The sequence below is a fragment of the Juglans regia genome, chromosome 6 (assembly GCF_001411555.2).
Source record: "Juglans regia cultivar Chandler chromosome 6, Walnut 2.0, whole genome shotgun sequence".
Taxonomy (NCBI): domain Eukaryota; kingdom Viridiplantae; phylum Streptophyta; class Magnoliopsida; order Fagales; family Juglandaceae; genus Juglans; species Juglans regia.
The window spans coordinates 38,318,066-38,390,154 of record NC_049906.1 but is presented as its reverse complement, the minus strand read 5'-3'; the positions used below and the strand labels follow the sequence as shown (position 1 = coordinate 38,390,154).

Sequence of the window (72,089 nt, the reverse complement as noted above, 5' to 3'; positions counted from 1 at the left end):
AGGAAGAATATGTAACACACCTATGCTATTTCCTGGAATTCTGCAAATGTAATATTCACTTTGAGGGGAGTGGTCCTCTAGAAAGAAAAGAGAGAAAAATGAGATAGAAGAAAATTATTGTTTGAATATGATCCTCCATTCCCATTATACGTTTCATGACTTATATTCCATCTGACAGTAACTAATTTGACTCTTGTGTGATTCACTACAATGAATACAATTGTAAAGACTTACTACGGACTCGACTAAACATAAAGACTACGTTTGAAATTTGGCTAAACACATTGAGGCTCGACCTAACAATAACTGGGCTAAATGGACTAAGGCCCGATTGACTTTATTAAACATAGAAATGTTCTTGACAAGATACCCACTGGGCCATGACAGGCCCAGCCCGACAGTGCCCACGACCAAAGCCAACCTTCAACTTCTAGGTTACACTTCAATCCCCTTCACTTTTGTCTTTCCTTTCCCGAGTCTTGTACCGCAGTCATCCTTGCCTCCTAACCCTAAGGCACCCATCAACTTGTTACATTCCTTCTCCCATCAAAACACATTGCCCACAAGATGTAGGAAGTTGTCTTTGAGGTATGCGTAACCTTCCCATGTAGCCTCCTCTGAGCTGTGACCCTACCAACGAACAAAAAGTTTGATTTTTGCACGATTCCCTGCCTTGACCATTCTTCTGCCAATAATTTCTTCTAGTTCTGGGCACAAAATACCTTGTTTGTCTATAGGCGGAAGGTTTAGGATGGATGTGTACCGTGGAGTGGATGCGGGCAGAAAGGGGCAGATCCAAAGTGTAGGCAACACTTCCAACCCTAGCCACAATCTAGAATGGTTCATAGTACCTAGGGGCCAACTCAAGTCCCATCATTGGCTCACGGAGGTTTGCCTATAAGGCTGCAGGTGCAGGTATACCCACTCACCTTTATCAAACTCATTTTCCTTTCTTTTGGTGTCTGCATACTTATTTTGGGCTCTGTGTAAGTTTTTGCGTAACAGATCTGAGATCTGATATCTTGCTTTGAGTGTTTGGTCCACTTCCTCCCATTTAGTGGTGCCGGGGATATAGTCTAAAAGCCTCGGGGGTGGGTAGCTGTAGAGAGCCTCGAATAGGGTCATCTTTGTAGAGGCATGATGGGTGGTGTTATACCACCATTATGCTAAAACCACCCACTTTGACCAATCGGTAGGACGTTCACTTGAAAAGCACCTCAAGTACCCTTCTAAGGTCTTGTTAACCACCTCGGTTTGACCGTCTGATTGGGGATGGTAGGCTCAGCTCATGGATAGTTGCACCCTTGTAGAGAGAACAACTCCTGCCAGAAATGGCTGGTGAATGTTCTGTCACGATCTGAGACTATAGACTGGGGTAGGCCATGAAGTTTGAGGATTTTTTTTAGGAAGAGGTCAGCCACACTTTTGGCTGTGTATGGGTGTTTCAAGGGGTAAAGTGGCTATATTTCGTGTACCTATCAACCACCACCTATAGACAGTTGAAACTCTTAGAGGGTGGAAGACCTTCAATAAAATCCATATAGATATGGATCCATGGCTTAGAGGGTATAGGCAGGGGTTGGAGAAGGCCATTGGGATGAGAATTCACCACTTTCATTCTTTGACGTACCTCACACTCCTTATTGAAGGTCTTGGCATCCTTCTTTAGCCCTTTCCAGTAGAAATCTCTTTTAGTTCTCTGGATTGACTTGTCATATCCTGAGTGACCACCTCAAGGGCTTCTATGGGTTAATTCAAGCAACTTCTTTCTGAACTCCTTGTTGTGTGGAATGTAAAGTCTTTGTTTGTACAACAATAGCTTATCCTTCATATTGTAATCTTGGCCAAGTTTTTGCTCTTGAAACTATTGCATCAAGTCCTTCATGTGGTCATCTTGAGCATAGAAAGCCTTTAGCTCCTCCACCCACCTAATAGAAGGAAACGTCACCAATATCAATGAGACTTCCATTTTTGCCTCCTTTCTTGAGAGGGCATCAATCGGCCTGTTCTCAAACCTTTTTTTATACTTTACCAAAAAATCATAGCCCAACAATTTGGTAACCCACTGTTGTTGCATAGGGGTACCTATCTTCTAATTCAACAAATATTTCAAACTCTGTTGATCAGTCTTGACTACAAGTGCCCCACCCAGCAAGTAGGGCTGTATAGGAACCGGTCGGACGATCGTCGTTGGCGCGGATCGGTTGCCAGAATCTGGAACAGGCCGAAACCGATGGAAAACCGGTAGGCCAGCGACAGAAAATAGCTTGAACCGACGTCAGCTGGTTCAATTATGGTTTGAACCAAGTTCAAACTGCTGAACCGACATATATAATATATATTTATATTTCTGATTTAAAACGACGTTGTTTCACTTAAGTGATTTAAACGACATCATTTGATACCCACTGTTTTGAAAAAAAAAAATATGAAACGACACTGTTTGGTTTAATACACCAAACAACGCCATTTTGGGTTAGGGTTGAAGCCCTAACCCCCTGAGCCCTCTTCCTCTCACTTCCTCTACGTCGTTCTCTCTCAGATTCTCTCATCTCCCTTTCTCTTCGATGCCATTGATCCATTTAAGATTTGTTGATGGGATTCTTCTTCCGTTGTCTTCCTCTCTCCCTCTATCCATTTGCGTCATTTCATCCATTTGCACCGTTTCAAGCTCTCTCATCTCTGATTCATTTAAGGTTTGTTGATGGGGTTATTTTAATTTTTCTAGTGATTTTGTTGCAAATCTTGTGATATTTTTTGTGAGCTTTATTGATGGGTTCCTTTAATTTTTCCAGTTTTTTGTTGATGAGATTTGAGTTTTCTGGGTTTGTATTTTGTAATGAGTTTTCTGGCAAGACTTAGAACTGATGAACCGACGGGAACACTGATAGGATGATGGTAACTGATGAACCGATGGTAATTAGTTTTATCCCCCTTCATCAACGATTTCAGTCAGTAACTCCCCCTGAAAAACGCATCGGTGCGGTTTCGGTTCAAAATCGAAACCACGCCAATAGGGTCGGTTTTCACCCCTACCAGCAAGTATGGCCTCCACTTTTACACTGCTAAAACCAGCGCAAATAGCTCATTTGCGTAAGTGGATAATAATAAGGCTCTGCCCTTCAGTGCCTGTGGAAAGTTATGGGTCTTCCCATCTGCATCAGAACATCACTAATAACAGTACCAGATGCGTCACACTTTATAGTAAATGGTTGAGCGAAATCTGGAAGAACTAACACAGGGGGCTGGGTAACAGCCTCCTTCAATTTGTGGAAGGCCAGTTTGGTTTCTTCACTCCACTGAAATTGATTATTCTTTATCATTCTAGTTAGGGGCCCTACAAGACCCCCATGGCCTTTGATAAACATGCAGTAATACCCAGTTAACCCAAGGAAACCCTGCAATGCCTTGATAGTTTTAGGTAGAAGCCAACCTTCCATTGCCCTCAATTTCTCAAGATCTGCCCTGACCCCTTTTCTCGAGATTAAGTAGCCCATGTATGAGATATCTCTACACTCGAAGTGGCACTTGGACTGTTTAGCATAGAGCTGGTTCTTTTTTAAAATTTTCAAAGTCAATTGCAAATGTTGCACATGTTTACCCTCTGTTTTGTACCAAAATGTCGTCAAAGAATACTAATATAAATTTGCGTAAGTATGAATGGAATAACTCATTCATGAGGCTCTGAAATTCGTAATGTCCTTCATGTGTCCTAAAAGCTGTCTTAGACACATCTCATGGCTTAACTCTGATCTGGTGATATCCAGATCGAAGACCCAGCTTGGAAAAAATCTTAACACCATGAAATTCATCCATAAGTTCTTTTACAACAGGTATGGGAAATTTTTCTTTCACTATGACCCCATTTAAGCCCCTGTAGTCAACACATAACCTTCGAGATCATCAACCTTTCTCACCAGGAGGACCGGTGAGGAATATAGATTTTGACTGGGTTGGACAACCCTTGATTTCAACAATTCTTTGACTATTCTTTCAATTTCATCCTTTTGGTAATAAGGATATCTATAGGGCCCCCGATATTAGATTAATTGCATGATCATGGGATCTAGGTAGGGGAAGTCCCTTAGGTTCCTGAAAAATATCTCCAAATTGAGAGACCAGTGTTTGGATCTCCTTAGGAACTTCTACCTAGTGAGTCTGATTTCCCACTGCCCAAGCTTCCATCACCTACAAGAGTATACCCTTGGTTTCTAACTTATTCAGGATGTTCAAAGAGCCATCCTCAATGATTTGGGAAGGAGCTAACCCTTGCAACTTCACAGCCTTATCCAAGGCTGAACTGCATATACAGACTCTTAAAATTCCATGAGATTGTTCCTAATTCCCTCAACCATTGGATTCCCATGACCATGTCACAACTTGCTAGCACAAGTACATGGACATCCACTTCAATTAACACTCATTGTATGTTTAATGTCATGCCCCTACACCTTACCTCACTGGGCAATAGTTCCCCATTAGCTACCCTTACCTTCACTGTCTCCCTACAATTCACAGTTAATTTTCCCTTTTGAACTACCATAGGGCCTAAAAAATCATGAGTGAACTCAGTGTCAACCAAAATTGTTAACCATTGATTGCCTAGCCTCCCTTTTAGCCTCATTGTTTTTGGGTTTTGGGAACCGGTTAGGGCATGGAAGGATATTTCTGGATTTTCAGTTTGGTTGGGTAATCCCAACACCTCTCGACCAACTTCCTATTATTCTTCATCAACCATGAGGTCCCTACCATCCCTATCAACCAACACTTCTTCCAAAAGGTACAACTTAGGATTTTGGCATTTGTGTTCGGGGCTCCATTTTGCATCACAATAATAACAAAGCCCTTTCTCCCTCATTTCCTTCATTTGTTGTTGGTTTATTTTTTGGATGGATAATGGTTTTTTTAAGTTGGTTCTATTTGGATCTATATGACTGGTATTTGGTGTTCTGAGGATTCCTGGGTTAGGTGAGTATGATATATTGGATTTTTTCTGGCTATGTAAACGTTTTCTTCTTGTAGTTTGGCTAGGCTATAAGCATTAGTTAAGCTGGTAGGATTAAACATCCTTACTGGTACCCTCACTTCATCCTTCAACCCACTTAGGAAACAACTAAGTTTGTAATTATCTGCTAAGCCCCTCAACCTGTTGGCCAGTTCTTCAAACTTAGCTTTGTATTCCTCTACAAGCCCTGTTTGTCTAAGTCTAGTTAGGGATTCCATAGGATCATCGTATGCATTAAGACCAAATCTAATCAACAAGTCCTTAATAAATGAGTCCCAATCATGCAACTGGCCTAAGTCTTGGTGAGATGCGTCAAGGAGAGGATAGTGTCACCAAGTATTTCAATTCTTTGAAACGGGTGTGGCAAGATCTCGATCTATTCAATACCTATGAATGGAAATATGTGGAAGATAGCCATCATCACAAGAAAAATGTGGAGGACAATCGAATTTTTAAATTTCTTACTGACCTCAACATTGAATTTGATGAACTAAGGGGGAGAATTATTGGAAGACAACTCCTTCCTTCAATTGGTGACGTCTTTTCGGAGGTAAGGAGAGAGGTGAGTCGAAGGAATGTGATGTTAGGCAAAAAAGGACTCGGTGTTGCTGTTGAAAGCTCTGCCTTAGTGGTTGTCGATGCAAATTCCAGCAAAGCTATCACTTACCAGCACAAGAATGATGACAAACCACAAGCTTGGTTTGATTATTGCAACAAACCGCGCCACACCCAGGAGACTTGCTGGAAAATCCATCACAAACTAGCAACTTGGAAAAACAACAAGCCTAATTTATAATCATTGACCATTTACTGCCTAAATTACAGCTATACAATCTTGGCAATTACTGTAGAATATCTTTCCAGTTTTCCAACACTCCCTCATCAAGATGGCTTGAAGATATCTTCTATAGTCACCTTGCTTATTAAAACGTCAAGCTGGTTTTTAGAATCCGAATTCGGTCATGGTCGGATACCCGAATCCGAATCCGAATCCGGATATGGTTGCACATCCCTAACCTATTTGACCCAAAAAATAATAATAAATAAAAGCATCTCTACCTATTCTTGACTATATATACCTTCTTCCACCAAAGTTTCTTGGGGCAACGATTAGTCAAATCTTTACTTGTAAGTAATAAGAAACATTGCAATTTCTTTTAAATGTAATCTAAATAACTTTACAATAATTATTCAATATACAGTAGTTGGGGTTGGGGAACCACAATTGCTCCCAAATGTTTGGATCTTGGTGCTAAATAGTTAAAAGAAATGTAAAAGGAAAATATAGGAAATAAAAGTTGGAACTAATAGAGTAGCCTAGATCCTATGTTTATTGGCTAGTAGATAACTACATGGTCAAAGAAAAAACAAATTGGAGCTAGTACTTTTATTGGCAAGTCTCTGAAAAGTGATAATGATGTAATAGATAAGATTGCACCAATTCTAAATGAGTTGCTGCTGTTGAAAAAGATCTCTTACTCCACAATCTTGGATAGAAAAAGGAGTCAAAGCATTAAGATCGTAGTGTCATGAGACTTCCACATTCTATTGAGAAGATATATCTAGCTCTCCTAAGACGGAAAATTCTAGGAGAAAAAACATAGAAAATTCTATAATATTGACTTCTAAGCCTTGGAAGGGAAAGAGAGAGGAGTATGACGGAGTAGGAGTTAGAGCTCTTCCTTCCAATTAGATCTGCACCTTATGTGGATAAAGGAAAAATGGGTTTAGAGAAAGGAGCAGACACAATAAAAAAAATAGTTATTCTATTCTCAAGCTGTGGCACCCTCAATCTCCACTTGTGATTTAGCGAAAAATCAGGACGTTCGAATGTGCACCTCACGGGTCACACCCCTCGCAATTGTGATAATCTTGTGAGCTAGTATACTTTGCATGCAAATTCGCAGTGGAAAAATATAAAGGGCACAAATCTTATCTACTTATACCAATACCAGAAAAATACTAAAACATTAACCTCAACATCATATATTATCCATAAGTCACACTGTCTTAACATCACAATGTCTTTACAACCATAAATGATCCATCATAGTCATTAAAACAAACAAAAATGGTCAAGTACAGGACAATAACCCGAATGGGGACATGCCCCCATGTTACTCTTCAGGCTGTATTACGTCTTCTTGCACTTGCATGCTCTCACCTACATCAAAGTCTATAGTTTCGATGAGTGAGATCATAGTAAGACTACTATGGCAAGATTTAAAGAAATCTTAGTAAGTTATAATCAATGACAAAACATAAAATGCATGTGATGATAGTGAATAATGCAAGTATGAAGCATAAGGAAATCCGAGCAATAATGCATACTTATTGAGCATACCTTATTATGCTTTACGGAGATATAGTGCCCTAATCAACATGCTTATATATGCATTTAAGAATCAAACAACATAGAAACCGAGCAACATAAAGTAATGATTATCTTACGAGCAACATAAATATTTTCAAGCAACAAATGCATATATCTTTTAACATACAGTCATAAACTTAAAACATATGATTTTATCTTTAATACTCCCTTTCAAGATGGGGAATAAATGTTGGGAAGACCCATCTTGCGCAACAAGGTAGAAAATATAGTAAAGCCAAGAGACTTGGTCAAGACATCTGCTAATTGATTAGCAGAAGAAACAAGTAATGTTCGTATAAGGCCGGCTTGAAGCTTCTTGCATACAAGATGGCAATTAATCTCTCTTAATGTGTTTTGTACGCTCGTAGAACACATGATTAGCAGCTATATGGAGTGTGTCTTGATTGTCACAAAATAGGAGTGCAGGCTGTGGATGGGAGATTGAGAAATTAAGTAGCAAAGATCAAAGCCAAGACAATTCACAAACAGCCGAAGCTCTTGCCCTATACTCTGCCTTAGTAGAAGAACATGAAATTGTATGTTGCCTTTTAGATTTCCGGGCCAAAAGTGAGTCACTAAGGAACACGCAAAGCATGTGATGGAATGCCAAGAGTCGAGATGAGCTGCCCAATCAGAATCTGCAACCCTTTAAGATGAATAGCTGAAGTAGAAGGAATAATATGCATTGGCTAGGAGAAGCTTTAATGTAACACAAAATGCAATGAATTGCATGTAAGTGGGAATCACGTGGCTGATCAAGAAACTGGCTCAAAGCTTGGACATAATAGGTGAGATCAGGTTTGGTGAGATTCAAATACAACAATCTTCCAATGAGTTGACGATAAACACTGGGATCAGAAAGTAGTACACCATCTAATTTAGTAAGATGCAAATTGTGTTCTATTGGAAAACTAACTGACTTAGCCCCAAGAAAACCAGTATCATTGAAAATATCCAATGCATACTTATGTTGACAAAGAGAAATACCCTTAGTGGAACGAGCAACTTCAAGGCCTAAGAAAAACTTGAAAAGGCCTAAGTAACGCTCCAAACCCAAAACCATAAACGGACACAGTTCCGCCTATATTTTTAAAACTTTCTTGTTGTTTACAAATATATTTCAAATTCACAACCTCCAAACTATTCACAACTATAATACAATGATCCTCAAAAACTCATTCACAAGTTCAGCTAAAGCCATTAAGTTCTAAATAATTTCAATACAAATCAAAGTTTTGAATTTCGTACCGTATCGGCCTTAATGGCTGAAATATACCCTTTTGTGGAGTAGCTGGTACAGAGAAGGGTATAGTTTTGTATTAGTTAGAATTTAGGTTGTTTCAGCCCGTACCGACTGATATTTCGGCCTTTACTTTTTTTTTTTTTATTTCTTCAAACTGCAAGCTCATTTTTTGAGCCCCCAATTCAGACCAGACTATTTATAATTTATATATATTTATATATAATTTATTCATATATAGACTATTATTTTGGAATATAATTTTATATATATAATTTTATATATAATTTATTCATATATAGACTATTTCAAAACGATATCCGAAACGATACCGGTACCAAAATATCCCGCTTCAATGCCTCAACCAAAACGATCACTGATAAGGTATTCAAAACATTAATACAAATACTCTAACAAAAATTATAAAATAACTAAAATATGACCACAAGAAACCTTTCTATACAACCAAGACCATCTTCATGCAACAAACCATCAATCCCCAAAACTTCCAACCTCAAATGACTAAACCAAGTCCACTCTGGAATCTTAGGCTCAAAAGTTATCACTTCAAATGAAGGAATTTTCTACAATTCTGAAAAATATGTGAAATGAAGTGGTGAGTTGCCACGTGCTTAGTAAGTAGCAATTTAATGGAGTGTGGTGGTTGTCAATTTTCTTAACTATAAGAGAGTGAATAAATTTCTAATAAAATAATATAAGCAATATAATTTTATCTCAACAACATATTCAGCCAAATGTCATATTCAAGGCCATCATAATCCGTTAATTTCTACTCTAAAAATGATCTTACTTAACAATAAAATTTCACACAATCCTTAATAACATGAATTTAAACTTTTTCTAAAAGATTATTCTCCAAAATTGATAAATTCCTAATTTCTAGGTTGCAAATACGTTGTGGACAACACGTACACCAATCTCTATCCCCTTATTAATTCAACCTAAATAGTGTCAACACTCAACCATAAAACAGTGACATAAACATAGATTAATTCTAACTAATACCCACAAATAACACTTGAATATTAAATTCATCTTTAACACATCCTAACAACATAATCAACTAAGCAAATTCTCAACAATTCACAACACCAAGTCTTAACAAATTTCATATTCAAAATTCATTAAACCTATTATTTATGAGGGATGAGAATTTACCTAATAGTGTCATTTGTGGTGATGAAACAACAAGGAGTAGTGGTTGTGGGTGGAGGTTAAACACAGAAAGAGAGAGAAAATATATATATGTACAGTTTAGAGAGTGAGAAAGAGAGAGTAAAAAAATATATATATATGTATATATACAGAGGTTTAGAGAGAGAGAGAGATGATGGTGAGGGATTGAGAGAATCGGGGAAAAAGAGAGGGTTGGGAGAGAGTGGGTCTGAAAGGGGGTAAAGAGAGAGATTGATACAGAGTATTGAGAGAGAGAGGTAGGGTGGATTGAAAGAAGAGATGATGGGGGGAGGGGTTTTGTCGATGAGAGAGAATCACAATGTTGGGGGGGGGGGGGAATTATGGGAAGGAAGGAGAAGGGGTGGGGGAAAAAGAAAAGGAAAAGAGGTTGGGCTTGGGTAATTACAGCCTAAATCTTTGAGCTTAAACTGGGAATGCAGAAAAACTTTCAATGCAGAAACAACAACATCATTACTTGCAATAACAATGTCATAAAAATATACTATAAGGGCAATGAATGAAGAACCCTGAGTTCGTGTAAACAAGGAATAATCATTCTTAGACTGAGAAAAACCATGACGAAGCAAGGTAGCAAAAAACTTTGAAAACCATTGTTAAGAGGCTTGTTTCAAGCTATAAAGAGACTTGTTAAGTTGATAAACACGGGACTCCCTCTTACAAGTAAATTCGGGAGGCAAAGTCATGTAAACTTCTTCATATAAAAAACAATGTAAAAAGGCATTGTTAACATCCAATTGGACTAAAGACCAACCATGGATGGCAGCAAGTGCAAGTAAACAGCAAACAATAATCATCTTGGCTACAAGAGAGAAAGTAAAAAGATAATCTAAACCTTTGTGCTATGTATAACCTTTTGCAACCAATCTCACCTTATACTGTTCAATAGAACCATCTTACTTATATTTGATCTTATAGACCCATTTATAGCCAATATGGTGCTTATAAGCAAACAAAGAAGTAATAGACCAAGTATTATTTTCTTCTAAAGCTGCTATTTCAGCTGTCATTGCCTCTTTCCAATGAGAAAATTTCATTGCTTGAGTAAAAGAAGTAAGTCCTGAATTACTAGAGATAGTGAAAGCAAAAGAGTTGTGAGTAGGCGAAAGCTTGGAATAAGAAATAGAATAGAGATAGGATATGGTTTACCTGAACCTGAATACAAATAAGGAAAAGAACCCGGGATAGAACCAGAGACATTATGGCAATATGCAGATAGCCAGGTGGATGATGTAATCTAGAGGATCTTCGAGATGGTGATGGTAGAGTAAATGGAGAAAGATTAGAACTGGAAGAAGGAATTGGACTGTAAGTAACCTGAACATCAATAAGAGGATGAGGCAAAACAGAATGTCCAGAAGACTGAGCAGAAATATGAGTGTGAAAATTATGATTAGGAAAGATGTATTCATGAAAAATGACATCTCGAGATATGAAAATAGAGTTATGAACCAGATCAAATAATTTGTATCCTTTGACACCATAAGGATATCCAATGAAAAGACAAGGTGCAGCTCGTGCATCAAACTTAGACCAAAGATGAGAAATAGTAGATGCATAGCCCAAACACCTTAAGATGTGAATAAAAAGGAAGTTTATTGTATAAAAGTTCATATAGAGATTTGTTAGACAAAGTAGGAGTTAAAAGATGATTGATTAAGTGAGCAGTAGTTAAAATACACTCACCCCAGAAAGAAAGAGGTAGATTAGCTTGAAATCTCAATGATCTAGCAACATTGAGAAGATGTTGATGCTTCCTTTCTACCACATAATTTTGTTGAGAGGTAGAAACACAACTACGATGATGAATTATACCCTTAAGAGTAAAGAAATCGGACATGTCAAATTCATTACCACTATCTGTCTGAATGATTTGGATTTTGGTGTGAATCTGAGTCTCAAAAAAGGCAAAGAAGGGTCGAAGTAAAGGTCTAGTATCTTATTTAGTTTTAATCAAATAAACCCAAGTAGACCGTGAATAATCATCAAAGATTGACAAGAAATAATGAAAACCATCAAATGTAAGAGTGGAGAATGAACCCTAAATATCATAGTGGACTAAGGTAAAAATGGAAAGAGCAGTATGATCACTATGAGGAAAAGGTAATCGCTTTTGTTTAGCAACATGACATACATGACAATGAGCTGTTTTATTACATGATGAAGGAATATCAGAAACAAGTTTATGTAAAACATCCAACTTAGAGTAAAAAGGATAACTCAATCTAATATGACAAAGATCGACATGATTTTTTATTAATGGAAACATAGTATTAGAGACTGTAGAAACAACAGGTGGAGAGAAAGAAGAAGGCTGCTGTAGAACATACAAATTGCCTCATTTTATACCCAAGTCAATCGTCCTCCAATGGATGAGGTCCTGAAGAAAACAATAATCGGAAAGAAAAATGAAAAAACAAGAAAATGAGGAAGTAAGTAAGTTTGCTAACAGATAGTAAATTGAATCGAAAGGATGGTACATATAAAATATCGGTAAGAATTAAAGATTCTGAGAGTTTTACAATTCCAACATGAGTAACATTTATAGTAGAACCATAGGCAATGTAAAATTAATATAGACTGCATAAGTAATTGTAGTGAAAAAGAAATGGAAGAAACGATATGGTCGGTAGCACCTATACCAATGATCCAAGTACTAGAAGGAAATTTAGTGTCAAAAATTTGATTTAAACAAAACACAGAGTGAGATATACCTGAAAGAGGTTGAGAGGAAGTAGAATCAGATAGTACATTAGCAGCATGTGGACTAGAAGATTCGGAATTAAGCAATGATTTGTTGGAATCGAGAAATGGTAACGGTTGTTGACATTGCTATGGAGAAATAGGCAATTGAGGTATAAACGTTGTTGAAGAGAAAGATCTAGGCTCTTGAGATTCTTAAATAACCTGATTTGCAGCTAGTGAGTTCTTGAACTTTGAGTGAAAATCGAGAGGATAGCCATGCAATTTGTAGTACTTATCAACAATATGACCAACAATACCACAATGAGAACAAAGTGGTCGGTCTTTACGAGTATAATATTTACCATAAACAAATTTGGAAACATTTGCTTAGTGAACATAACAGCAGACTCAAAAGTAGGAGTCGACACAAAGAGTTGTTGTTGTTTTTCTTCTTGTAAAACAAGAGAAAAAACCTTGTTAATTGGTGGTAAAAGATCCATTAACAAGATCTGTCCATGGACACGTGAAAGATTCTCATTAAGGCCCATGAGGAAACAAAGCACATACTGACGTTGCTGATAATCCAGTAGCGTTTTCAGAGCTCCATAAGAACAATGTGGAACCGGTGAATAATTCGTCAATCATCCCAAATGCCCTTTATACGAGTATAATAAGAACTAACGGAAAGTTGAGCTTGAGTTAATGAACAAAGCTCTTTCTCTAGCTGATATATGTGAGGGTCATTCCCTTGATCAAACCTTTCTTAAAGATCCGACCAAACTTCAAAAGCGGATGTAGCGTAGATAACGCTTGTAGCAATCTCCTTTGAAACAGAGTTTAAAATCCAAGAAAGCAACGTATTATTACACATTTCCCAAGCCCCAAACATAGAGTCTGTAGCAGGTGGTTGTGAAATCGAGCCATTGATAAACCTTATTTTGTTCTTAGCCCGTAAGGCCATTAACATAGAACAAGACTAGGTATGATAATTATCACCTGTGAGAGGCTAAGTGACGATAATTGAGCTTGGACAATCAACATTGTGCAAGACGAAGGGATTGGAGTAATCATCCTTAGTAGAATGAAGGTTAGCGGAAGACGCTATGACCAAATGAAGAAAGAAAGTTTTGAGAAAATTCTTATGATACCATGTAAAGAGAGAAAATTGAATATTGATTGTGTTATTCACTAATTACAACACATGTCCATTATATACATTTACTGGAGAGTAAACAAACTAAATAATTTGTACACGTGGATAACAAACAAGCTAAACCAGTCATAAACTTAAAACATGCGATTTTGTCTTTGATAATAAAGAAAAATGTGAATATTCAAGATAACACAGAGCACAAGGTCAAGAATTCAAAACAAACAACATCTCCACACACATCCACGCACATTGTAAGCACAGTCAAATGAGTCACTTACCTCGAGCACGAGGTTTGATCATTGGTGCGTTGGCTTCAAGTAGTTCAATGATGACCTCGAGCACCTAGGTGCGAGAGTTTAAAGCTTTAAAGATCTATGATTTCCCTTTCTGGAAAGGAAGTTAGAACTTAGAGAGAGAGTTAGCTTTGGGTAACTTTGAGAGGAAGAGAGAGTTCCGAAGACCATAAGTGAAAGAAAAATGATGGCAGGTGAGATAAATAAAAGGGAGTTAGCATCGGCATGGGTTCCCTATCACGAGTCACGAGGATTGGTCCCTTGATTAGCAAGTTTCCATCTGTCCAAGTATATGACAGATCGAGGGGGTGGCAGTGATCATAATGGTGCACCTTGCTGCGCAAGCTTAGCCAAGGAGAGATGAGCTCCTCGAGCAGGATTGGTCCTCCAGTCTACTGCTTGTGACTGTTGTACATGTGGTGGTAAAGTTACTTACACTAGCTACGCATGGTCGGGCGGTATGTGAGTTCTTGAGTCTTCTCGAAACGGTGTCGTGTTGGTAGGGATTGAGGGTTCCTTGAGTGTGTTTGCACGTTTTCAAGTAGCTAGTCGAGTTGGGTGACTTTTGAGCACTCTTAATTTACTTCTGACATGTCTAAATTGTTTCCGAGAACTTGCTCAAGCCTTTCCCAAAAGGTATGGTGAAGCAAATTCTGAGCACTTGCTCAACTTCACATCATAGCACGGGAATGAATTCTGAACTTCAGCTTGGATAGGACGTACACTAGGGAATGTGTTCCAAGAAGTTGTTAAGACTCATATCGCTTTGCTAGCGGAGCGTGTTTTGAACACCAACTCACCTACGTTTACATGCCCATTACTTCACTTACCCAAATTTGCTCGATCGATACTTTGCTCACACTCTTTCGTGTATTGCTTGCCACGTGCTAATCCTACCTATTATTTGCTTGTCCAAATGCTTTGCTTGCCTTCTTAGTTTGCCTGGTACTTGCTCGTTCGTTCCTTGCTCGACTAGCACCGTGCTTGTTCTCGCCGTGCTCGCCCGGTTTCTCTTTCCCTCAAAATGTGACCTCGAGGAACATATGTTATCACTATGCGGGGATATTCCCACCTATATGTAATGTGGTTTCTCACAACAATCAGTGTGAAAAACACATTATCCATATCATTGATGTGACACGATTTGATTTGCAAAATTTAAACTTGTAAATTATTCTTACAAATTAAATTCTACCATATCAACAATGTGCATTATGTGTACTCCACACCGGCTTATTAATATAATTTTTCAAAACAAAATTCTATTGTGATTTTTAGTACCTTGAAAATTTCACTTAACATTTAGATACAAGTTATAGGTTATTTTTTATTGTTAACATTTAGATATAACTTATTGAAGTGTTGATTTGTGTAACATGTTTTTTACAAAAAGAAAAAAAAAAAACGTACTTACCAACCAAGGTCGCGATGTAAAATTAATACATTGATAGCATCAAGTCTTCTCATGGAGAAAATTATTGGTCAATGCTTTTTCATCTATGTCTTTGCTTGTTTATCTACCTGTCATTTGAGTTTGCCTCTATTATGTATTGTAAAGCACGAAACCCTAGAGAGGAGATGAAAGGGCAGAGCCCTAAGGGGAGAAGAAGAGTCTCGAAGCTTGAGGGAAAAAAGAAAATATTATTTCTGTAAAATGTATAGTCCGAATGGAATGAATTGAAAATAATATACAAGCCCTATTTATACTATGTACAAAAAGCAATCAACATTACACTTATACAAATAGTCGAAAATACAGTTATACAAAAGAGAATACTACAAGTTACATTGACACGTGTAAAAGGACTATAAAGTATAAAATATATATGTAATACCCCCTTTCAAGATGGAGAGTAGATGGAAGTAGATGGAATGAACTCCCATCTTGGTGACTAAATTCTGAAACTGTTGGAGGCCAAGTGGTTTGGTTAAGACATTAGCAAGTTGATGATGAGAAGCCAAATGGAAGGTCTTGATAATTCCAGCTTGGATTTTGTCACGGATGAAGTGGCAGTCTATTTCTATATGCTTTGTCTGATCATGAAAAACAGGGTTTGGAGCAATGTGTAAAGCAGCCTGACTATCACAAAAAAGTTGAAGATTGTTAGAATGTGATATGCCAAAATCATAAAAAAGTGTAAGAAAACAAATGATTTTACAAATGGTGGATGCCATTGAACAATATTCAGCTTCTACTGAAGAACGAGAAATAATTGATTGTTTCTTGGTCTTCTAGGAAACTAGAGAGTTTCCAAGAAAAACACAATATCCACTAGTAGAACGTCGACTGTCAGGGCAAGAAGCCCAATCTAAATCTTCAAAGGCTTTGAGGGATATAGAATTAATAACTGAAAAGAAGAGAACATGCCTAAGGGTGCTCTTAACATACTACAAAACTCTATAAGTTGCTGTAAGATGAGGCTCCCTGGGCTAAGCCATATATTGACTCAACCTATACACTGAGTAAGATAGATCGGGTTGAGTCAATGTAAGGTAAAGAAGTTTCCCAATAGGTCTACGATAGACAGTTGGATCAGGGAGTAAAACTCCATCATCTTTACCTAATTTAATATTTTGCTCCATAGGAAAAGAGGCTGATTTAAAAACAAGCAAACCAACATCTTGAAGAATTTCTAAAGAATACTTTCTTTGGCATAACAAAATGCTTGCAAGAGATCTAACCACTTCCAAACTAAGAAAATATTTGAGCTGGTCAAGGTCCTTAAACTTGAATTTATCATTAAGCAAGGACTTCAAATGCTCCATAGAATTCACATCATTTCTAGCTACGAGAATATCATCAATATAAACAAGAAGTGCAATAAAGGAAGAACCCGAGGACTTGGTGAAGAGAGAATAATCAGCATTGGATTGTACAAAGCCCAAATCAAGAATAGAAGAGGAGAACTTGGAAAACCATTGTCTAGAAGTTTGTTTCAGACCATAAAAAGATTTGTTGAGTTTACAAACTTTGGACCCCCCTTTAATATGAAAACCAGGAGGCAATTTCATATTCACTTCTTCAGATAAATCCCCATGTAAAAAAGTATTATTGACATCAAGTTGAGTAAGATGTCATACATTGACAGTAGCAATAGCTAGTAGAGTTCAAATAGTAGCCATTTTAGCTACTAGAGAGAAGGTCTCAGAATAATCCAAACATTCTTGCTGAGTATAACCCTTAGCAACCAACCTTGTCTTGTATCTTTCAATTGAACCATCAGCACGATACTTAATTTTGTAGACCCATTTATAGCCTATGGGTTTTTTATAGGGAGGGAGTGAAGTAACAGCCCATGTGTTATTAGTTTCCAAGGCTGAGATCTCAGCAGTCATAGCATCTTTACAATGAGATTGCTTGACTGCTTGATGATAGAACTCAGGTTTAATATGAGCAATGATGGACAAAACAAAGGATTTATGAGCAGAAGAAAGACGAGCATAAGAAAGGAATTATGAGATATCATATTTGGTGTGTGATAAAGAAGGGAAAGAAGAATAATTTGCTGGAGAAACTAATGAAGAGTGGGCAAAGGTAGAGGACTGACATTCAAAATTCTTCAAGTAACTAGGAGGTCTTCTGATTCTATTAGATCTTCAAGGGGTAGAAATTATTGGTGAAGGTGGAGTTGGAATTTCAGTAGTAGAAGGGAGAGAAGTTAATGATGAATTATCAAGTGAAGTAGAAGAATATCAATAAATGAAGGCACTGTTGAAGACACAGGAGAAAAAGAGTCTAATGTTGAAGATGCACAAGGGAAAATTGATTTGTAGAAGAAATTGATGAAAAAGTTTCAGAAATGAAAGGAAAAACATGTTCATGAAAAACAACATGTCTAGAAGTAAAACACTAATTTCTTTTTAAGATTAAGGAGTTTATATCCTTTGATTCCAAAAAGATATCCAAGGAAAACACAAGCATAAGCTTTAGGATCAAATTTGGTCCGAGATCTTTGTAGAGTAGAAGCAAAACATAAGCAACCAAAAGTCCTTAAATGAGTATAAGATGGAGATGTTTTAAGTATGTGCTGATGTTTTCTCTCCACATCAGAATTTGGAGTTTCAACACAGCTGTGTTGATGTATATTCCTTTAGAATGAAAAAAATTAAATAGTGAAAACTTTGTACCATGATCAGTGTGACATGTTTTTATTTTAAGATTAAATTGATTTTTGATCATCTTAAAAAAAAATTAATAAGAAGAGAAATCTCAGATTTATTTTTAATAAGGTAGACCCATGTAGCACGAGATGAATCATCAACAATAGTTAAAAAAAAAAGTTGTAACCTTCAACATTACACACATAATATGGTCCCCAAACATCACAATGTACAAAGATCAAATGGAGCAGCAAATAACTGTGCAGTATAAGGGAAAGACAACTTTTTTGTTTGTCTAAGGGACAAATCATACAAGGATTATTTGAAACAACCATATTTGGAACAAAAGTATTCACAAACAATATCCTTGAATTTGAAGGATGACCCAGTTTGTTATGCCCAAACTCAAACAGTGAGCACTTGAAAGATGCAGAACAAGTATGTATTGGCAAATGATTAAGAAAACAGGCAGTATATGAAGTAGGTAAAGCATGAGTTTTAGAAAAAGAATAGCTTGGTTGTTGTAGTATATAAAGGCTTCCTTGCTATTTACCCACTCCAACAGCCTCCAATTAATCAGATCCAGGATGAAACAATAGTCAGCAGAAAACAAAAAGCAACAAATGAGTGATTGAGTAAGCTTACTAATAGAAATCAATTTAAAAGTAAAAGAAGGTATACATAGAACATCATTTAAAATAAGATGTTCAGAAATTCGAATGGAACCAATATGTGTGACAGGCACAGATTGGCCATTTGGAAGTTTAACAGAGGAATGTATAACATTGGTGATAGATGTAAAACAATCAATAGAAGGAACCATATGATCTGTGGCTTTCGTGTCAAGAATCCAAGAATTGGAATAAAAAACAGTGGATGTACTAGAAGAAAAAACAAAGCGAGAATTATTGGAAGAAAAATATGTACCAAAAAAGGACGAATTCGAAGTTACTGCATTAATAGCATGAGAAGATTCATCAGAGGGATTTTGAGGATGAAGTAGGGACAGTAACTGCTGATATTGAGCCTCGGTCAAAGAAAAAGGAGAAACAACTGAGGAAATGTTGTCAGAATTGGCAACCTGATTGACCATAGATTGTTGCTTAGGTTTTGGTTTGTATCTTGATGTGAAACCATAGAGTTTATAACATTTTTCAATAACATGACTAGAGGTGAAAGCTGGTCGATCCGGACCGGATAAACTGACCGGATCGATTGTTTCGATCCTTGGACCGGTCGGTCTCGGTCCAAGGATTTCTCAACTTTCGATCTTCGATGCGGTCCCGAGATGGGGTTTCCTCGGACCGAACCAGACCGGATCGACCGAATTGGGAAAATATATATTTTTAATTTTTAAATATATTTTATATAATAATTGTATAATTAATTATGTAAATCTCATCTAATTTATTATCATTAAACATATAAAATATTTTTTAATGAGTTAGTTATATGATCCACGTTAATAATCCACTTAATTTTAATTTAATAATTTAAATAAAAAAAATTTATTAATTTATTTTAAAAAAAGAAGAAAAAAAAAAAAATTGGACCGGACCGATAACTACCGGTCTGGTCTGGTCCCTATGGATGTTCGGTCTGGTCTAGGAAAAATGATGGACTTGTCCATCACCGGGATCGACCAATTTACACCCCTAAACATGACCAATAATTCCACAATGTCTATATACTGGCCTTTCCTTCTTAGAGAATGACTTTACAGATCTGGATCCATCATTTTTAGAAACAAAAACATGAGAATCAAAAGTTGAAGAGGATCAACAGAAATTTCTCGTTCTTGTTCTTATTGAAAAACAAGTGAAAAACCTTATTCAAAGGAGACAAATGCTCCATAAGCAATATTAGAGCATGAGCAAATGCAAAAAATTCATTCAATCCCATCAAAAACTGTAAAGCATGCTCTTGTTGAACATGGTAGTTCAACGTATGCATGGCTCCACAAGAACAAGCAGGAACAAGCAAGAACAAGCTTGTAATTAGCTAACTCATCCCAAGGATCTTTTAGGCGAGTAAAATAAATGCTAACAGAGAGTGGCTCTTGAGATAGTGCAGAAATCGATTTTTGTAACTAAAAAAAATTAGGACCATTCTTTTGACAAAAACGTTCCTTCAAATCTAACTAGATCTCATGTGCAGTAGTAATATACAAAATACTAGTAGAGATATCAGGAGAAATAGAATTTAAAACCCAAGATATCACCATATTGTTGCAACAAAGCCATGGAGAGAGAAAAGGATCATTCGAATCGGAGGGTTTGATGATGGAACCATCAACAAAACCGTGCTTATTCTTCGCAGATATGGTAGTTGTCATCAACGAGTGGCTGAGTGACCAGAAGAATGCCAGGGCTATCATTGGGATGGAGAAAGAAAGGACTCGCAAAATCCTCAGAGACGGACTTGTGACTCAGCGCCATAGAAGCAAAACGTCAGATATCATGTAAAGAACGAAACCCTAGAGAGGAGATGAAAGGGCAGCGCCCTAAGGGGAGAAAAAGAGTCTCGAAGTCTGAGGGAAAAGAGAAAATATTATTTCTGTAAAATGTACAGTCTGAATGGAAGAATTGAAAATAATAATACAAAAATTAATCAACATTACACTTATACAAATAGTAGAAAATACAATTATACAAAAGAGAATACTACAAGTTACATAGACACGTGTAAAAGGACTATAAAGTATAAAATATATATGTAATATGTATATTACAATGAAAATATAATGCTTGGAATAAGAAAAAGCTGTCTGGCATATAATTTTGCCTCACAAATACCTTACAATGGAAGAAAGATGAGGTTGCCTTCATGGCAACACCACTCAAAGATTTAATCAGCGTTTTTCTATTCATAAGGATGCTTGCATAAGAATAAATTGCCAAAAGTTTAATTACTTAAGGTGGACAATCAATCAGCTCATTAGACCTATTGTTCACCAGTCCGAGGGCATTCCCAGATTTAACTTGCTTCTCATGGTTCTCCTCCCCACTCCTCCATTGCCCTTCCTCATCATTGCAGCAAACTCCCCATAATCTATTTGTCCATCCTGCAACAAAGGATTTTAATTAGTGCAAAGTTCCAAAAGTAGAGAAAGGGATTCTTGACTCATAAAAACAGATTGCCGGTCCAGCTCTTGATTTATATAAGGCCATAAGTTAGAATGGTGATGCTAGCATAGGATCGGCAATAAAGTTCTTGGATGATGAGTCAAAGAGAGAAAGATGTCATTTACAAAAAAACAGATGCATGGTTCAGTTCATCTTCTACACAACACAATACAAGTTATGTTTTGATGAATTCCTTCCACACATAATACTACTACTAGTCGTAACATTTTCTAATTTTTTAATAGTCGCCACTTAAAAGGAATGTCCTTTCAATTTTGTTATGGCTATTGCCACACCATGTAGCATATAAGTAAAGTAAAGATTGCTTAATGAAATTTCATATGAAACTAAAACTATCTTATCGTGGTCAGATAAAACGAACAAACTTACATTATCTTGATCAATTTCTTTAATCATTTCATCAAGATGGACTTCACCTAAACCAAACTCTTTGCAGGCTTGTTGAAGCTCATCAATGGTTATGTAACCACTGCCATCCTTGTCAAAAAAGGAGAAGGCCGACAATAAATTCTCCTCTCTCTCCAGCTTATTCAAGTGCAGGGTAGCAGCAAGAAATTCACCATAGTCAATTGTTCCGCTGCGGTTAATATCTGCCTACCAAACACCCACAAATAAGATTCTTATCCGGCATAAAAAAATCACAGTAGATTATATTGATTGTGGAGATTGGTTTTCTTACTGCATCCATAAGATCCTTGAGCTCGGACTCCATAAGTTCAGAGCCCACTCGCTTCAATTCATCTTTCAGTTCATCAAATGTTATTGTTCCGCTGTTGTCTGTGTCTATCATTTTGAACAACTCTTTCAAACCACCAATTTCTTCTTCAGAAAGCTTCTCAGCTATGACCTATAATACAATAGAGTTCAAAATTAATTCACATACCAATAAAACAGGCCACCCCTTCTAGGAGTGCAATCCAACGTAAGGCTTACATACATGATACATAACTGTTTGTGTCATATTTATCAAAGTATTATGCATGCAAATAAAATTACTCATAATATAAAGACAAGTGCTTGGTCTACAAAAAAATTTAAAAAAGTAAGTTTATAAACTGACAAGGGTTAACATGATATGTTATATCCACTTTACAACAAAAATACTTAATCTACATTACTTTGTAAATTTTTTTTCTTATATTTTTGTGTAGACTAAACATTTCTCTAATATAAAATTGGAGAACACGAAATTGACCACTGGGACATGCATGAATGTTTTAGTAATAGATGATCTCTCTACACCACATCTGTTTCGATAACTGGCCAACATCTTTGAATATGTTATGATGGCTTTGAAAAATTGAGCGGATATTTCAAGTTTAGAATAAAACCCTAACAAAAATCCCCTTGATAATTTGTATTATCAGTCTGTATATAAGATTGTGGAGCTTCAAAAGAAAAATTACATGTTAACTCAGTTAGAGTTATTCAACTTTCGCAAGTAGGCAGCTTTCCAGCCTAAAACTCTAGAATCAAGCTTGTCTTAGTGCCTCTTTTGCACACAACAACAATTGGTAGATATAGTCTATTCTCAAACTCCAGTTGCTTCAGGTTCCATAAATAGGTAGATGTGTGAGAGTGCATAGCGTGTATGTGAATACCATAATTGAGACCTTTTTTTTTCCTCTTCCTCAAACGAGGAGAGGGAGAGTATCAAATCTGATTCTGACAAGCTCATGAATATGTAGGGAACCTAACAACTAGCTTCATTCATTTGACTCTTGAACCAATGAATTGAGCACTAGATTATGTTTATGATCACAAGTACTGCACAGTGTAGAGAGCAGAATTTCCAATCAGGACTATTTTTCTCAAAAGTTTGTAAGTCAATGTCCCCCTCAACAGGGTCTTGCTACAAAGAATGAAAATGAAGCTGAAGATTTACACAGCATGTCAGACTCCAAAGACCATATCAGGCCAGAAATTAATAATTTTGTACACAGACAGTTGAAACCTCCACAAACAACATAAATAATGTTAGTTGAGCTATCATTTATAAATTTTTAAGAAGCATAGCACCTCATACTAGGAAATTGTAACTTTTGCTCAACAACTTATCAGCATTTGGTTGGAAATTGTTAATTGGTAAAAATAAGTAAGAAAATGGAGTGTGTGCATGTTTTAGAAACTGTAGAGCAGTGCTCAGAAGTCCAAGAAATGAACTTTCAAAGAAATGCAACTAAAATGTAGTGCTGCACATCTTTTGAAGCCTTACCCGCAAAGCCATCTTCTTAAGTTTGTTCATTGCAGAGAACTTCTTTAGGCGATATAGCACTGTAGAATCAAGAGGTTTATCTGGAGCAATGTCATCTACAATCCACGGGTGGCCTGCAAAGATCATGTTAAGACTTGTTAAGCCTCATCTTCTTATGAAACCTTAACACGTCACCTTGCTTAAGACAACTATACAAGTGAAAAGAGACCTACAAAGAACTTCATGAGCTGTTAGTCTTTTCTTTGGATTCCGTTCAAGCATTTTCCGTATGAGATCCTTGGCACTTTCGGAGATCCCAGGCCATGGTTCAGACTGAAAATCCAACTTACCTTGTAAAATCTCTCGGAAGATCCCCTTTTCAGATTCTGTAGATAACAAAAGATGAAAAATCCACATTGGTAGTATGACTTTGAGGTATACAACATGAATTTTCCAATGGTATATCTATTAATCCTCATTCATTGATCAATTATGAATTCAGAGATGGCTACCAGCCCAGAAAGGTGGCACCCCACTTAACAAGATGTATAATATAATTCCAGCACTCCACACATCCGTTTCAGGTCCATAATGCTTCCGCAACACCTCTGGTGCAACATAATATGGACTCCCAACAACATCACAGAAGGTTTGACCTGGAAAAACCGTAGAAAAATCAGCACTTATTCCAAACAGATAGAAAGCACCATATTAAAATGATAAAGCATTAGGTCATGTCACAAGTACATCAAAACAGGAAAGCATTAACATCCCATAAAAAGCCAGTTTTTCAAAAATCAGCTATGATTTCTAGTAACCTCTTTCCAAAAGACGTGTTGCTTGCAGACAACACTAGTTTCCATGTGTACAGATCACATCATTTCCAAACAACTTGTGAACAACCAGACATAAATTATGCGTTTTATTTTTCAATTTTTTGGGTACTCCAAAACCCCACTATAAATCCATATGAACCCAAAGCCCAGTAGAACATGTACAAGTTGTACATAGAAGACACATACAAATAGATCTGGTTTCGGATCATAAATAATTTCTTGGAGAAACCCATGCATATCACTGTAACGATCCACAGAAGGCTGAAGCCACATATGGGCCTATTCCCCAAAATGACTAGTTAATAGTACAATTGAAGCTCTTTGGAATCATTATAAAGAGGAAGAACTTCTTTTCCAAGCAATGCGGGGTCCCACTCACCACCTATACTCACTCAGCAAGGCATATCACAATTATTTAGTTATTTTACAAAAACAAAAAGGACGAGAATAAATGAAAGAAAAAGGGCGAGTAGACCCCATTTGTCCAGTCACATGGGCTAATCTATCACAGAAGTAGCCAAATCTTCTGAAGTTGTTAAGTTCTTTTCAGATTGGTAGTTCTAGTTGTAATGCATGCACATGTTCTCTAGCCAAAAGAAAAAAGGGAGAGAGAATCTTCAATTCCATGTTATTTGGGAATCTCCATCACTAGAGACTGCAGGTGGCATTGGTCATTGTGTTCTCATGTTCATGGAACCCAAGTACAGACTGCATAAGAACAAAATATAGGTCTGTTATATTCTCCTCAGTTTTAATAAGCCAACAGAAACCAATTTCCGATTGTAAAGAGCTCAATTCTCTCTTCTTTCTTCCTCTGTTTTGTTTGGTCCGTTTCCATCAGAACACATGAGCATCCGTTCTCTTGCTCATTAGCCCTTTTGATATATGCATTCTATTAATGCTCCAAAGCCCATATTCTACGTAGGAGGTGAAAAGAATGAGAAACAACAGGAAACGGCATTTGAAAAATATGCTTCAATCCACTGCCTTCATTGCAAGCAATGCACTAAGAAATCGACAATAAAGATAAGTCTTAGAATCTCAGAATCCCCAAAACACATTTTTCATCCAGAAAATCATAATGTCTGGAGATTTTTTTTGGGGGGGGGGGAGGGGCGTGAATTTCTAGAAAATCACACCTCAAGTAAGATAAAATCAGGGCAATCGACAGGGAAAGAAGTGGTATTGCAGGAAACATAAAATGCCTGGCAAATGATGGACTGGTTGGTAAATCATGCAAATAAGATGTAGAAGAGGCTGTTGCTGTCACTAATAAGAAAAAAAATTCCTGAAAAAATAATATATCAAGAAACCTATATTGGAAACCATCCAAACAAATTCAAAACAACAATTACATCTAAATAAACGAAGAAAGCCCATAAAAACAATGCTGAAACACAGAATAGAAGATAAACTTGAAGAAAAAGAATCACAAGAAAGAACCTGGCTTGTAGAAGACAGATAGCCCAAAATCGGTGGCTTTAAGAGCGGCATCCTCCTCCGCACTATCAAACAAGAAGTTCTCAGGCTTGAGGTCTCTATGAATAACCCCCAGAGAATGACACGCCTCCACAATCCCAAGGATGGTCTTTATCAACTTGGCAGCCTCTCTCTCACTGAAATGACCCTTCTTCGCTATCCTATCAAAGAGTTCTCCACCCTCACAGAGCTCCATCACCAAGTGCACAGCCACAGAGTCCTCATACGTGCCTCGGATCCTCACCACGTGTGGATGCTCAGACAAGTGGTGCATTATCTGAATCTCCCTCAAAACATCCTCGTAGTCCTCTGCATAGAGGAGCTTGCGCTTCGGGATTGACTTACAGGCGTACTTGTGGCCAGTGGACATCTCTGTGCAGAGGTATGTGATGCCGAACTGGCCCTGGCCGAGTTCTCGACCTAGTGTGTAGATTTCTCCGAGATCTTGGGTCCTGTAGGGAAGTACCCATTTAGGCTTCGAATCTTTTGGTGGGGGAGCTGAGGTAGACTCGTTCATGATCTCCGATGTCAAGCTATTAGTAGAAGAGATATAAATAGTCGAGAGGGAAGACCCAGGAGAGACCAAGCTGACCCACCGTTTCTGCTTTTGAAGAGAAAAAATAAAGCTTGCTGTAAAGAGTATAGATTCTCCCCCAAGATCCTGTACAATCTCTCTGATCTGTCTTCTTCTCTTTGGTCTTGTTTTTCAAATTTCTTTTGGGCACTTCTCTGTTCTGTCGTCTTTGGTTTCCTTTATTATTGCCATGATTTGCTGCTCTCTAGGACTAGATTCGTTTTGCTTTGATCATTTCTTATTCTTGAGTGCGATCGCACTATGCACCGAGGTACTTCAATTTCTTATTGTTTCCAAAGAGGCCAAATCCGAGCTCAATAGCCAAGCCAAGTTGACTGGTGCAACTTTGCCCTGTTTATAAGTGAGTGAGAAATTCTCACAAAATAAGATATGCTTACTCTACCGCTCTTTTTATTATTTATTATTTATTTATTTTATTTAATGAATAAAAAAATAACTATTAATAAAATTATATATATTTTTAATTTTTTCTTAATAATTATAGATGTTAAAAAAATACTTAAAAAAATAAAAATTTCAAATATACTATAAAATAATAAAAAGATAATAAGAGAATAGTAAATTTATCATTATCTTTTTGAATCTCAATTATTCCTTTATTGTTTCTAAAAACTAAAAATAAAAAAATATTCCTTGATTGCTTAAAACGTTGTATTCAATAATATCGATGTTATATAATGTACCTTTAATAAACGTTCTGTCTCATTCTCTTGTTTAAAACGTTTTGTTTTTCACAATACTTATTAATTTATCTCATATTATCTTATTATTATAATTTTTTTAAATTTTTTATAAAATAAAATAAATAATTTAATTTTTTTAAATTTTAAAATAAAAATAATATTAAAAAATATATTCTAATAATATTTTATTTCAACTCATTTTATCTTATCTCATATACGATAACAAACAAAACGGTTTGAGAGGGAGAGACGCAAGTAGTCAATGTGATTGTAATTTGCAAATGCAAAACAGAGAGATTTTCAGATTTATAAATAAATAAATAAATAAATAAAAGAAAGTTACTTTTCACACATTCAACACACCGTAGAAACTCATCAGTTATATAAATGATGCTTTATTTTTCAAACATATTTTTTTATTTACTCTACAACTTTGAAAGACTTGTAAATTTTATTGTTTTGTTCCATTCCATTAACTTCACAAGTTTATCAAACATTTTAGAATAATTTAAAACATATAAAAATTATTTACCTAAAGTTTTCGATCCTAGGCCTTTTACGATGGACGCTACACCATCCGATCAATGCTCGAAACTCGAAAGCTTTTAAACCCAAAACAAAGGAGAACCTAAAACCTCTTTCTAGTCTCTGCGGTTCGAAGCCTCTGCTGAGAACACGACATGTCGAAACAACTCCAAACCGAAACAGAGCTGCTCCTCCGCGAGTACGAGCTCCGTCTCCTCCGCTGCACCCTCGCTTCTTCACTGCCCGATTCTTCTCCTCAGCCGCCCCATGCGCGGTCCGATCGAACTAACTCTCTCCACGCACTAATCAAAGACATCCTCGCTTTAATTGAGGCAGGTGACTATCTCCGCGCCCTCTCCTCTGACGCCGCAAGACTCGTCTTCCAACTCTCCGGTGACTCTTACGTTGACTCCGTCGAGTGCGCCGACCGAGTGTACTCCGAGTCGCTCGACCTCGTCGAGTCATTTATTTTAGAAGAAAATGAATCCCAAGAGGACGAAAGGGACAAGGACAAGGCCTGTAGGATAGTGCTCGTGATGTGCGTCGCCATAGCTGCGTTCCTCGGGTTTACTAGGTGCAACTTGACAGGGTGAGCCAGACCACGTACCTCTGTTTTTCATTTTTTCACCATGAACTACCAAAAGTTGCAATTTGCATACTAAACAATCCATATTTTTTAAAATTTTAAATTCGATTCCTTTTAGGCCCTTGAAGGAAATAATGCCGAAATGTCCATTGGCATTAATAGGAGATAAAGAAGCGGTGGAATGGGAGAATTGGGCGCGTAATCAGCTTATGGCTGCTGGCTCTGACTTGCTTGGAAAGTTGTCAAATCTACAGGTATCTGCTAATTTTATTTTATCAAAATCGCCGCGTTTTGTGGTGTCCCAAGGATCCCCACATTTAGTGAGGTCCATTTGTTGTTGTGGATGGTCGAGAATTGGATATTGCCACTCGTTGTTATGAGGAAAGACATCTTCTTTTTGTTCTTTTTACTAAGTTACCCGAGTTTTTAACTGGAATAGGTTGCGAAAATCCGTAATTTTGAATCGTTTCAATCTGTCAATAGACTGAATATTGTTGACTGGTAATATTCTCTGTTTATCATACTTATAAAAAAAATATTATCTGTTTATCATATCATTGTTGTTGTTATTCTTGTTGTAGTTGTTAAATTGGAATCTCAAATAATCTTTTTTTGGTTGCAATGAAGTATATAGTATTTGCTAAGATGTTGGTCACGAGGACAAGAGACATTTCATTCGGAGGAGGTGTGTCTTCCACTTATGGAATTAGTAGCATCTCGTGGTGGCTAGCTAGGATTGTGTTTCTTCAACAAAGAATTTTGGATGAGAGGTCGTCTTCGTTGTTTGATCTGATGCACGTGTATATGGGTGAGACTCAAGGCCATTTTGACACTTCAGAAAAAGTAACAAGCTATTTTGGTTCAAGTTTACGTGATGGAGAGGCTTCAGCAATCGTTTCAATGGTTCATTTAGAAGCTGGAATAATGGAGTACACATATGGAAGAGTAGATTCTAGCAGGTGAGTCATCACGAGTAAGCCATTTTATTTAATCAACTTAATTGGTGGTCATATTGCTTTTAATCAGAAAAAGAAACTTTAGTCGTATAAAATTTTATTTGAAAGCATTTAGTGGATTTCATGAAATCCACAATTTTCCTCTATAGAGGTGCTTTCAATTGTTATTTGAAGCCTTTGTTTAATGTTGAAATGGGATTTTGGTTTTCAATTATCCGAACCTTATCTTTATTTGCTGAAGTACCTGTCTGCTGTTAGGCAACATTTTGAGTCAGCTGAACTGGCATCTGGGCTTCAGCTTTCTGTCACTGGGGTTCTTGGCTTTCGAGCTGTACATCAGGTAAAGTGTTCGAAGTAACATAATTTACAAGTTTGTTGGAGGACTTACTTCTACTAAGTTTTTCCAATCACTCTTGGGTATAGGTAGAACCTAAGGCACAGATGGTACTTGTTGTAAACACAAGCTCATCAAACGGTGATGGTAGATGCCCCTCAGAAAGCTCTGGCCTCCAGGAAAATGTTTCCAGTAATATAGAGGATAATTCATGTCAACATCAACATGAAACCTGTGATGTCTCTGACATATTGATGACTCCAAAATTGTTAGTGAATAATAGTGAAGAAACTAGATTGCAAGGGATTCAAAATGGTGGTCCTGCTGCGGCTCCTTTAATGGGAATCCAACAGGCTGTGATTCTGGCCCAATGTCTTCTTATTGAGAAGAGCACTCGGCATGATGAAATGCAAAGTGAGTTCTAGACACATACTTATGGTTGTGATATGGGCCTTAGCTTGTTTTGCATGTTTAGTGAAAAGGAAGCAATAGTTTAACAGTCATTTTGAAATGAAGGCTATATTGTTTCCTGATTATTCGTTTTTGTGGTAATGAAGGATTGTCTTATTGTACCAGAAGGGCTTAGACTTTGTTGACATTGTCATTAGATCAGTCGCTTATTAATTTTGTATGCATAATTTATTAAATACTTCTCCATTTTTTTTTTTTTCTGATAATTTAAAAAGAGAGAAAAAAAGGGAGCAGTATGTCACAAATTATTTTATGCTGCTGCTTGTTTCTTTAACTACAAAAAACCAATCCATCCATTTGGTTGATAACAAATGATTGTTCAAGCAACCTATCAAAAAAAAAAAAAAAGAAAAAGATTAATCAAGCATAAAATGAATGACCACAACAAATAAGAAGATATGAATTTACTTTGAAATGTGAGATCCACTGCTGACTTTTGCCACTGGAGCCAAGCAGTTAAAATCTCCACCACTATAATGACGCAATCAATCAACACAGTATTTGCTTCTACTGTTGTCTCAATTCATTTGATATTTATCCATAGAGCAAGGATTCGTTTCTACAAGAGTTCCTCTACCCATTGGTCTTATCTTAATTATTTTCTGAAGCGAGTTTCTGAAAAGGCTCTCTTTGGTTATTCAAGTGCCTAATTTCTGTTTCAGGATGGGATATGGCTCCATACATTGAGGCAATCGATTCTCAGCAATCATCATACTTCATTGTATGTATAAGATTACTGCATTATGTAATTACTCATTACATTTTCTATTTTTCTGTCTAGAACATTTCTTTCTTCAACTGTCAATTTATCAATTGTCTAAATTCTCAGAATTGAAGTTTGTGCCTTAAGATGTAAGGATGAGGCTTATAATGATGGGCACCACCTTCAAGTACAAGGCAGCGATAATTGATAAAGTATTCAAGGCTTCGTTATTAATTGCTAGATGAAATCAACCTGGTTTACCTAGTTGAGACTCCATTATAGATGTGTATTTTAAATATTCTGATAGCACTTGACTCTCTGTTTCTTGGCTTTAGAGCCTTTTAGTAACCAATGTCGTCTAACAGTTAATTTCATTTATCTAATGATTTTTCACTCCTATGTGACTTGTTAATGTGATGATATTTGCATTAAAAAGGAAGAGGCAGAAAACACACATTGCCTCTCTCACACTCTTACTGATATATACATGGGTTACAATTACGGACAAGCTGCCCCTGTAACAAATTCCTTTACTAACATATTATTTTGGCCCCTAAAGAACTCTTCTTACACACCTCCTCAAGCTGGAGCATCTATATCATATAACCCAGCTTGGAGAAAATAAAATCTAACAGTTATGAACACACAAAGACCTTATAAACAGATCAACTTACTGGTTGTCAGACTTCACGAATGGTTTAGATATATCTCCAATGAGTATCTTATCATGAATGAAATGAAAATTAACTTCAATATGCTTGGTTCTTCATGAAAATGATAGATTAGGTGCAATATGTACAGTAGCATGGTTATCACAAAACAGTGAGAGAGTAGGAGCTGAGAAACCAAGTCCTTTGTACAAAAATGTTGCTAACTGTTTCGATCAAGCAATACCTCTTGAGTCATCTCTGATGATTAAAATATTATCTACATACATCACAAGAAAAATATAATTTGCATCACCATGTAGATAAAATGCTGAATGATCTATATTATCTTTGGAGACCAAACTCCAATACCGCCTCAGAGAACTTTCCAAACCATGCTCTCAAAAATTTCTTGAGACCATATAAAGTCTTTTTTTAGCTTACCACTATGTCCTTGATACTCCACTTGTGCAACAAACCAGGTGGTTGCTCTATATAAACTTCCTCATATGGATCCCCGCATAAAAACATTTTTGACATAATTGAAACAAAGGCCAATCAAGATTAGCAGCAAGAAAAAGGGCATGAACATAGGAGATAATTTCAGGAGTTTTTCTCCTTTAAAAAGTTCGAAAAACTCTTAATGCCACCTTCATTGCTCTAATCCCAAAGAAACTTGGGGCCTATGAGCTCAAGGATTTTCGACCTATTAGTCTTGTGAGTGGGGTTTACAAGATAATATCAAAGGTCCTGGCTAATCGTATGAGCAAGTTGATGTAGCAAATCATCTCTAAGCCCCAAAATGCATTTGTTTGGGGTAGATAAATCCTTGATTCGGTGCTTATTGCTAATGAATGCCTAGACACTCCAATGAGGGAGGGCGCTCTTGGTGTTCTTTGTAAGCTTAATATGGAAAAGGCTTTTGATCATGTGAATTGGAATTTCCTTTTCTATATGCTTGGGAGATGCGGTTTTGGGGCAAGGTGGTTCTCATGGATTAGGCACTGTGTTTCTACTGCTTGATTCTTAGTATTGGTTAATGGTAACCCTGCTGGTTTTTTCCATAGCTCGCGCGGATTGAGACAGGGGGACCCCTTATCTCCCTTCCTTTTTGTCATTATGATGGAGGCATTGGATCGGATGGTGGAGGCCGCTGTAGGGGGGGTTCCTTTCTGGCTTTTCAGTTGATAATGTCATTAATGGGTCTATTACTCTTTCACATCTTCTTTTTGCAGATGATACCCTCATTTTTGTGATGCGAATCATGGTCATATTCAAGCCTTAAGGGCTGTATTATTATGTTTTGAAGCTGTTTCGGGCCTAAAGGTGAATCTTGGCAAGTCGGAGTTGGTTCTTGTGGGGGAGGAGTCGGAGTTGGTTCTTGTGAGGGAGGTGCGAAACATTAATAGTTTGGCAAGCTTGTTGGGCTGTAAAATTACCTCTCTTCCTAAGAAATATTTGGGTCTCCCATTGGGGGCGCCTTTCAAGGCTCGGGCTATTTGGGATGGGGTCTTTGAGAAAGTTGAGAGAAAGCTGGCTGGTTGGAAGCAACTATACTAATCTAAAGGGGGTAGACTCATTCTTATTAAGAGTACTCTCTCTAATCTCCCTACTTATTTTTTATCGTTGTTTCCACTGCATACAGGAGTGGCAAACCGGATTGAGAAGTTGTTTTGTGCTTTTCTATGGGGTGGTATGGGCGAAACTACTAAGTTCCATGTTATTAGTTGGAATAAGGTTTGTTCTCCCATTTCGGTTGGAGGGCTAGGAGTTCATAATTTGAGGATTTTTCAACAAGGCATTTTTGGGAAAATGGCTATGGAGATATCAATTGGATGGGGAATCGCTTTGGAGGGAGGTCATTGATCGGAAGTATGGTAGTGCATGGGGGGGTTGGTGTTCTAACGCCGTTCGGGGGGCTTATGGTATGGGGCTTTGGAAGTTCATTAGAAAGGGTTGGGAGAGTTTTGTCAATCATGTGGACTTTGCTGTTGACGAGGGATCGAGGATCTGCTTTTGGTTTGACATTTGGTGTGGTAAGTGGGCCCTCAATAGGGTGTTTCTGGCTATTTTTAGATTGGCTTCAGATCTGTATGCTACCGTTCAGATCTGATTTGTCATTCTAATGGTGCGATTTAGTGGGATATTTGTTTAACTTGAGCTGTTCAAGATTGGGAGATTGATGAAGTCTCAACTTTTTTTAGTTTTTTATACTCACTGAGGTTTGATGTAATGCTGTGGATAGGATGTTGTGGATGTCGAAGGGGAGTAAAAAATTCACTGTTTGTTCATATTATAAGCTATTGTCTTCTCAGGATAGTCCTTCCTTCCCTTGGAAGCGTATTTGGAGGCCACATGTGCCTTCCTTTTGGACAGCATCTCTTGAGAAAATCTTGACGCTGGACAAGGAAGCGAGGTATTATCATTATGGAGTGCTGCTGCATGTGCAAAAAGAATGGGGAAACAGTGGATCATCTTCTTTTTCATTGTGAGATGGCAAGGGCTTTGTGGAATGGCTTTTTTTGTAGAATTGGCTTGGCTTGGGTGATGCCGTCGAGAGTGGTTGACCTACTCGCATGTTGGAATGAGATTCATGGCTGTTCTCAAGTGGGCTCGGCTTTGAAGATGATCCCTTTGTGTCTTATGTGGTGTATTTGGATGGAAAGGAATAAGCGGTGTTTTAATGACAGAGAACGTTCTTTAGAACAAATTTGGAACTTTTTTGTACATTCCTTATTGTCTTGGTCTTCAGCTTTAGGGAATAACAGTTCCTTTGTTCATTATTTTCTGATGTCAATTTCTTTTTTCTAAAATGTATTTGGGTGTTTTCTCTTGTATACTTCCTGTGTACATGGGCTTCGCCTATACATTCATTTTCAATAAAATCTCTTATTACTTGTAAAAAAAAAGTCTTGTTCTAATACAAGGTCTCTATGCCCATTTCTATTGTTTGCCCCCACCCAAAGTCAGAGAAGGCATCTTGCATTTTCTTTGTGATAGAAACACTAGAGAGAGGTGAAATAAGGGAGGAAATGGAATGAGACAAAGAATGAGTAGTTACAAACTAACTAATAGAATATTGGGTGGCACAAGAATGTTTACCTTTTTGAATCAGAATTGGCAATATGTCGGATGTAGGTAAAGGCACTAGTCTGAGGATTTTAAGGATGATGTTGGATGTACATGAATTGATGGCCAAGGGTGATGTGTATATACTTGAAATGGATCGGGCAAATGCGGTGTAGAAGGTGACTTTAGACGAGAATTAGGAATGGGACCATGTAGAGATGGATCTAGGAGCGGAAAGAGGGAAACTGTTGGCGAGAGAGTATAATGACATGAAGAAGGGACATATGAAAACCTGGGAGTGGATTCAATGAACGTGACATCTGCACTCATAAAGTGCTGTCGAAGAACAGGGCTGTAGTATCAAGATCCCTTTTGTGTTGTAGAATAACCTAGAAATACATATTTAGTGGCACAAAGTTCAAGCTTATCAAAACCTGGACCCAAATGATGTGCATAGAGGACATGCCCAAAAGCATTCAATGGCAAAGGAATGAATTTGAAGAAGGAAATATAAGAGAATGAGGAGAAGCACGATATAAGACAGGAGACATTCGATTAATGAGATAGCAAGAGCAGTAAGAACAACGTCACTTTAACACTGTTTGGAACAGGCATATGAAATAAGAAAGCGCAGGCCATGTCTAAGAAATGAAAATTCTTGTGTTCAACCATACCATTTCGTTGTGGGGTGTGAACGCACGAGGTCTCATGAATAATACCTTTATTTTTTTTTATGAATATGAATAATACCTTTAGAACCCAATATACATAACTTCTGATCAATTTGAATCTTAGTGGTGGTGGACCCATAACCCACAGCTCCTAGGACCAGAATCTGCCTCTGATACTATGTTACCAAATTTCCAGGGAAGGAGGCAGAAAACACTTGTTTCCTCTCTCAAACTCTTATTGAAACATATAAGTTACAATATAGTAATGTGACAAAACTACCTTTGGAACAAATTCCTTGACTAACATATTATTTTAGTCTCATTAAACCCTCTAACAGTTGATAATATTTTTCCTCTTCAGATACAATCTTTCTGTGACATCTTACGTATTCGATGGGAGTCGACTCGTAGTCGCACAAAGGAGCGTGCTTTGCTGATGATGGATAAATTGGTATGATGTTTATCGTTGTTTGCTAGATATTAAAGAAATCCAGTTATGTGATGTGTATCATTGTTCGCTAGATCTTAAAGAAATTCAGTTATTTATCTACTATTGTTCAACAACAGCTTCTCACAAATAATTTTTGCACTATTTCAGGTCCAGAGGATCTGTGATCCGTCTCTTGGAGTGGCACAACGGATTCCTTTTTGTTTTGGGGTTTATAGCCCTACTATTCCTGCCTTGCGAAAGTATAACTTCACCTTTCATTATCCTTAAATGCTATAGCAGCCCCCCAACCCAAACAGAAAAAGAAAAGAAAAGAGAGAATTTACTACATTTTTCATTGATCAGATATCATCTCTATTCCTTCCATGTTTACTTAACTGCTGTTTCTTTGTGTTCCCTTTTCTTTTTGCTGTAATATTAGGGAATATGGTGAACTTTTGGTGCGCTGTGGTATGATTGGAGAGGCAGTTAAAATTTTCGAGGATTTAGAGTTGTGGGATAATCTAATATTTTGCTACCGGTATGTTAATATTTGACAACCATTGTACGAGTTGATTTTTCCTTCCTCAATTTTTTTTATATGTATTTCTTGCTGTGAGTTTCATGGGAGATACAAAATGTAAAACAGCCTATTGGAGAAGAAAGCAGCAGCCGTCGAACTCATAAAGAAACGGTTATCTGAAATGCCAAATGACCCCAGATTATGGTATGCTAGTTGTTCATTTGTATTTTATTTCTCCTTTTGGTCAAGCTCATGGGGATTTGTATCCAGTTGACATTTTGTTCATACAATTGTAGCATGTACATCTATTTTACTAGTTAAATTATGCAAGACTTTTTGGTAAATGTCTAGAATGGAAATAACTGAAGCAAGCAAGAAAGTGGCAGGTGGATTGATGTTTAATTTTTTTTTTTTTTTTTATAAGTAGGTGGATTGATGTTTAATTATTTGCAAAAATGTGTTATTGTGGTGGTGGCATCATTTCAAAGGTTTCCTAGCTTTCTAACCCTATAAGGATCTATCTCAGTTTGATTATTGGATTAATTTATTTTTAGTACTGTACTATGTGCATGTATTTGTGTATTTTAATGATCAGTATAAGTTCAATTACAACAATCCTTTATCTCTCTTGAAAATAATGAATAATCAGCAAAAGGTTTGCAGCAAAGACCAAAGACCGTCTTATAGAGGCTATGACTACCATTACATAGAGCCTGCTTGGACCAGCAGTTACTTATCTTTCAACTACTCTCTGGAAAACACTCAGCTGAACTTCCTGAGGGCTTAACTAATGGCAGACTCCCACCAGTTGATCATTGATTTTGACATAAAGTTTGCCTTTGAAGTCACAGATTTTCTCAATAAAAGTTTCATTTATAGGTCATGGTCTTTCCCTCTTTGTTATCATGCTGGAGCAAAGCCATGTTTTTTGCCACGCCACTTGTTGTTTTACAGGATCTGTACATATTATGGTCAAACAGAACTCTTAACTTTTCTTCAAGCAACTTCTGTAGCTAGTAGTTTTTCTTAGAATGGTACTAACTCGGGTCTTATCTGCGCTTTGCCTTTTTGTTTGTTTATCTTGAGGCTATATCTCCCCTCTTATGTACCCTCACTGTTGTTGTCTCCTTGCATGAACCAATGCATGTGAGTGATGATCCTAAGCTTTCAAAACAGAATTACGAAAGAGCTAGCCTATGGGTTTCCACAATCTATCTCACTTGCTCAAAATTTATGTATAGGTGTTCATTGGGTGATGTCACAAATAATGATGCTTGCTACGAAAAAGCCTTGGAAGTTTCAAATAGTAGGTCGGCTAGAGCTAAGGTGATTCCATTCCGCATAAACAACTACTAATCAGGCTGCTTCTATGTGGATTTTTTATTAACACGATTGAGTTGGTTTGACAGCGGTGTCTTGCTCGCAGTGCATACAATAGAGGGGACTATGAGACATCAAAAGTTTTTTGGTTAGTTTGCTTTAGTGCCTTCTACATACTGTTTCCATTATTTGGCATTGAATGTAACTAATGCCGCGCATAATTATTTGGGTTTACAACTACATCCTTCTTCTTTTGTTTCAGGGAGTCTGCAATGGCCCTGAATTCTTTGTATCCAGATGGTTGGTTTGCCCTTGGTGCGGCTGCTTTGAAGGTAACTTATGCAATCTGCATTTGGGTTAATTCTCTGTTCTATGGGATTTTGCACAAATTTTTATTTTTCAGCTTATCTGAAATTTCTGAAACTATTGCTGATGAATTTTTATAGGCTAGAGATGTTGAAAAGGCTCTGGATGGGTTTACTCGTGCTGTTCAACTTGATCCTGATAACGGAGAGGCTTGGAATAACATTGCTTGTTTGTATGCTCTTGTTTCTGTACTTCATCTTGCATTCTGAACTATGCTGTTTTTAGTTTTATTTCACATCTATACAGTGTTACCATTTTAATTTTTTATTGACCTAAGCTTTTTGCATACATTATCCTTCTGTCAATGAGATAGCTTCTCTTTTTTTTTTGACAATAACCTCGATCATTGTTTAGAATTTTATGATGGCCTCGGCTGTCAATGGAACAGTACCACTTTCATGTGTCAGACATCCCTGATTCCCTAGTGAAGAAGATTTTTTCTAAAGATGAAACCTGAGTTTCTATATTTTTCTTATTTAACTTAGAATGGTATATTTTCTGCTCTTTTGCTGGGCCTTTTTTTTTTCTATGTTACAAACTGCCAAGACTGGATTTTTTAATGTCATGTACTGCATGGTCTTGTGCTTTGTTATTGCTTAGTCTTATATATATATCCTGATCACAAAACTTGTAAGTTCTATATTAGTTCGACCAGAATGTATGCTGTTAGACATTTTTAAATCTGTTGGAATATGTGAGGGACTTGGAGTACTAGGGATAAGGGAACCAAGATTTTGTATAAAGGCTTGAAATGGTGGGAGAAACGAAAGAGTGTTTTTTCACTGCTTTCAGTACTGCTTGCTTATTTGTTTTTTAGTATCTCACCTTATAGGATTTTCTCCTATTGTTCCAGAACATAGGCTGTTTGCATTGAAATACTTTCCTTTGTGAGAATCAGGAAAGGAATTCGCAGAGAAATTTTATGTTATATATGGGCGAGTTCGGTGCAAGTGTTCATTGATCAGCGGGCATTTGCTGCGGTTCCTGTCTGTGACAAGTGAATTGTCATTTGTAACTGTTTTATCTCTTAATAATAATTTGTTATGCTCTATTACTTTGAAATATTAATTAGTCTCTCTTAATAACATCAGACACGAAGGGTTATGTTTTGAGCCATTAATGAAGAATAGGAATCATTTTTTCATATTTAAAAGTTTTTTTTGAATGGCTTGTCATTTATCACTTTGGATATTTATTTGTCATTTAATTCCTCCTTCTAGCTTTAATAAAGGGGAAATTACACTTTTTTACACACAAACCACCATATGTTTTTCACCATACATGCCAAACTGCTAAAATCTTTATTTACTGATAAAAAAAACTACTAAAAGTTTCAAATTGTACCCTAAATTACCGAGATATTCTACTTGTACTCTCCATTAAAATAAACTAAAACTTGGCCACGTGGTACAATCTTAACCTTTAGTTTGGGAAATAAAGTGAAAATCAGGTTGTACTTTTTGGTGAAAAGTGTAATTCCCCCTTTTAAAATTATATGCACACTTTTTTCGTTTCTGTTTTTTGCATAAATTATATGCATGTTACCAATTATGCAGGCATATGATCAAGAAGAGGAGCAAAGAGGCTTTCATTGCTTTTAAAGAGGCCTTAAAGTTCAAGTTGGTTTTTCTTCCCATGAATAGAATGCCATGTCTCCACACACACCTGCATGCAATGCTCACACACAATTTCACTTTTTGTTTTAAAGGTATGATATGTAGTGACCATACATGATTTGGTGACAGGCGAGACAGCTGGCAATTGTGGGAGAACTACGGTCATGTTGCTGTGGATGTGGGCAATATTGGTCAGGTATGTGCTTTCTTTTTGCAAAATAGCACATCTGTTTTGACATTTAAGGCCGGTCTTTTCCTATGCCTTTCTTTATATGCTTTATGCCTTAAATTGAGGAGTTAACAGTAGGAAGCACTTTGTCAGGCTTTCAAACGATGAATGCTTATAGGCAGTGGGCATACCATACACACTCCACTTTATTAAATAGACAAACCTGATAACTTGTTACGCACATAACTTAGCTTAAGGTCGTTTTGGGTATATGGCTGCACATTATATGTCAGTATGCTTACATATAAGGCCACCCTCTGTGCGTGAGATGGTCCTAATAAACAATAATGCAAGGTTTGTGGATTATGGATATGGGGAGTTACCGGTTTAAACAGGATGCTGTTAGTTGGACTGCACTTAATCTAGGTTACACAGCAACAATTCCTCTCTCCCCCCCCCCCCCCCCCCTCTCTGTGTGGAATAACTCAAGCAATAGTTCCATGCGGCTGTTGTATGATAGTTCCATAAAGAATGTGGCAGTGGATGCCTCCAAAACTGCTCTATTGGATCCAACATCTGGAACACCCCAATGGAAGGCCCAAATCACATGGCCTATACTCTAAAAGGACTAGTCAATGATACAATTGGACCCCCATTGGAACCTTAAAAAGAGCAAGAACTTCTCATTCTCAAGCAATGTGGAATCCCATATACCACCTACCCTTATCCTTATCATATGAGGTATCACAACATCAAATGAGACTAATACGTCACACTGCCTGCTTAAATTTTTGGGGAGGGTTTATATAAGATTTATAAAGATATAAAGTGCTACCATGTTTAAATGTGGCATGATGGAAAATTAAGAATTAATAGATTCATCTCGGATTCCCTTTGTTCACATCCATGGCAATACTCTTTTTATATGTAATCTAAAGTTATTCTTGTGTACTTGGGCTACTCCTATTTATGCATTCATGTCAATAAAACTCCTCTTATAAAAAAAAAAGAAAAGGAAATCGGAAGTTATTAAAAAACACAAAAGGCATATATCATGTACAAATAATGTATACATGAGAAATACCCTATTAGGAAGAAATGAAAACTTAGAACATTAAGATGTATAGCAGCTGCCCAATGGAACAAAGCATTGAAGAAGAAGGATTTAGCTCTTCCATTGTTTGCTCACAGTCCTTAAAATTACTATCATTCATTTCCCTCCAAATACACTACATTAGACAGATCGGGGCCAATCTTCCACACTGCTGCAATTTGTGGGCTGCCATATAATTCTTTTTAGTTAGCAAAGAGGTCTACTATTCATAACCCAAACCAGCCGAACTCTACTGAGGAAATCATTCTGCAAAATTTGGCAACCTTGCAATAGAGTAAAAGGTGATCTACAGATTTCCTGCTCTTTCTGCACATACACCACCAATTAGCATAATGATATGATCTTATTTACTGATAAAAAAAAATTAGCCATAATGATATGATATTTCTTTGAATTATCTATGGTGAGGGTGTTTTCTAAGGAGTTTTAAGGATCTATTAGAAAAAACAAATAGTAAACTTCATTTTCTTGGAATGGGTCCAAAGGCTCTTATCTTTTTTTTTTTTTTTTTTATAAGTAAAATAAGTATTTATTCATCCAATCAACTGTCAATTACAAATCAGAATATGCCCTATTTAAGTAGGAGCATTAGAAACTAAAAACTCGTGAAAATCCATGCCATTAAAGCCCACAGCAATGGCCCAAGTACAAAGAGTCCTAAAAAATAACATTTTTAACTCCGCCATAGATCTCTCTGTCTTAAAAAATCCTTTCATTGCGCTTCTGCCACAAGCACCACATAATACAGATAAGAATCATCTTCCAAACCGCTTTGATCTGTCGCACACCTCGAATTGAGGTCCAGCAGGCCAAAACATCCAGCACGGTTCTCAACATAACCCACGCTATGTCCATTCTGTTAAACACCTCATCCCACATATTCCTGGCTACCTCGCAATGTAAAAGTAAAAGTCCAAAGGCTCTTATCTGCGTGTCCAAGACATGATCTAGTAGAGTACAGGAAATTGAAAAATTCTGTGTAGTCATCAACTTCCAACCATGATCTGCTCTGACAAAAATAGCATTTGACTCAGGAGAGCCACTAGAAAATACTCATAAATCAGCCAGTAAAGCCTTCTGCATGTGTGAGACTATAAACCTTTAGGAAAACTTCCTTGAGGGTCCAATCTCCACACCATAAATTGGGCTAAAATTTGTTCTTAGAGCCATTACCCTACCCCATTTAGTGTGCAAAGAAAAAGTCCTTCACCCTCTTCTGATTTTTTCAACAATCTCTCACCCATGTGGCCCATGTACTTCGCTAGAACACCACTAACCCCAAGCACAATCAAACTTGGAATCCACTACGATTTTTCACAATGCCTACATTCATTATGATGATTTCAAGCTCCCAAACCTCCTTCAAAAATCAGAGACCATGCCTTAGCCCAATTTACTAGGTGAAATTTGAACTCTTACACCTAGCTCACTTCATAAAAAGCCCCACTGTAGCTTATCAATTCGATTGGCCACATTGGTGGGGAGAGGAAACAAGGATGGGAAACATGTAGGCAAATTTGAGAGAGTACTCTTGATCAAGGTGACAGACAAACTTTAGCTTGGCCAAATTTACTTTCAACTTGGAAACAACTTCAAAGCATAAGAATAGAACCCTCAAAGAGTAGATGTAATCACTCTGCAAACTGGAACGCGAAATAACTGTGGTGTCAATCACTTCCATTCCTCTCCATAGACCATCACAAGTTATCAGTATCATCTGCAAATAATAGGTGGGAATGTTAAGTACACCAAGATTAATAGCCCCACTAACAAGCCAAAGAGAGAGGTTCCTCCATCAACGATAGCTGATAACATTTTGCTAACAGCCCATGATCATAACAAAAGGTGACGGAGATAGTCGATCATCCTGTCTTAATCCACGAGAACTACTGAGGGGGGGAGTGCAGGGAGTGCCATTCACCAATATAGAATAATGCTCTGTGAACGCCATTTCTCCTTAGAAATGCAACTCCCAAGAAAATAGTACAAAAACTCCAAATTGCCGATTTTTTTTTTATCAGTAAATAAGAATTTTATTGAAAATAGGCGAAGCCAAGTACACGAGACATATACAAAAGCCATACCTAGGCATGACTATCTAAAGTTACAAGAAAATCTTGTATGTTCATGCCACTAAAGTCTATTACAATCGACCAATGGAATAAAGTGTGAAGAAAAAAAATTCCAAGCTCATCCATTGTCCATTCACGATCCTCAAAACTCCAACCGTTCCTCTTCATCCATATGCACCACCATAAGCAAGTTGGTATCATCTTCCACATAGCTGCAATTTCAGAATTACCCTGAATGCCTTGCCAGCTGGCCAAAAAGTCAGCAACCCTTCTCGGCATTACCCAAAAGAGTCCCACTCTTGCAAAGACATCGTTTCATAAGCTCCTGGCTACATCACAATGCAATAATAGATGATCTACAAACTCACCACTTTTCTTACACATGTAGCACCAATCCAATACAATGAATCGGCGTTTCCATAGATTATCTAAGGTGAGAATCTTCCCTAATGAAGCTGTTCATACAAAAAAAGAAGCTTTTGGGAGGGCTTTAGTCTTCCATATGTTCTTCCATGGGAATGTTCTTGTAGAGTGTGTCATAAGAGACTTATAGTACGACTGTACAATAAATTTCCCCTTCTTGGATGGTGACCAGATCATCTTATCCACTCCTCCAGTCACTCTGCAATTGGAGACAAGATTGAAAAAATCTATAAATGTGTCAATTTCTCAATCTTGGGCAGCTCTAAGGAAAATAATATTCCATTGGGGAGAGCCACTAGAGATATCCATAAGCTCTGCTACTGTCGTTGCCTTTCTTTGTGTGATGTTGTATAGTATTTGATAGGCTTCTTTGAGGATTCGATCTCCACACCATAAGTCATTCCAAAATTTAATTCTAGAGCCATCCCCAACTACAAACTGTGTTATTCAATGGAGATTGGTCCAACCTCTTCTTATGTGTTTCCGAAGTCCCACCCCATGTCGCTCACCTCATTCAAGCACCATCCTCCCCACAGTCCACCATATTTTAAATCTATGATCACCCTCCACAAAGCTCCCCTCTCTTCATGATATCTCCATAACCATTTACCCAATAAAGCCTTGTTGAAAACCAACAAATTCCGAATTCTCAACCCACCTTCGGGTATTGGGGTACAAACTGTAGCCCAATTCACCAAATGAAATTTAAATTCTTCGTCTATTCCCCCCCATTGGAAATCTCTTTTCAATTTCTCTAACCGGTGAGCCACCTTACTTGGTATTGGAAATAAAGATAGGAAGTAAGTAGGCAGGTTGGATAAAGTGCTTTTGATTAACATAACTCTGCCACCTTTGGACAAATAAAGCCTCTTCCAACTCGTTAGTTTGCACTCCAATTTTTCCAACACCCCATCTCAAATAGACTGTGATTTATAGGTGGCACCCAATGGAAGACCGAGATACTTCATTGGTAGAGTGGAGACTTTGCACCCCAGAATGTTGGCCAAGCTCAAATTACTTGGAACATTTCCAATTGGAACTAATTATGGCTTAGTAAGATTCACTTTCAAGCCCGATATTGCTTCAAAGCACAGTAAAAGATCCCGCGAAGCTTGAATGTGACTACGACTAGCCCCACATAATACAAGAGTGTCATCTGCAAATAAGAGGTGGGTCATCTCAAGTGTGCCGATTCGTGCACCCCCAACAATAATGCTAGATAGAAATCCCCATTCCACGAGACCTGTGATCATTTTACTAAAAGCTTCCATTATGAAAACAAATAGTAATGGAGATAAGGGATCACGTTGCTTCAAACCCCTCAAGCTGCTGAACAAGCCCGTTGGAGTACCATTCACCAAAATAGAGAAACGTGCGGTGGAGATGCAAAATTTGATCCAATAACACCATCTCGCTTCAGTCCACACCTCTCAAGCATGTCTAACAAAAAATTCCAGTTTGCACAATCATATAAAATCTGATTCTACCTCAACATCTAGAAAACCCTTCTGTATACATATCATTAATCCCTCTAGCAGTGCTCTCATCTCTGCCTCAGTGTTTGTGCCCTGCCCATAAAAGGTTGAAAAAGCCACTAATGGTTGTCCAAGATCATTCCTCACTATACCACGACCTCCACAATTTCCAGGATTTCCCATAGAGCAACCATCTACATTGAGTTTTACCTTTCCAGCTCGTGGTTTAGTCCAAATCAAGGTTTGTGTGATCTGTCTCATAACTTCTATGATGGGGAGTTGAAATTGTAGTATAATAAATCTGTCATAAGAGGAAACTTTTTTCACTTGGCTGAGTTTAGAGAACATCTCAGCTAACATTCCTCTAATTTTTAAGCACACAGACCTCAGATTCTGGTGATGTCCTTCCATTCTAGCTAGACGCTGTCTCACCCATAACAGCCCAAGACTTATTCCAGCTTGAGAGGGCTTATTTGCTACTGGAACCAGGTACTAACACAAGCCCACCAAGTCTGATTACAATTATTTCTGATCCCTATTCTATTACCAAAGTAGTTCCATACCCTTTTGCCAATTCACTTGACATAAAACATGATCCATGGATTCTATTTGGGGATTAGAACAACAATTGCTTTACCACCAAGTGAATCAAAAGTAAAGCCAAATGAATGCTTTTCCACATAAAAACTGATATTTTAGGAGATAGTAGTTTGTACCAAACCCATTACTCCATCCCACTACATTAGAGTGTACTCCGATTTTCTCCCAAGCTGATTTTACTGTGAACTCTCCTGATGTAGGGCTTTCAATTGTTAAGACCTTTTTCACATTTGTAACCTTTTGTGGTTACGTCATCCTACTTGATCCTTCTTGTTATTGATTTGTATATTCATTCCTCCAGGCTCTGGAGGCTATACAGAAGGTTTTGGAGATGACTAGGAATAAAAGAATTGATGCTGAAATACTGAAGAGAATTATGATAGAGGTGGAAAGAAGGGCTTCAACTGATCATTCTAGATCTCCTATGATGACAAATGATGATAATTGTGCTGATCAAGGTTGTACAGATGATTGTGGAGTAGACGGTCTTAATGAGTCAAGACATGCAGACTCTGGGTTGGGAAGGTCACGTGAAACTGAGTACTTGGTGGAGTTTCTTGGAAAAGTTCTCCAGCGGGTATGCAAATTCTTCATTATCATCATTTTGCTTTCACTTTTCAACTTGCGTGTATATTCTAACCGTTTCATATTTCAGGTTTGTTTATTTTATTTGTCCTGAATCTGTGGATAATGTATGAGGCCATTCTAAAGTCAGTCCACCCATTGCATCGATGCCCATGCTATGATGAATACATATTAGTGCTTACAGGCTTAGAGCTATCAATCTGTGTGCATCTGTGCCATGGCTATTCTATATGGTTTCTAACTTGTATAGCAACTTAGTAATTATATACTACTAAGTTGCTATACAAGTAGTATATAATTACTTTTTCTTATTATTGTAATATTTAGTAGTATATAATTATATACTACTAAATATTATTGTAATATTACTTTTTCTTATAAAAAAAAAAAAAAATTATATATGATTTGGGGTGGACAATACTTGGTGTCTTTGGCTTTCTTCTCACGATGCTTACTTGGTATCTTTCGAGTGAATTTACCAGAGTCAGGTTAAAAATATGATCTTGTTACATATTTCATATTTTAGTATCTCCTTCTGACAGATAGTTCGAAGTGACTGTGGGGCAGATATCTGGGGCTTATATGCAAGGTGGCATAAAATCAAAGGAGATTTGAGAATGTGCTCTGAAGCCCTCTTAAAGCAAGTTAGATCATACCAGGTATCATTGTCAATGTCCAGTACGTGTGTTTCTCCCATGTTACCCCATATGATTACTTAACGGAATTCAATTTTGTATTAAAATTCTGGTTATACGTCATCATACTAGTATCATACCAATTTATCCATCGGGAGAAGACGTGTGATTTGTGGGCACTTGGCTTGGATGTCTTCCCAGTGTACCAGAGTTTGACCCCATGGTGCTTTCTTTCTGACCTTGTAAATGTTTTTTAAGGCTGTAAATTTACAGGAGAGTTGGCCCAATCTCTGGCACATGTAACTCAGAATTTCTGTTCACAGAACTTTCTTTGGCCATGAGACCTTATTGTGATTGCCCAAGTAGAAGTAACTCACTTTGTAGTTTTTTCTTTGTTTAGTGGTGGATATTAATGCCAGCTATAGTTGCCTTCTCTGATACAGATTTAATGTTAATTGAGAAAACAAAATGGTTCTCTCTCTCTCTCTCTCTCTCTCTCTCTCAGGGATCTGATCTATGGAAAGATGGAGATCGTTTCAAAAGTTTTGCACAAGCATCATTGGAACTTTGCAAGGTGTATGTGGAAATTTCTTCATCTACTGGTAGCGTTCAAGAACTCCATGCAGCTGATATGCACCTAAAGAGCATAATTAAACAGGCAAGATGTTCATCAAGTATAAAACCGTTGATAAGGTTTATCTGTTGGTGTATCATTTTTGCATGGCATGAATTTTGTAAGATCATCTTTGTTCTTTACTTGTTTGAAAATGGATTATAAGTTTCATTTATAAAATATCAGGCGAGCAGCTTCGCAGACACGGAAGAATTCAGAGATCTTCAGACTTGCCTTGATGAAGTGAAGATGAAGCTCCAATCTCCTCCTGTGGCTCCTTAAAATTTCGTTTGCCTGATACCACTTGGACGTGTGTCTGTGGGGTTACCGAGAAGGCAAAGTCCATGGATGAGTGCCTATTTCGTCAGAGAAGTGGATATCACTCAAAGTTTTGTAATATTAGCCAAATTTTCTTTTAACTATAGTGAACTTCTACTTCAGTGAAAATGGTTAGAGAGTAACTAGTTGGAGAGCTGTGCGATGTTCTTGAATATCTAAATTTATTAAGTGAAAACATTTCATGTAACAAAGTTAGCATAGCTTGTGTCGTTATACTTCGTGTTGACGTTAACCTCTTGATTTTGAAAATTTGTTTGAGCACTTTGATCTTCTCTTTTCTCGTTTTTTTCCTATGGTAGTGATGTAAAATGTCACAATTGGAGAGAGGGACCAAGAGTTCTATCCTAAGGCCTAGTTTATTTTCACAACTTTTCAACTCATTTCATCTCATCTAATTGTTACAACTTTATCAAATTTTCACAAAATAAAACAAACAATTTAACTATTTCAAATCTCAAGATAAAAATAATATTAAAAAAAATATTCTAAAGTTTCCTTAGGCATTATAAATGGATACAGTGTTGGCTTGTCATGATTTAATTGATTTAAAAAATGTAGGATACTTTCCATATATTTTATTTGAGTATTTTAATACCAATTTTAATATACATGTATATATTTATCAAAAAAAAAAAAAAAAAAACGTATAACGTCAAAAGAAGAATTGTTGCAAAATTTAGTAAAAACCCATTCAATATAATTTAGAAGATAAATGATTGCTGAATTCTAATTCGGTCCTTGAATGAATTACAGCTTTATGTGTTTTATCTTATTTTTACTTTAATAACACTACGAATATGATTTTATTTATGATAAATTAATTTAATCTTATATCTCAATATATTTTCTATCAAGAAAATGGGAGTTGTATCCCTGATCCTGTATACATATACCGCCAATGAGCAAGATTTTCATCATCAATCATGAAAGTATAACTCTGGTTTTCGTGTGTAGTTTGCGTGCACAAACCATTGAAGCCATGGCTTACCCCATGCTTCCAGTGTGTACCTATCACCCATTCCCTGCCATATTAATAGTAACATCTATCACCAATCTACCACAAGTCATAAAAAATTCCAAGATGATTTCACCAATATGTAGTATAGCACTGCAAATAAAACATAATTATATATAACATCATCCAAAATGAAGAAAATAAATAAGCTAGGTCGACAGGTCATTGATTCCAGTACAAAAAAACCAAAAAAGCCCATTCAAAGAGAAACTACACCATCCATAAATGGAACCAACTTCTTATGCCCCATCCCAGTTAAAAGGCGGAATATCCACAATTTACACCGCCTAATTAAGTCAAGGTTTTTGAGAAATTTACTCATTAAATTAGCAGGTTGACTCATAATGTAGGTTAGACAAGGATCCTACCAGCTAAAAGTTTGAACTAGGGAGTCATGCATTCGACTTGTAAATGCTATACAACGTCTACATCCTACTAGTCTAAAAGTTATCTATGGCTTTCCAGAATATGGAACTAACGACTGACATCCTATCCTATTTTTTTTTTTCCATCTTCTAACAGCTGAAGGGCATAAGAAAATCTATTTGGTTTGATGCCTGCATATAGCTCACAGAATTTGATATCTGCTCCAGACGCTGCTCCATCTTATCCTTCCACTTAAACAGCTCCATAATCATTTCCTGTCCAAGAAGATAATTCCACAGAGCTTCATTGAGTTGACATGAATTTATGTATCAAACTATTCAATATTAATCTGCTTTTCAAAGTCACCTGAAATGGAATTAATGAGTTATCAAGCTCTGACTTTGAATTGGCAGTAGCAGAAGAATCTGGGGTCACATTGGCATGATCTTCCTCTTGATTCTTGGGCACCATCTCTCGCACATCTCTATTTTTATGCAAGAAAAGGAGGGCACAAGTAAGATTAAAGCACTATAAAAAATTAAGTTGCCTAGTACCATACTCTTACCTTTTTGTTTTGGCCATTTCATCATTAAATAGCTCTAGATCTCTTGCACAAACAGGGTCCTCAGAGGAGCTATCACCAGGCACCATCTGAGGTGGTAGGGCTGAGAATGGATTTTGCACTGCAACCGCTTGCTTGACATTAACTAGATCTGTGTGCTTGACATTAACTGGATCTGTGCTGCTCTTATAAAAGGGTATGAGTTCATACCCCTGGATATTATTCAGATTACTACTCTCAAGCCAATCTTCCCATCTTTCAGAAGCCGGAGGACTAATATCAGTGTCCTGCTTTAATTGCTCTATACAGCTCAAGGAGTTTTTAATTTCAACCAGCTGTCGCTCAACTTGAGCTTTCCATACTATCAATTCCTCATGCATCCCCTGTCAACAAATAAAAATCATAGGGAGCTTTATCGAGCTGAATTTAGATACCGATCTAAGAGTGAAAAAATAAATCACTAGGATCCTTCTTATCTTTTTTATCTCTCACATTCTCAGAAGCTGAGTGAAAGACTTGTGTATTTTTAAGTACCTTCATACCCACCAAAGAATTTTTAATCTCCTTCAGGTGTTCATCGACTGTAGCTTTATATTTCACCAAATCCTTATGCATCACCTGTCAATAAAACATAAAAAAATGGGGTTACAAACGGCACTATTAACAATATACATGAGATGTTCAAAATTAACCTCAGCTTGATCTTGTTCTTGATTCTTGGATACGAGCTCCTGCATATCTCTGTTTATGAAAATGAACCAACATTAGGGGCGCACCGAATGACAATGATCATGACCTTTTTATGATTAAAATTTCATAATTCCAGTTCGCTACCTTTTCAGGTTGACCATTTCTGTTTTAAGCAGCATCAGTTCTCCAGCAGAAACAGAATCCTGGGAAGGACCACAAGTTGGCCACCTATTTGGTGGAACCCAGAAAGGATCCTGCCAGCCAGCTTCCTGCCGAATTTTAACCAGTTCAGCACTCTCTAGCCAATACTCCATCACTCCATTTGGGCTGAAGCAACGGCGGAACCGCTCAGTCCCTACCACTTTACCATCAATATGCTTCAGTAAGTGGTCTAGCAGTCCAGTGTCACCAATGCGTTTACGAGCAGCAGTTCTCAGTGCAGGACGGGAAATTGGGTTCCCAAAAGTTGCTCCTTCAGCCTTCAAGACTTCAAACATACTCTGCTCAGCCAAATTATACCTGCATGATATATATACAGGATTCAAAAACCACATAGAAGATGAACATAAACAGCAATTTTTAAAAAAAAAAAATCACAAATTGGCTTGACCTCTCAGCAGACCATCTTTCTACACCCTTAAGCTTCTTTGAATCTCGCTTACTTTGCCTACTACCGTAGCTAATGCTCTGCCTTTCCTTTACACGTTCTGCTGCTTTCATCTCTCTAAGTTGACTACGGCCCAGTCGTTTTCTCTTCCTAATTTCTGATATTGCCAAAGATTCATCTTTAACGGCTTCTTTAATTTCATACTTTGACTCTACTTCCTCAGCTATGCTTGATAAAAGTTGAGGTTTGATTTCTTCCTTCTCACTAATGCACCCAACTTGCTTGTGACCAGCCCACTGTGCCATCCCAGTCTCTTGGCTAAGTCCAACACAGCACTTCTAATGAGTTCCTGTCAAATCCCCAGAACTTTTGTGTGCCACAAAGAAACTGCACCATGAGATTGCTCAAATACTTCAGTTATACATTTACTGACTTCAGAAAAAAGCTCTATGTTATATACATATTAGCATCAAAGGGCAATGTTAGCACATGTTTAACACTTGAAAAATGACTTCCTTGCTAATCGTCACAAGTAAACACCTGAGGAATATGGCATAATAAGGGAGAGTTCAGTGGCAGAGATGGTGAAAGCGCCAGTTGCACTTAAGCGCAAACACCACCCAATGCCCAGGTGCAAGTGCGCACCTGATTGAAGTTAAGCATACACTTTCAATAAATAATTTATAGAAACAAAATACTCATAAAATGAAATACAAAAATCTTTAAAAAAACAATATTATAACGTATTTAGACTATATTAACTCAATTTATTAGTATTATGCAACATGGCAATCAAGTGATAAACTAATTACATTTAAAATTGGATTTAATTTAATTCTCATACTTTGCAAAATATAGATGATAGTGATCTTTGATTGCCAAAATTACAAAAGTGTACATGATTGAATCTAAATATACCCAAACAACAATGACTAAAAAACCATAAGAATTGTAGGTAGTGACTTCTCTACAAGCATAAGAAATACAATGCAATCCTAAAGTATATAGTTATCCTCATCATTGAGCATAGGACCATCATCTTCATAAAAAGATTTGTAACCATCATCATATTTCTCCAGTAGTCACCTTAATTAATGATTTAGACAAATATTTTATATTTTTTTTTCAAAAAAGTATAGGAGGACACTTTGCACTTTAAGTTCACTAGAAAATTTTTGATAAGCGAAGTGTTTCGGCCTTTCTTAAGCTCACTTTTACCAACACTGGTCGCGGTCATTATTACATAAGCCTATTTTGTCTGAAATTATTTTTATTGTATATGAACTGGACACCTATTACATAATTCCTCAGCCTGACAACCAGTACTCCTATCCTAAAAGTTATCATTCATTTCATAACCCTACCAATATACATCCATACCAATAAGTTTCTTCTGATGATCTCTCTCCCTCTCTCTCTCTCTGTCTCTCTCTCTATCTCTCTCTCTCTCTCTCTCTCTCACACACACACACACACACAAAAGAAAAGACAAACAAGGTTTTCTTTTGATAAGAACAGGTATCATTGCAAAATATTTCTTTTGATAAGTACATAAATAATTTATTGATAATCATAAGAGAGTTATCAATACACACAAGGAGTATATAAGATAAACATCTAACTAGAAATTTTTTTTGATAATAGAAAATCCCTTTTTTTAATTGGCACCGGGTGTCCAAAACAAAGTCCAAACTAAACTCATGGGTGCACAGGCCTCTGGCAAGGAGTTTCCTGCAAGTGCACTTTAGATAATTGGGGAAATCCCCCAATCCGATGGCCATTAAAAATTGTTTGCATCCAAAGGTTAGAACCTTAGACTTGGAGGGAGCAAACCACCAAGACCAAGACTCTTACTACTTGAGACCACCTCTAGTGGTTAATAATATAAAATCTTGAAAACTAGAAACTAGAAAAAACAAGAGTGAGAACCCATCCATTGGTGTAGGATTCTAAAGAAGAGATCCTCGGCTTCTAGCACCATCTTCTCATAATTCTCGAATTTTGTATTGTTCCTTTCTCCCCATAAGCACTGCATTAAGGACAACAGGACCAACTTACATAAAGTATCCCTCTCAGACCCAGCACACTTACATTTCCAACATGCCTAGAGATCCACCACTCTATATGAAATAACCCAACCAGAACCAAACAACACAAAAATAATGTTCCAAAGAGCATTAACTGCCTCATGGTGAAGCAAGAGGCAATCAATCATAAGTAAGGATCTTTTCATGAGCCGTTTTCCAAACAAACAAAGACACTCAACAGAGCCTTATTCCTCCAGATTTGTTTCCAAGGGAAGAGAATATTGCTCTGAGGTAATAACACTTGATGGAACAATCTGACGTGATACTAACCTTGCTTGGATGGAATCCAATGACGTGCTCTCATTGCCTCTTCTCAATGCAAAGAAAAAAATTAAAATCGCTATCCCCAAATCATGAGCCACTCAAATAAACTCAAAATTCACTACTGAGTACCATCAAACAAATATAAATAGTCTGCCACTCAAGTGTCCTTACAACTAGAAATATGAAGAAGTGCTGGATAAACTATCTTAAGAGCTAGTAAAGTGGGAAAACTCCCCCCAACCCCTCCAAATGATTTTCCAAAAGGCCGACACCACAGGAACCATTAACTTCAGGAGAACAGTTAATGATACCAAACAGGTCCCAAACATGTGGAAAAAAGAGAATATATGGTGTATTAAAATCATAATCCGTCCCCATTCATGATGACGTGTGTTTTTTTGTGGATCTTATCATATTGTTATGGTTAAGTATGATCAAATGCAAAGTCCCAGAGTAATCCACCACATAATGCAAATTTCATCAAACATCTCATTGCTGAAGCAAAAGTACTTCCTTGAAAAATCATTAGCGGCCACTTATAATTTCAGATGAAACCACTAAAGCCAGAGCCTTGAGGAGGTTGATAAGCAAGGTCGGTTCAGATTAAAAATATAGAAGATAGGCACCGACCTTTAATCTGCACCAACCAAGATTAACAAGGACATCAACACCATGTATATGGTCTACATTGAGCTTTAACAAAATCAGCCTAGACAGAAAGGTATATAGAGTAATTACCGTATTGCATTAAACAAACTGCTTACATCAATAGTAAAAGAACAAAACAAACAACATAAATCACGTGACTTTTATTTTTCTTTATATTCTTGCGTTTTCTCAGCAAGAATACAGAACCATAGGAACAATACAATCTAAGTAATAACACTGAGAAAGAAAAACCCACAAAATCCAAAACCCTCGAAACTGCAAAAACCGGCAACTTCTGTATTGAACGTTGAAAACCAAACGCGACCGTCTAGAACAGAGCACAAGAACAGCATAAAACCCTAAAATGGTACCCAAAAAACGACATTGGGGTTTAGAGAATGCCCAAAACTCAACAGGGGCGGAACCTTCATGTACTAAAATATCTAAAAGAAACCATAAGGCCATAAAATCACATGCAGAAAAACAATCTTAACATTCGCATAAAAACCCACAAGCAAACCCACAAGAGAGACAGATTACCTTAGCGATGATCTGGGCAAGGAAAAACGGCAATGGGTTTTGGACTGTGGGGAAGAAGAAGAGTAGGAGGAAAAGGGTTTTAGGAGAGGCCGACGGCCCGACACGGTAGCACCGAGAAAATAGTGAATTTCTTTATAATTATGCCTTTAAGACCCAACCGAATAAAATAGTATAAGATTTAAGTAGCTAAACCCTGACCGCCAAATTCTCGTAAACCCTTCGAATTTATTTTTTATTTTTTATTTTTTCCGAGGGGAAATACTTTCATTAATAGTAAAAGATATTACAAATGTAAATCATAAATACAATTTGGACTAGAGTCCCGCCATACATTTGTATATTATACATTTCTAGCAATTTTAGCTAGTATGCATGCTGTCTGGTTTCCTTCTCTGTTGATATGAGAAATTGTACAAGTAAGAATTCGGCTCACGAGTTGCTTAATATCTGAGATAATATTACCAAGCATGCTTGAAACTTCAGCAGTTGTTATAGCTTTCACTGAGAGAAGGGAATCACTTTCAATATTCAGTACTTGTAGTCCTAAGGAAATGCAGAATTGCAGTCTCCTTAGAATTGCCAAAAGCTCTATGTCCATAGGATTCATAACTGTCTATTCTTCCATGCTTACTGACAATAAGACATTTCCCTCATGATCTCTTGTAATGATGCCCACACCTGCATTATTTCCTTCATGAAAAATGGCCCTATCCACATTGAGCTTGAAAGTTCCCTCAGAAAGTGCGCGCCTGCCAGTAGAGTTGCCTCTACGTTGGATCTGGGTTAAGTCTCTTAATTTTCTTGAATGAATGATACAGAGAAATGGTAGAGTTAATCCTATCTTCAACATCCCTTTGTTCTCTCTCAAATATCCATAAGTTTCTTCTTCTCCAACATGCCCATGCTATCATAATAAAGGTCGTGAATTGTTCTTTACTGCCATACTCCTACACTTTGATCACCACTTTAAGGAATAACAATGTTGTTTCTTCTATTGTAAAATCAGGAATATGTCTCTGCCATATGTGCCTTAGTAAAGGACAATAATAGAGAGCATGTAAGGAGTTCTCTACCCTAGATGAACAAAGTTGGCACAAATTATCCTCTATTGCTCTTCTTTTATGTAAATTCTCTTTGGTTGGTAGGCCATCTAACACTATTCTCCATGCAAAAAGCTTAACCTTTTGGGGTATTTGCAACTTTCAGGTTGTTTTAAAAACTTGTTTCTGTCTATTTGGTCAAGAGCTCCCCCCTTCCGATTTGCTATTGTCCATTCTCCTTAGAAATCTGCATGCACTATTGACACTGAAACTTCCACTTCTTTCCAATGCCCAAATCAGCTTGTCATCATGGTTATTATAACTTCTTACTATCTTCAGAACCTCATCTACTGATGTAGGTGGAAGTAAGCATCTTACTTTAAATACATCCCACCAACCACTATTCATATCAATGAGGGACTCTACTCTAGCATCATCATCAATATTCTGCCTAGCAGCCATCTGTTTGAGATCTTTTATATCATGGATTTAGTTGTCCTTCCAAATTCTAACCCCTCTACCATTGCCAACCCTCCATCTACATCCATGCATCAACTTGTCTTTTACTCCCATGCCCCTCCACACCAAAGATGGATTGTGTCCCAATAAATAATAATATATGATATATATTATGATATATATCTTTATTATAATAATAAAGATAGCGGGTTTAGATGCCCCTCCATCTAAACCCTTGAAATTTTAAATAATATAATATAAGAATATATTATATATATTACGCATTCCTTGAAATTCTCATCATCTTTTTATTCATAAAAATTTTACTAATTATTCTTATGCTACAAGTCACACATGATTTTTTTTTTTTCATTTACCAAATGTGTAGTATATGAGTGATAAGTAGAAGAATTATTTTAGTTTAACAAGAATAAATAAAATAAAATAAAATCATGTGTAGTGTGGTGTAAAAATGATGAGTAGAATGATTCTTTTGTTTAATTTATAGTCATCTCATAATATAATATTAAATTACTAAAATTATCTATTTTAATTAATTGAAATTTGATGTCACATTACAAAATGGTAAAAGAAAAATAAATAACATTTTAAAAATTCGAATATATACACACACAAGCTAATGTATCAACACATCACTATCTATACGACCAAAGAAATCATTAAAATATTATGCTATATTTTTTATGTTAGTTGATTTCCATATTAGTAATATGTTTGATATATTAGCAAACAAACTTGAAATAAAGTTTTTCATTAGAAATATAAAATAAACGTTTACGCTGCCAAAAGCACTCTCACACTGAAATGCTTCCATACTAAGACTATAAATGAATCAGTCTATTCGATAGCCCGCTCAATACTAGTCCGGTTAAACTCAAATTGAACTCGACTCGTGAAAAAATAATATATTGCCTGTGAAAACAGATACCCACTCAATTAGTAAATGACACATACCCGATAAAATTCGATTCGACTTGGCTAAAACTCGTTAAGGCCCACTCGTTTATACCCGAGTCGACTCGTTAGCTTGACTCAATTAAAGTTCATTCACATATTGATAAATATATACATATATATATGTATTAACTAATAATATAAGCATAACACTTTTATAATTAAATATATAATATGTAACCTAATTACTTATGTCTATATATTAAATATACTTCATAGTTATATTTTATAATTTGTACAATATTTAATCAATAAGATTTAATAATTTCATATACTAGTATTTTAGAATGATATATGAAATAGATACATGCTATTATATTATGTGTATGTATTAATAATTTATGTAGGCATATAATATATTATTATTATGGATAAATACCAACTAGTTATTATTTATAAATTTTTTAAAATCTTATAATTCAATAGAGGTTATACTTATTAGTTGTATAAATTTAATATTAAATTTTTTATTTCTTTATTTATTTAAGTTATTAATTATTAAATCTTGTTCAAAAATAAAAAATAAAAAATTTGAGCCAAGCTCGAATTGAAAATTTATCTTACCGAATCGAGCTTAAATAAAGAATAAATAAAAATCTCAAACTCCACCCTGAGCTCGAACTTGAGTATTTTGAGTCGAGCTCCGGCTCCACTCAAAATCCTACACTCCAACAATCACTGAACAAAGGGAGTGAATAGCTTCGGCTCCCCTCCCTTTGATCCTCTCCCTTCTCTTCCCCATACCACCTCTTGTATTTATTTTTCAGTTTTTTATGTTTTTTCTTCCGAAGCTTAGAACATTCTCAATAAACACACGTATATATAAAATAACTTAATATTTGTCCAGAAAGGAGCTCCAATGGATATTGTATTTTATCTTCATTCTCCAAACCGCTACATTTGTAGCATATTGTTCATATGTGTAAAAATATTTTAATTCATTTCTCTTTCCTCTGAATTCCTTTTCTTCCACTGCATTGCTTTATTCCTATTTTCATTTCAACCCCCCGTCGTTTGGTGCAAGCTTCTTTTGTATTTGACACCATTTTCTGTTGTGCTTTCTCAGCAAATTTCGTTGCTCCTCCAGTTCCAATATTTGTTCAGATATGCTTCTCTCTCAATCTCTTTATTCTCCGACTCTTGAGCTATTTTAAAATTCTAAGTGATAATATCTGATATTTTTGAAGTTACTAATCATGTTTTTGTATATATTTCTTGCGCAAATCTGAGAATGATTGCATTTTTACGGATTTTTATTTTATTTTACTAGGTTCAGCATCTTCTACATCTTCAAACTAAATCTTCTTGTTTTATGTATGTTTATTTTTATGGGTTTAACTCTTGAGATGCTTGGATCAAATTAAAATAGAAAAGATTGCATATATTTATTTGCTTTTCTGGTTAGAGTACGTCGTTGTCATCTCCATGAATTCGTGCCTTAAATGGCATATGAACTTTTGACACTTTTCTTCTCAACAGGGATGCCATTTAGCTATTACGAAGGCATTTAGCATTTAGCTGCTTGCAGAATGCATATTGGTCTTAGAATTTCTTTTACAACTATGTAACTCCAATGTATATATATGTTAAAGAAGCTATCTTAGAAGTTATTCAAGTGATCATAGTTCAGTGTCTTTGATATTCATTTTAGTTTAGAATATAGATGAATGACTTTTATCTGCAATAATCTAAGTTTGTCTATCGCCTCTGTTTTTTATTGTAGTAGTTGTAGGTATTGGCAAGCCATAGTCTAAGCTTATTGTTGAAAGCATATTTGAGATTATGTTAAAGAAGCAAGACTTTGAGATTAGGATGCATTCGAAGCCTTCACCAAACTTTTGAACATGACCATGAAGATTACTTTATCATCTGATCAACCAAGGAAGCTACATTTCTGACATGTAGCTCATCTCCTTGTAACAGATAATATTCTTCAATTGTGAACTGAGTATTTATAGAATATTATTTCAGTTTGCTTTGCTTATCTTCCCAAAGGAAGAAGAGTTTAGGGTGTTAGAAGCTATTCCATGTTAGAAACTAAAAGGGGTATCCTATGTCAGTTCTCTTTTCCTTCACCGATGAAGGATGAAGGTCTAGATGACTAGTGTCATTTGCATGATGACTGGGAGCAGTATCATTGTTGTCTAGATGTTGATCTCAATGTACTTTCCATATAAGAAAATAAAGATGGAGGGGGAGACAGGCACTTGTGTGAGGGTTGGGGGGGTGAGGGACCTTTGTTTTTAGCTTTCGATTTTGACTAAGAACATATTAATTGTAGACAACATCCTGCCTCTACTTTTTATTATAGTAGCGGCAGATATTGTAGAAACCATATATATTGTCTCCATTTTTTATGATAATAGTTGAAGTTATTTGCCTCTACTTTTCACTGAACAATCAATCAAGTCTCCAAAAAGCTAGTGCGATGTATTAAATTTCCTGCATTAGCTAAATGTCATATCACTTTAACATTTCCTTGTATGTATTTGAATCATCTCTTTTATTGTTGAATTATAAATTATCAAACCAATTGAGTTATGTTTGGATGGTACTTATCAAAACATAAAACAGAAAAAAAAAAACATTTAATTGAGTTTGATCGAGTTGCATGCCCACATTGTTTTTTTTTTTTTTTTGCTTTGAAGGATGGATTCACAACTTCATGAAGTTCCTTCCTTCACTACCCTCTTACAAGAGAGGGAAGAAAGCTATAATGACTACCTCACAGCATCATTGAATAAAAACTTTGAATCCTAAGTTTCTCCTCCCAAACCAAAACAAGTGAATACCACAAAAAAGTCAAAACAATGGAACTCTAGCGTATAAGAGGAAAATTTACTAGTATCGACTAGACTCAATACTAGTTTGGACCCAATCCATGGGGTTGGTGCTAAAGTATATGAATACTATGAGGAAAACAAGAAGTCCACTACTTTTGAACGTAGGCTGAGCTCTCTTACAAATAGATGGTCAACCATCCAACATGCCAAAAACAAGTTTTGCGAGGCCTTAGTCCAAATCTTAGGAAGGTATCCAAGTGGGGTTATCGAGTAAAATAAGGTAAACAAATATCTACTTTTAATTACATCGTATTAGATATGTTAACTAATCAGCTTATTTATTAATTTTTCAGATTGAGTAAGCAAATAAGCTCTACCGAGGTAATAACTCAACCGCATTTAAATTCTTTCATTGTTGGACTATTGTAAGGTACCACGAAAAATGGAAACAAATGGTGGCTAAAGGGAAATTAAAATCTAAGAGGAAATCAGTACCCGAAGAAGCTTATGTGCTGAAGTTGATGGGTTTTGATACACACACCATGTCTCCATCTGTTCATGTAAATTTGGAGGGACTCGTTGGAAAGAATGCTGAAAAAGAGCGAGAACAAACGAAAGAGGCAAGACATCACAAATTTCAATATTATTGATTTGGTGAATGAGATGAAAGAAGAGAGCAAATGTTGAGAAAAGAGAAGATCGAAAAGAGATTATCCACCTGACAAAAGAGAGATTTGAGCTAAACCAAAAAAGAGAGGATAGGGAAATTATGAGGATGAACACCTCAACTTTGTCTCCAACGCAGCAAGAGTATTTCCATTGCATCCAATTGGAAATACTCGAGAAACAAAGGTCTATAAAACCGTAACTATGGGTTAGGCATGAGCTGCAGTAAAGATTTTTTGAAAGGTACCAATGCAGACACTTTAAATAGTTATATTTTTTTTTTTGTAAAGAGCACAACTTACAGCTATAAGATCTAGTGTGAATGCATACTAACTTAAAAAATTGGATCAGATTGTGTTATTTTTTTTATAAGCTGGGTGGCGCTCACAGGTTTATTACGTTTATAGACTTTGACACTAAAATGCCTACTGAGCTCACTCCTTTTGCCATAGTTTAAGTTTTTTGGTTCAGATGGCATGTACATGACATTACTGCAATGGTGTATATATGAATTTTATGAATATTACAAGATTACTATGGATTAGTATCAATGCTGCAAGCCTGCCATGAATGTTACGAAGTTTACCAAATTATGATGTTGCTATGAATGTACTTTTGTAAGCACAAGTAGGTGTTGTTGCTATGAATGCTATGTAGTTTATGGATGAAGTTCCTACTATATGAATATTTATGAAGTTACTATTCAGAATATTTAACTGCTGATAAGAATGTAATGAATGTATGGAGTTTAGTTCAGTAGTTCTCAATATAAATTCTATTGAAATGAGCCGTCAAAGAATTATATGGGTTGTCAATGTACCATGATAGCTGATTCTTTTAACTCTATGGAGCTGAACCAGAAAACTTTTTTGAGTTGCATCTAGGGGTGATTAACGGTCCGGTCGAACGGACCGACCGGACCGAGACTTAGACCGGTCCGGTCCGGTCCATATTTTAGAGGACCGAAATCATTCGGTCCGGTCCACGGTCCACAGTTTTTTTGGTTTTTTTGGACTGGACCGGACCGAATGAAAAATTAAAAAAAATATATTTTTTATATATATTTTATATATAATAATTGTACAATTAACAATATAAATTTTTAAATATATTATTAATACTTGTTAATATTCTATAAATTAACAATATTTTATATATATCTTCATTTAACCTATCACTATTAACAATATAAAATTTTAAATATACTATTAACACTTGTTAATATTCTATGAATTAATAAATATATAATATCAATTAGTTAATTATATAGTAATTATATAAATTAATAATATAATTTTCATCTAATTTATTATCATTGACCATATAAAATATTTTTTTATTGAGTTTGTTACATAATCCACATTAATAAGTCACTTAATTTAATTTAGTATTTTAAATAAATTTTTTTATTAATTATTAAAAAAAAAAAAAGGGCGGACCGACTGGACCGGACCGATCGGTCCGGTCCGGAAAAATAATGGACCGAAAATTTTCGGTCCATCGCCGGACCGGACCGGCCCGTTTGCAGCCCTAGTTGCATCAAAAAAGTTTTTCCTTGTGAAACATGAATTGTTTTGACAAATGTCGACCACAAAATATATATACCACCAACACCATAGAATCTCATTGTATAGTCATTTTTATTGACTGAGTACTTGACCTTGGGAGCTCGTCTTTCAACAAGCTCTCCAAAAACAAAAGAATTTTCTAGAATATTATTATCATTATGAGAGCCTGGTAATAAAAAAAAATGCATGTCATATCTAAAAGGCGTATGATGTTACAGCTTCCAAAATTATCGTTGGTTTATAAATGTGACCACAATACATTAATTTCCATAAGTTTAGACAATTTTTTCATTTTCAATGCATATAATCAATACTTTGTAACATCTCTGGAAACCCACAACTTTCTCCAATAGCTAGCAATCTAGCTGTCATTTGGTGACCTTCAGTATGAGAAAATATGCAAATGACAGTTTTAAAAAATCTCTTCAAACACTCGGTTATTGTATTTTCTGCAATCCTCTAGTCTTCGTCAACAAAATTACCAAACACTCCATAAGCTAGTATTCTCATTACAACAATTATTTTTTGAATAGAAAAATGCCCAAGCCTTTTAGCAGTATCTCTTCTTTGGACGAAGTATAGCTCGTATGCTTTGACTGCAATTTGAATATGCAAAAAAGAGGACGTTCCATTCGAAACCTTCTATGAAATACATTCGCAGGATATATGGGTGATTTAGCAAAATAATCCAAGAAAAGGTGTTGGTGGCCTTTGAAAGAACTTCGTTAGATGAATGTGTGGTGCATAATAGGATTACGACGTGATGTTGAGTCAAGCCTCTTTCACTACCCAATCATTCTTATTCCATAGCAAGAAGTAAATTTAATGCCAACTTATCATTAGACAACAAAGAGTGAAAAATCTCAAAGATAGGATCTATAAAGAGTGTATGGAAAGGAGAATTAGAAGAATTGTGCAAAAAAATAAAAATGAAAATGTTGGTGAAACTTTAAAACAAACGGTCTTATTTATAGTTGAAGTTTTTTTTTTTTAAAATGAAACAAATCTTTTTTCATAATTGAAGACTTACAACATCTCACTGATTACAGGAGACTAAATACATTGGGGAAAATCTTCCAAAATATACACTTCATCAAGATTAAGAGCATCTTTAGCCAAAAAATGAGTTGCCATATTAGCACCTCTACTAGTGTGAATCACTGACCAAGTAGCAAAGGAATTAAGGACTTTTCTTGCATCCTCAATCAATAAGCCCCCTAAACTCCAATATGTAGCAGCATTATTCACCATGTTAACTACTTGTAATGCACTCCCTCAAGGATGATATTTGTGAGACCCAATTCTTTGCAAAATATAGCAGCTACCAACAAACCATAAGCTTATGCAGTGAAGGAATTGTCATTCAAATGTCTAGAAGCTCTAAGAGTGCCAAGAACTTGACCCTTAAAGTCCCTAGCTACCATGCCAATGTCAATCTTGCCATCTGCACTCTTAGTAGCACCATCCCAATTGATCTTATAAGCTACCTCTGTAGGTTTTTACCATCTGAGTGGGGATTAAGCTAACATGGATGACTCCTTATAAGGATGGATAGTGAAGTTTTTAAACAGCACCAACTCCTCTCTTGCATGCTTGAGAAGTACAGTTGGGTGTTTGAAACATTTCCCGTGTGTGAGCTCATTTCTTCCTGTCCAAATCAGTCTTGTGGTCACAACAGCCTCCTTAAGCTCATCCTACTCCAAAGTTTGGACCATTTGGTTCCAAATATCCAGAAAAAATATCACTCTAGCATACCATTTTTTGAATCTTCCTATAGCTCTGGCTCCAAACATCACTTGTAGCAGCACAACCCCACAGCACATGGCCTGAAGATTCAAAGCTCAAACCACAGATAGGGCATACACCATCCTTTACTATCTTTCTCTTCACTAAATTGGAAAGAGTGGGAAGAGCTTCACTAAAGGCCCTCCAAATAAACATTTTCATTGCATTAGAAACCTTCAATTTCCAAATGGCTTTCCAACATCCCTGGTTCCTCTTCCCATTGGATGATTCACCAACTGAAATGGCCTCAAGTTCTTTATGGAGATGATATGCACTCTTAATAGGGAAGAGACCATTCTTAGAATGAAGCCACACTAGTTTGTCGTCTCTGCCCCCCAGGCTACTTGGAATGGACTTGATCAGCTCTCTTTCCTGAGGAGAGAATTGTTGTTGCAAACAGTCTTCTTTCCATGCTTTCACATCTGAATCTATCAAGTCAGCAACAAGAACATAACTACCAGAAACCACTCTAGGAGATAAAACTCTAAATGAATGAGGTCTTGGTATCCACCTATCTTCCAAAATTTTCACTCCTTTGCCATCACCAATTCTCCTAAACAAGCCTTTCTTGAGCACCTTCAAACCTGCAAAAATACTCCTCCAAGCATAATAAGGGTTACAGCCTGGTTTAGCCTTCAACAGGTTCCCATCTTTGAAGCATTTCTGCTTAAAAACTTGTGCAAGGAGATATGTGGGATTCTGAAGTATCCTCCAACTTTGTTTGGCAAGCATGGCAATATTAAAACTCCTGAAATCTCTAAAACCCAACCCACCTTGATCCTTGGAATGGCTCACTTGGTTCCATTTAACCCACTGAATCTTCGAGTGGTCTTCATTATAGCCCCACCAGAATTTTTTCAAGAGCTTGTTAAGACTTTGAGTAATAGAGAGGGGAAGAAGAAAGATTCTCATAGCATAAGTGGGAATGACTTGAAGAATAGCCTTCAAAAACACCTATTTGCCAATAGTTGAAAGGGCTTTTGATTTCCAGTTTGAAATCCTTGCCCAGATTCTGCCAATAAGAGAATGAAATGCAATAGATTTTGATCTTCCCACCACAACAGGCAGCCCAACATACTTCTCAAATGAACCAGAGGATTTAACCCCAACAATTCTAAGAATAGTCCTCTAAGTAGCTTTCAGTGTGTTATAGTTGAAGTTTTGAGTGTTTGAAAATAAGATATATTTCATAATATACTCAAGAATATCTTGAGAATATCTTGAGAATATTCTTTCACAATTATCGAAAATTGATATTCTCATAGAGTCCTACTATGTACAGTCCCAAATGGGGACTCCCTTTACAGTCCTCTACGTGTGCACGTGCTTCTTTATGTAAGGACCATATTGCCCCTTTCTTATCTTCTGAAATTGAAACCAACAATTGAGTTGCTTCTCTAAAAAAATTTCCCTCCTCTCTTCAATCTGTGTCCAACATAGTGGCAATATTTTTCTCTCTCCACCATCGTCGACCTCCTCCACCACCGACCACGTAAGGAATCTGTTTGTTTTCATGTATTTTACTCAGATCTCATTACTTCCTCTTCAGTACTGGCAATGATTTATAGTTTCTATACAATTTGTACTTCTAGGGTTTTCACTGCCACTACGTAGTCAAACTGTGTTGAAGTCTCAATCCTAAAAATAAACTTGAAAATTGCTTAAATTTTTTAAGTAATTTGTGCTCGGCTTGTTTTGATATGTTTTGATAAGTTATGCAAGATATTCATCAAAACTTACGAAAGGGATGCTTGATCGAAGGTACTGATAATTAATTTGTTCGTGGTTTTGTTTTGCATCTATATATAGCTTCTTATCTAAAATTTCCATTAGTCTTTATAGAATTGGTACATGTGTTTTACTCCACTTAATGGAACGACAACGTTTTGACTATTAATGAAATGATTCGTTTCTAGCCATGCGTGGGGAGTCCCAAAGTGTGGATTGCATACAGAATTTTTCATTCTTATAATATAGTCAAGAATATCTTGATAATATTCTTACACAATTCTTGAAAATGAATATTCTCATAATATACAATACACTTGAGAATATTCTCATAATCTAATCTCATTTTTTATATCTTGATTTTATTTTTAATTTTGTCTAGCTTATAAACTTCTATTTTGTGTGTATAAGACATAATTATATGACATTATATATGTGAAGATATTGTAAATATAAAAAGATACGAGGGTATTGCAAATTTATTGGTAGTTAGAGAAAATATTTGAAATGAATAAAATAATATTAAAAAATTATTTAAATGATATAAAAAAAACTAAATAAGTTGATATATGGTATATTGTAAAAGTTATTAGGTAAGATAGAAAATTTGGAATTTTTGTAATATATTTTGAAAAACAAGATACAAAAACCATTGGGAGTGCTCTTAGAAATGGACTGATATACTGCCTTGTGATGTCCAAAGCTCTACACACTTCACTCCATTGCATTCATTGGCTGCCGATCCTTTAGAAACCAGGAGAAACATAGCCAAAACATTTAGCGCATGTGGCTCATGTGTAGCCTACGCCTCTCGTGAGATCCATGTGCTACAACTTGTCTTTCGATACACGCAGCTCCAGAAGGCTCAATGACATAAACTCTACCAACCCCGACTCCCCACTCCCCAAAAACCTATACCCATGGCACATGGTCCCCACGCCCAAGCACAACCTCGAATGAACATTCTTGGCTAACAACGACTCAAACTATCCATAGCCTCCTGTTAAGGATGTGTTTCACTACTATGCACTCCCGATCTCCTGCAACCAAAAAGTAAGGTGGCTTGGAGGGTTTGATGGGACGTCTCTGATGCCTAAGTCAGTAATAATATGAATCTTCTTAGAGCCAAATTATTCAAGAGCTTTCATTATCGTACCTGAATTCTTTAAATAGAGCTTTTAACTTCTTAAGATCACCCGGACTAACTAGTTCGCCCACTATTTGAAATTTGAACCCTAGAACATTTGGGCTATTTATTCATTTTGAATTAGTGAATATCCCTACTGTCCCAGGATAAGCGGGCAAGCATTCATGTCCTCAACAAACTGGCATGAGCCCTATTGGGCCAAAGGGGTTTGAGCCTTAAGTTGTGTGATTCATCGGGCCACCATGACTTAGGGGCTTAGGTCCATGGTAGCACCTCGTAAGCCCTTATGGTGGTATTATAGCCCTTCCAGTTATCCCACAAAGTCTCATCATGCATTATGTGATGGAACTTTTACACTAGATGTCGTTGGGCCCTTTTGGTAGAAGGTGGCCCTTCAAACGCGTTCCAGGTCCATGGTAGCACCCCGCGAGCCCTTATGGTGGTATTAATGCCCTTCCATCTCCTATTTGCTTCCCCTAGCCAAAGATCATCAACCTAAGGAAATAGAGTTTTCCATCATCCAACTCAAAACAACAAGATGCAGCATACCCCCAAATGCCATGACTCCTTACCATGGCAACACAGTCCTCAAGTTGGGTTGCACAAAACCTCAAATGACGGGTTCCCTTTAACAGGGATGATTAGGGATCGTTTGATCAACCACATAATCCGTTATTTTATTTTATTATTTTTTGTGTTGATTTAACTATAATTGAGTGTTTGTTGGATTTCCACTTCGTGCTTATGTATCTTAAAATTACCTATAACACATATATGAAACGTGCTTAGAAAATAACTATCTAAAGCAACTTTATATAATTAATGTTGCTAAGAGGGTTAAGTGTGCTTCCCAAAACTTTTGTTGGGATCTAATAATTAATGTTGGCTAGTACTGTAATTTCCTTCAGTTATAAAGAAAGACAAAAAGATATAGAAGTTCATTTTTAATTCCAATCATTGATATATTAAACATACTAGTGGAAGTTTTGTTCAATCAACTAGTGTTAAATATATGTTTTGATTTCTTTTTTCCTAACTAGTACAGGTCCTGTGATCAGTAATATGTTTATAGTGAGCAACAAAACTCATAAAGAAACAGTGTTTCCTTTACATGCATGAAGAAGATTTAAATGATCTTACTCCCAATTCATGATTATTAAGACAAGAAATTCTCAAGAGATCCTTGTGGCGGTTGAGGAAATTTTTCAAGAGAAGGTTATGATAGCACAGTCCTCACACAAGCAGGAGCATCACACTAAGCCACTACCAGACTTGAAGCTTCCAGAACCTTGTAAATAACAGAATCACACGTGTCCTAGCTCTAGAAGATTCTCCCATAACAAATTACATGATTGTGAACCGTATGATCTAATTTATCCTTGCATAACTTGTATAAATATAGCTTAAGAAATATATGTAAAGAGGAAGAGAATATATGAAAGAAAAGAATGAATCAAAGAGGTTTCTATCAGCGGCATTTCCTCGAGCACTTTCCATGCATCATTAGTTTTCTTCCTCAAATAGCATAGTTTCTTTATGGTATCCAAAGCTATATAAGGAATAACTTTCATTCTCTCTTTCGTGAGTTTACACAAAAACAAATCTATGTCTTCAGACGTCGTCTCTTCTTCTCTCCCACTCACCATCAACCCCGCTATCATCAACTCCTCTACACACTTCATCACAATCAAACTCATAATAGACAACTACTTATTGTGGAGAGCACAGATTGTCCCATTTCTTAAAGGTCATCGCCTCTTTGGGTTTGTTGATGGTTCTCATCCAAAGCCCCCTCCCACGATTGATGGTCTGAAAAATCTTGATTATTCCAATTGAGTTTTGCAAGACCAACTCCTCATTTTCATGATTGATGCCTCTCTTTCAAACAATGTTCTTGCTCAAGTCTTAAATTGCTCTACCTCATAGGATGTTTAGAACACTCTTCACACTATTTTTTCTGCACAATCCTCTCTCATATTATGCAAACAAAATTTTAGTTAGCCACTTTGAAAAAAGGATCTGATTCCATCACAGGATACTTTAATAAAGCCACCTATCTAGTTGCGATTTTAGGAGCTGCTGGCCAACCCCTTTCATACACTAAATTTGCCATATACTTACTTGCTAGTCTTGGGAGTGATTATGAGTCTATTGTCACCTCCTTAACTACTCAGCCTGAGCTTCTTTCCACTCCCCAAGTGTTTAGTTATTCACTGAATCATGAGTCAAGAATGGCTCATCAGACTAACTCTATACTTTCAGGGACTTCTCTAGCAGCTCACAACACCACTAGGCAGACATTCTCTAGCTCTATCTTGGGCTGAGGTAGGGGAAATTTTTACCATGGTAGACGAGGTCGCGGAAGACATCGCAGCAGCACCGCCCCTTTTTTCCAACTGTTCACCTGATCGACCTGTGTGCTAGGTTTTCCAAAAACCTGGTCACATGGCCATAGCCTGTTATCACGGGTTCAATCAGGCTTACCAAGCCCCTGCACCGACTTCTCTAGCTGCTCATTACACGGCTGTACCCTCTCATGCTTCTAACTCCAGTGCATGGTTTCCAGATACAGCCATTACGAATTATTTTATTGTGGACTTTGCCAATTTAAATTTGGATGTTGCCTCTTATCAAGGATCTGACCAAGTCAGCATTGGTGATGGATCCACACTCCCAATTTAGAATATTGGATCCACTCACTTATACTCTCCTTCCGGCAAATTTCTACTCCATAAACTTCTTCATGTTCCTTCCATTACTCGTATTTTACTTTTCATCATTCAATTTTGTCTTGATAATTCAGTATTCTTTGAATTTCACTCCAATTATGTTTTTGTGAAGGATTTGAATACCCGGGCAACTCTTCTTGAGGGCCATGTTAGAAATTGGCTATATGAATTACCTACTGATGTTTCAGCAAAATCGGCCCCTGCTCATTCTAGTTCCTTTCCGCCACAAGCATTAATCGGTGAACTTACTTCTACTCAAACTTGGCACTCCCCTCTTGGCCATCCAAGTCCATACACAACTACATTTACCATAAAAAAATTCCAGCTTCATGTTACTAGTTATACCCGAAGGCCCCCTTGTTCAGCATGTCCTTAAGCAAAATCACATACTATACCTCACCCTCCCACCACCTTTAGATCAACCAAACCTTTTAATCTTTTGTTTCTAGATATTTAGGGACCAACGCCTGTGTCATCCTCCACTGGTTGTTGTTTTTATTTGTCTATAGTAGACGATTTTTCTAAATATATTTGATTTTTTTCACTTCAATCCAAATAAGATATTATGACAATATTTTTAACTTTTCATAAATATGTTAATAATTTATTTTCGTTAAATATTGCCTGTGTCCAAACCGATTAGGGAGGGGAATTTCGACCTTTACACAATTTTTCAGTCTACTGGAATTAACCATCGTGTGACGTGTCCTTATTCACATGCCCAAAATGGCACTGTTGAACGAAGAAATTGTCACATTGTGGAAACCGGGCTCTCCCTTCTAGCCCATGCCTTTGTCCCACAAAAATTTTGGGCCGAAGCCTTTTTAACGACTGTATGTCTTATCAACTGAATGCCCACACCAATCCTTAATCACAAATCTCCGTTTCAACTTCTTTTTCATCATCCTCCGGATTATAATTTTCTATGGACCTTTGGGTGTCAATGTTGGCTCAATTTACGTCCCTTCAATTGCCACAAATTAGACCTTAGGTCCAAACCTTGTATTTTCATGGGTTATAGCCTAGACCATAAAGGGTATTGCTGTCTTCACATCCCTATGGACTGGACCTATATCTCCCGTGATGTCCAATTTCATGAAAATATTTTTCCATTTGCACCGCGTTCTCTACCTTCCTCTGTTAACAACTCAGCAAGCCCATCTACGGATTCGTTGCTCACGTCCCTCTCTTCTTCTTCAATTTTTCCTATGCCTCCAAATACTTTATCCTCACCTGGGCCTCTCTCAATATCCCTGCCCACTCCTTTAACTCATCTCAGCCCATTGACCCAACCACACCAACCGTCCCTCACGCATCTCTTCAAACCTCTAGGTCATCTTCCTCTCAAACACTTTCAACTGTGCCGCAACCCCTTGCTTCAAACCAACAATCTACTCCACCTTCTTTTCTTCAACTACAACTTACCTCGACACATCTTATGATAACTCGTTCCCGGAACCACATCCATCACCCCCTTCACCGATATGATGGCACCATCCCCTGGCCAACCCCAAAACCATCCCTCCATCTCACGGCCTCCACCTCCTCCCTCGTCCCAGAAGAATCCACATCCTTCACAGAGGCCTCCAAGTATCCCGAATGGCGTGCGGCCATGGCTTCCAAATTAGAAGCACTTCTCCTGAACAAAACATGGGATTTAATATGTTACTCTTCATCTCTTAACATTCTCGACTCTAAGTGAATTTTCAAATCCAAACGGCGTGCCGATGGCACTCTTGAGCGACGCAAGGCTCGCCTATAGTGAAAGGGTTTCATCAGCAAGCCAGGGTAGATTTTACCAAGACCTACAACCCCGTTGTCAAACTCATGACCATTTTTCTTCTCCTCTCTATTGCAGTTTCCTCTTCATGGCCATTACATCAATTGGATATTCAAAATGCTTTCCTGCATGGTGACTTGGAGGAGGATGTTTACATGCACCAACCCTCGGGGTTTGCAAATCCAAATTACCCTACTCATATCTACAAGCTATGTAAGTCTCTCTACAGACTCAAACAAGCCCCTCGGGTTTGGTTCTCAAAATTAAGCAATAAATTGTTGTATATTGGTTTTCATGCTTCTAAATCAAATTCATCCTTGTTTATTTTCTGCAATGCTACTGATTCGGTTTTTGTGTTAATTAATCTATGTGGATGACATTATTGTTACTGCTCTAGTCATGCTCTTATTTTTTATTTTCTTACTGCATTGTATGTTTCATTCCTAGTTAAAGACTTAGGGTCATTGCACTATTTTTTAGGAATCGAGGTCCACAGAAATTCTCCTGGCCTATTTATGTCCCAAACCAAATATGTCACTGACTTGCTTACACGTAGAAACATGCATAACTCTAAGCCAGTGTCAACTCCTATGTCCATATCTACCAAACTCATTGCCTTAGAGGGTTCCTCATTTGAGGACCCTCAACTTTACCACAACATTAAGTTTTTAGTATCTTGCTTTTACACAATCCGACATCTCCTTTGTTGTAAATAAAGTTTGTCAATTTATGCACTGTTCTAGAGTCTCTCACTGGCAAGCTGTTAAACGCATTCTTAGGTACTTACATCTCACCTCTCACTTTGGTTTGCATTTTTCCATTTCCTCTTATTTTACCTTATCTGCCTCTTTCGATGCTAACTGGGCCGATTGTCCTGATGATCGCAAATCCACTAGTAGGTTTTGTGTGTATTTTGGTTCACATCTAATATCTTGGGGATCTAAGAAGCAGCCTACCATCACTTGATCTTCTGCTTAAGCTAAGTACAAAGTTGTTGCTAACACCACTTGTGAATTACTTTGGCTACAATCATTACTTGGGGAACTTGGTATAATTTTGTTTGATCTGCCTACACTTTGGTGTGATAATCTGGGTGCAACATATTTATCTATTAATTATGTTTTACATTCACATACAAAACACGTTGATCTTGACTATCACTTTGTGTGAGAACGTGTGGCTGCCAAAGCACTCAAAGTTTCATTCATCTCCAGCAAAGACCAGCTTGCAGACATATTCATCAAGCCACTATCTACTGCTTGTTTTAATTTGCTTCGATCAAGCCTCACCATCTCTCCAGTGCCGCTTGACTCGTGGGGGATATTAAGACAGGAAATTCTCAAGAGATCGTTGCGGCAGCTAAGAAAATTCTCAAGAGAAGGTTACGGTAGTAGAGTCCTCACACAAGCAGG

At 36.7% G+C, this 72,089-nt stretch overlaps 3 protein-coding genes across 7 annotated transcripts; 1 reads left to right on the top strand and 2 right to left on the bottom strand.

Annotated features, from left to right (window-relative positions):
* Positions 1-20,756: 20,756 nt before the first annotated feature.
* On the bottom strand, positions 20,757-26,619 carry LOC108982257 (calcium-dependent protein kinase SK5). The gene is given in 8 exon segments (XM_018953577.2): positions 20,757-21,034; positions 21,037-21,130; positions 21,582-21,806; positions 21,892-22,059; positions 23,428-23,540; positions 23,640-23,792; positions 23,919-24,062; positions 25,686-26,619. Coding segments are annotated over 8 exon segments (1,506 nt in total). The 5' UTR covers positions 26,239-26,619; the 3' UTR covers positions 20,757-20,978.
* Positions 26,620-27,634: 1,015 nt separating this feature from the next.
* LOC108982246 (tetratricopeptide repeat protein 27 homolog) lies at positions 27,635-47,503 on the top strand. The gene is made up of 20 exons (XM_018953566.2): positions 27,635-28,113; positions 28,229-28,364; positions 28,738-29,069; positions 29,325-29,406; positions 29,490-29,814; positions 30,534-30,592; positions 35,323-35,412; positions 35,560-35,651; positions 35,831-35,929; positions 36,038-36,115; positions 37,153-37,237; positions 37,321-37,379; positions 37,494-37,563; positions 37,678-37,769; positions 39,154-39,216; positions 39,343-39,409; positions 45,368-45,643; positions 46,194-46,310; positions 46,792-46,944; positions 47,086-47,503. The coding sequence occupies exons 1-20, from the start codon at positions 27,680-27,682 to the stop codon at positions 47,179-47,181; spliced, it is 2,805 nt and encodes a 934-aa protein (XP_018809111.1). The 5' UTR covers positions 27,635-27,679; the 3' UTR covers positions 47,182-47,503.
* Positions 47,504-48,336: 833 nt separating this feature from the next.
* Positions 48,337-54,144, bottom strand: LOC108982228 (protein DYAD). Of its 5 annotated transcripts, none has more exons than XM_035690953.1 (9): positions 54,018-54,144; positions 53,460-53,538; positions 50,482-50,865; positions 50,016-50,390; positions 49,874-49,922; positions 49,716-49,799; positions 49,185-49,564; positions 48,986-49,103; positions 48,337-48,894 (listed from the first exon to the last, which is right to left on the bottom strand). In XM_035690953.1, the coding sequence occupies exons 3-9, from the start codon at positions 50,781-50,783 to the stop codon at positions 48,769-48,771; spliced, it is 1,434 nt and encodes a 477-aa protein (XP_035546846.1). In that variant the 5' UTR covers positions 50,784-50,865; positions 53,460-53,538; positions 54,018-54,144; the 3' UTR covers positions 48,337-48,768. The 5 variants fall into 5 exon arrangements, with proteins under 5 accessions (XP_035546846.1, XP_018809090.1, XP_018809082.1 ...); XM_018953545.2 differs by having other exon boundaries at positions 53,460-53,466; XM_018953537.2 differs by lacking the exon at positions 53,460-53,538.
* Between the last annotated feature and the right edge of the window lie 17,945 nt (positions 54,145-72,089).

Excerpts from the sequence above, each read along its gene's own strand:
- LOC108982228 (XM_035690953.1), bottom strand. The coding sequence starts at position 50,783 with ATGGCACAGTGGGCTGGTCACAAGCAAGTTGGGTGCATTAGTGAGAAG. Across the intron at positions 49,800-49,873 it reads AAGAACAAGATCAAGCTGAG|GTGATGCATAAGGATTTGGT; the intron begins GTTAATTTTGAA and ends TTTTATTGACAG. Across the intron at positions 49,565-49,715 it reads ATTCTTTGGTGGGTATGAAG|GGGATGCATGAGGAATTGAT; the intron begins GTACTTAAAAAT and ends ATTTGTTGACAG.
- LOC108982246 (XM_018953566.2), top strand. The coding sequence starts at position 27,680 with ATGTCGAAACAACTCCAAACCGAAACAGAGCTGCTCCTCCGCGAGTAC. Across the intron at positions 30,593-35,322 it reads AGCAATCATCATACTTCATT|ATACAATCTTTCTGTGACAT; the intron begins GTATGTATAAGA and ends TTTCCTCTTCAG. Across the intron at positions 35,652-35,830 it reads ACTATTCCTGCCTTGCGAAA|GGAATATGGTGAACTTTTGG; the intron begins GTATAACTTCAC and ends CTGTAATATTAG.